This window comes from Notamacropus eugenii, chromosome 6, assembly GCF_028372415.1.
Source record: "Notamacropus eugenii isolate mMacEug1 chromosome 6, mMacEug1.pri_v2, whole genome shotgun sequence".
Classification (NCBI taxonomy): Eukaryota; Metazoa; Chordata; class Mammalia; order Diprotodontia; family Macropodidae; genus Notamacropus; species Notamacropus eugenii.
The window spans coordinates 241,525,895-241,597,983 of NC_092877.1; the positions used below are offsets into that span (position 1 = coordinate 241,525,895).

The window sequence follows — 72,089 nt, forward strand, 5'->3', positions numbered from 1 at the left end:
TTGTATTATTAAATGTCTCCTCAAATTGTCTACTTCAATAAGGTTTCCACCATGCCTAAGTTCAAATCAACTTTTTGCAAGCTGCGAAACAACTTAACAACAAAAAGTAGAATAAAAGCAGAGCAGATCACTTTCATGTGTATGAAGAGAGAAACTATTCCTTAATAAATAAGTGATAGATATAACTATAAAAAGTTGAAAAAAAAATTCAATGACATGAAATTAAAATGCATTTGCATGATTGGCATTTAAAGGAAGGGGAATTAACAAATTGATTAATTTCTTTTTGCAATAGCATATCTCTGATAAAGATGTACCATGCAAGCTATAGGGACCTCCCTATAAAATATAAATCTTATAAAGTGAATGTTGAAGACTACAAACAAACACATTTATTATTTTTTATTTAGATTTTTATATTTAAACAACTATAAATTTATTATAAAATTTTTAAGTAAACAAAAATAAAATGGACAGTTCTTTTTTTTTTTTTCTAACATCACACTTCCAGTTTATTCACTCAGAGAGATGTTCTCAAGCTGTTCACTGCCTATTGCAACCTGAGGACTGCAGGAAACTGGACTTGTGAGATCATTGTGTGACGATTTATAAGACTATCCAGATATCCAGAAGGACCTTAGAAAACTTTAATTGAACTGAAGTGCCTTGAGAAACAAGTAAATGGAGATTAAGAAAGTAACTCCTGAGTCTTTGCTTTGAAAGACACTAAAGGATTTTATCTAGTCATGTGAGAGTGACTTACTGTAAATTTCAGGATACCTTGCTCTTGAGAAGTAAAATTTATCCCAATGGTAATGGATGATTAAAAAATTATGACATTAACATTTAAACTCTGCAATTGTCATTGGGTTTTGTAACGTTTAGGAGTTAGGAATGCAAAAAGCATTTTAATGAGTTACCTCTTGTGGAACATCATGTAACTTCTGATAACTTTGCTGGTATTCTGTAGGTAGTCTGTGTGATTTGACTACTAAGAATGTAAACTTATCTTGAATCAGGGTACCCTAAAAACCTAGATGAAATGACCTCTATGGTAGCTTCCAGCTTTGAATATATGATCCACTATATTTACAAATTTAAGACCATGGCAAGATTTAGATGGTTTGGGATCAGTTTTAGTTAGTTCTTACTCTTCAAGGCAATATGGTCCATACATAGCCCACCTCTTTTCCTATGTGGAAAATAAAATTTACATAGATGGGTTGTAAATGCCTTGAAATATAAAATTGAAAAAGCATTTATCTTAACTGAAAATAATAAAGAGTAATGTTTATGAGAGACACTTAAATGTCTGACTGCTAGTGATTGATGATTGTTTATGTACAAGAGTATTTTGTTGGGGAAAAGCATATTACTAAATTCTGAAAGCATATTATATTGTATTTTTTATGAGATTAGTATCACAGATTGTAAAAATTAATTATTTATTTGAAAGTTTTGGAAAGCTTTTGTGGGTGGGATTTGTAAAAAACTGAAGGGATTAATTATTCATTTTGTGACGCAGTAAGTTTTTAGAGAATGCCTTTCGTAATTTTTAAGCTTTCTTTCTTTCAATACGCTAGGAAAAGTTTACTATGTAAGTGTTTCCAAGCTGTGTCTCTCTTGAACTATGTCTTGGTTTCTATATAGTGATCAAGGGGGCATTATTAATATTTCATTCTAGCCTTAAGAAGCAGCTGTGAAGGTAGGAACTTCATAGTACAGTGAATATTGTTTGTATAGTTTTCTTTTTATATATTCGTGTTATATTTATTTATGCCACAATATTTCACAAAGCAAATTTTTTTAACCATCCATTCTAATTTTTCTACATGAGGAAACACTTTTGTGGGTTACCAAATCCTGACTGTTGGTCCCAGAGTTGTTGTGCTCTGACTTGGCAGGGAGTTGGAGTCAGAGTAAGAAGCCAAATGAAATAGTGACCAGTCATACTACCACAATTTCAAGTTAAAATTCCACTTCTTTCCTTTTATCTTTAAGTCCTAGAGCACTTTGTCTCCAGTGTATCCTAACCTTTCTCATTTCATGTCTAATTATGTTTTTTTTTTAATTCCACACATAACTTACAGTATAAGCTATTGTATGAGGAAGTTAAAAATGTTGTAAATTTTGCAGTGGCAAAAGTTTGCAGTGCTGGTGAAAAGGAAGGAGACATGCATTTTAAAAAGGCTATGGAAATTCAGGGAGTCTGAACCAGGGTCAGTGACTTTACTCTTAGTGTCCTACTTCATAGACAGTAGGGCATCATGAGTTCAAGACACAAACATGTTCTAGGTATGTCCCTTAGAGGACTCAGTGCCCTGGGCAGCTGAGACAGATGAAAAGAAGGCCGTGGTCTACTTTCTCAACCTCGATATCCCAGATCCTGCCTTCAGCTGATTTTGCCCCTTACATTCTTAAAGCCTTTCTCTAACGTGAGTCCTTTCTTTACAATGGATTTTTCATTTCCTTTTTCTTGAATCATACAGTTGAGTATTGTTTCTGATAAAGGCTCTCCAGGTAACACTAGCTGCAAAGCATGTAGTATTTTCTATTTATGCATTTTGTGAGTCATTATCATTTTTAATGAGATTGTACATTTTTTGTCTCAGCTACAGTTTGACATTAAACAACACTGAGTAGAATAAACAATTGGATCCATGAGAAAAGAAAGACCCTACATGCCACCACACAAGAAAGTACCAGAAAGTAAGGAGATGATGAGGGAAGGTTGAAAAAATAGTAACAATTATGGTATATGAATGCAATGTATGATTTTTGCTTATAAAAATTATGGGGGTCAGAGCTAAGATGGCACTGCCCCCAAGTCCAGGTAAATACTACTTTAAAATGGTTCTAAACAAATTCTGGAGTTGCAGAACCCACAGAATGACAGAGTGAAGCAAATCTCCAGGCCAAAACAGCCTGCAAGTTTGCCAGGAAGTGTCTATCACACCACAGTGGGGGCAGGTAGCAGTCCAGTGTGGGTTACACTGGCACAAAAAAGACTTGATCAGGCCTTGGGGAGACTGAATCTGTTATGCCTGTGGGAGGTGCCAGATTTAAGGACGCCAAAACTCTGAGAAGAAATAGGAAGGTCTTTGGAAAAAGCCTATGGGACCAGTTTGGGAGAGTGGAATGGTCCAGGCCCAGGTCCTGGGCTGCAGAGGGGAAAGGGGTTGGAGTAACCCTCAGCAACCACAACAGCAGCAGGGGCAGACACAACAACTCTTTCCATAGCTCTAAGCTCAGAGACTGTAGGGGGATGCAGGGGCTGACAGTGAACCTCCCACCCCCACTAGAAGCAGAGATGTACCTTGACAAAGAACTCAAAAGTAAAGTAAATAGCTGGGGAAATGAGCAAAAACCAAAAAAAGAATCAGACTATAGAATTTTTTTAAAGTGTGTGATGTATTTATTTCCTTCCTTTTCCATATCTGAATAGATTATTAAATATTTAACAGAACATCTTTTTCAAGAATGTGAGTACCATGAAGCTGAGAGTGAATTTACAGTTTCACAAACTTAAATATTTTGATAAAATTATTTCTAATAGTGATTATTTGTGTATTATCCACCTGTAATATTGTCTCTAGTGGAGTTTCACTGGGCTGTATAGTTGCCCCATTCTTTTCAAACTTTTTTATGATAACTTGAATAAAAACATAGATGCTATGCTTGACTTTCTAAATGACACAAAATTCACACAGCTGAATCATGATCTTAAACAATCTTAAGTTGTTTGAAAAATGCCTTCAAGTAATCCAAGTTTAGTATGTCTGGAGCAGTCTCCTGATGGGTCTATCTACTAGCTTAGGTAGACGTATAATTTAATTGACAGAAAGTATTGCTGGATGAGCAAGCTCCCTACACCAATACAGGTTGACACTTTACAATATTCACTTTACAATCTTAATAAGATCCACTGAAGTGAAAAGTGACTTAACAACCAGACGAATATCAAAGAATTAATTGGTGTCAAGTCTTCCTATACCCAAGGTTAGCACTTCATCTACTATCTCATATGTTATCTTTCCCCTCAGTAAATTTATTGTAAAAGAACAGTAAGTTAGTCTGGTATAATATAGTATTGGTGAAATCATGCCAGTTCTTAGAGAACATTGTTTTCTCCCTAAAATTCCATGAGTGGAGCAGATAGGTGGCTTAGATACAGCACCAGACTTAGAGTTTGGGGGATCCTAGTACAAATCTGGCTTAAGATACTTACTAGCTATGTGACCCTAGGAAACTCACTTAAGCTCAATTGCCTCAGAAAGAAGAGAAAAAGATAATTTCATTACATTAAAGAGTAAAGGATTTCCTTTTTAGCATTTGAATTCAAGCTCACCTGCCTGTAGTTTAAAGAACACATTTTCTTTTCTTTTTGGACAATCAGAAAAGCATTAGCCCATTTCTGACCCTGCAACATTTACTCTACTCCTTCTTTTATCTCTCTTTTTTTAACGAACACATATATAATTTGAAATACAACATTTATTAAATGCTTTAGGTACAACTTCTAGATATGTCTGATCATAAATGATGTAGACTATTAGTTTTGCAGCTATTCCAGTCTAAGTTAAGCTGCTCAGGTAGGGGGGTCAAAACAAAAACATCCTCACCAAAATAATAATAATAATAATAATGAAACACAAACACTTATAATCTTTTTTTACACACAGAAGATATGCTTAAAGCTATATTTTTTAAAGCATAGATATAAAAGATACTAATATTATATTGCCATACCATGAAAAATTAATGTTCATATAAACATAATTTTCTTTTTTGCCTAACAATATGGATTATGTTAGAACATCTCTCTTGAAATATTGATATCCTTTTATCTTAAATTCAAAGGAATTTTAAACCTTCATTCTTTGTAATTGTGAGTCATCACCATGAAAATTCCTTCAACTTTGTTATTCATATCTCATTCATAGCTTCAGTTGCTTTAACCTTTCTAATCAGAAGGTGTAAGCATGAAGTAAAAATCTCTTCCAACTACCCAAATATTGAGAAAAGTCTCAAGAGTTTCCAATATTATCTTTCCATGCAGGAATGTTCACAGTTCACCTTTAGAAAGTCCCTTACGAATTCTCTTTCCTTTTTACCTTTCCATGCTTCTCTTGATTCTTGTGTTTGAAAGTCAAATTTTCAGTTCAGTTCTAGTCTTTTCACCAAGAATGCTTGAAAGTCCTATTTTCATTGAATGCTCATTTCTTTCCCCTGAAGTATTGTACTCAGTTTTTCTGGGTAGGTGATTCATGGTTTTAATCCTAGTTTCTTTGACTTCTGGAATATCATATTCCAAGGCTTTTGATCCCTTAATGTAGAAGGTTCTAGACCTTGTGTTATCCTGATTGTATTTCCTCAATACTCGAATTGTTTCTTTCTAGCTGCTTGTGATATTTTCTCCTTGACCTGGGAACTCCGGAATTTGGGTACAATATTCCTAAGGGTTTATCTTTTCAGATCTCTTTCAGGAGGTGAACAATGGATTCTTTCAATATTTCTTTTGCCCTGTGGTTCTAGAATATCAGAGCAGTTTTCCTTGATAATTCCATGAAAGATGAGGTCTAGGATCTTTTCAAATCATAGCTCTCAGGTAGTCCCATAATTTTCAAATTGTGTCTCCTGGATCTACTTTCCATGTCAGTTGTTTTTCCAATGAAATATTTCGCATTATCTTTTATTTGTCATTCTTTTCCAATTTCTTGGATTCTCATAAAGTCACTACCTTCCATTTGTTTCATTCTAAAGTTAAAGAACTATATTCTTCAGTTAGCTTTGAACTTCCTTTTCCATTTGGATTATTCTGCTTTTTAAAGTATTCTTCTCATAAGCTTTTTGGACCTCTTTTGTCAGTTGAGATGACCTATTTTTAAAGGTGTTATTTTCTTCAGCATTTTTTTAGGTCTCCATAGCAAGTTGTTGACTCCCTTTTCATGATTTTCTTGCATCACTCTCATTTCTCTTCACAATTTTTCATGCACCTCCCTTACTTGATTTTCTAAATCCTACTTGAGCTCTTCCATGAACTGAGATCATTGCCCATTAATTGTGGAAGTATTGGATGCAGAAGCCATGACTTTCTTTGGGAGTATGCATTGTTCTTCTTCATCAGAATGGATAGAAGAAAATATCTGTTCACCAAGAAAGTAACCTTCTGTAGTCATATTTTTTACCCTTTTGGGGGCATTTTCCTTGCCAGTTACTTCAATTTTGAGTCCTTTGTCAGGAGAAGGGTATACTCAGGGCACCTGTAAGTTCTCAGTTCCTCCAAGGTGGCACAATCAAGGAAGAGTTTACTCTTCTCATGGCCTGTGCAGTGGTCTGGGAATAACTGAACCATTTTTGCACAGAATCTGCAGTAATAGGTTAGTAAAATTCCCTCTCCACATCTGACTAGATCTCCAACAGCGCTCCTCTTCCTCACCCCAGTGCCCAGCTCAGGGCTGAGATTCTAATTTGCTGCTCAACTTCCACAAGGGCTTTAGGTGGAGGGCTCCATATGGATTCTGCTCCTGCAGTGGCTGTTGCCCAGAGGGGCCAGACCCTGTTTCCTTCTCACCAGTCTTTGAAGCTTTCTTTGGCATTTGTTGGTCGAAGGATCTGAGAACCAGAGCTGCTGCTGGGGATCTGGCCCCTGAAGCCTATTGAGGTCGTATTCCTGCTGGTGCCAAGCAGTCAGGGTGAGGGTAGGCTCCGTGGGCTGTACTCTATACCTGTGCAATAGACCTTTCCTGTCAGCCTTGTAGGCACTCTGTCACTTTTTGATTTCTGCTGCTCTAGAATTTGTTTAGAGTAATTATATATATGTATATATATATATATATATATATATATATATATATATATATATATATATATATATATATATATATATATATATATATATATATATATATATACATATTATGGGCTATAGGGAAAGAGCTAGAATATGTATGTCTTTCTACTAAGCCCTTTTGGCTCTTACCCCAGACGACAGAATATTAATTTGGTGACAAGGAAGACCAAATCATACACACAGAAGAAAACAAAGTCAAAGTTCATTCATCCAAAGCCTCCAGTAAAAATATTTGTTCTCAGGCCATGGAAGAGCTCAAAAAGAATTTTCAAAACCAAGTACGAGAAGTAGAACAAAACTGGGAGGAAAAATGAGAGTGATGCAAGAAAATTATGACAAAATTTTCAGCTGCCAATGAAAGGAGACCGAAAAAATGTTGGAGAAAGGAACATTGCAAAAAATAAACTAATCCAAATGGCACAAAAGATCCAAAAACCCAGTGAAGAGAAGAAGGCCCTAAAAAGTAGAATTGGCAAGACAGAAAAGGAAATCCAAAAGCTCACTGAAAAAAATATTTCCTTAAAGTTTAGAATGGAGCAGATGGACGCTAATGACTTTATTCAAAATCAAGATATTATAAAACAAAACCAAGGGAATAAAAAAATGGCAGACAATACGAAATATCTCATTGGAAAAAAAAACTGACCTGGAAAATAGATTCAGGAGAGAAAATTTTAATTATCGGACTACATGAAAGCCATGATGAAAAAAAAAAAAACCTAGACACCAACTTTCATGAAATTATCAAGAACAACTGCCCTTATATTCTAGAACAAGAGTGTCAATTAAATATTGAAAGGATCCATTGATCACCTCCTGAAAGAGCTCTTAAAAGGAAAACTCCTAGGAATATTGAAGCAAAATTCCCCAGCTGTTTGGTCAAGGAAGCCGCCAGAAAGTATACTTTGAATATTGTGGAAACACTTTCAGGATATCAAAAGACAGACCAGCTTGCATATGAAAGGATTAAACGTCTTGTAATATGCTATTCCAGATGTCAAAGTAACTAGTAGTACAACCAAGAAGTACAACCCAGTAAAACTCTTTTTCTGATACTTAATTAAATCAATAAAATATCATTCACAAACTGTGTCATCTGGAATTTTTATTTCCATTTGAACTCTCTTGAAAAATATGATATTGATTTAACTAAGCATCAGAAAGAGTATGAATGCGTGTGTGATCATTTAGGTAAAAGCCTCCTAGAATGAGAGAGCATGAGTGTCTTCTAATCTTTAACAACGTACAGAACAAGAACATTGAGAGTGCACATGCACAGGTTGTACCAGTGCAGTTCTGTGCTGCAGCAAATCCTAGCACAAGGCCCTTGGTGATCTGAATCTTCAGATGAGCTGTGTATTTTCAAAAATATCAGCTCAGGACAGAAGTCCAGTGGAGCCAAGGAAAAGAGAAGTGCAGAACCCAGGTATTTGCAGCAGCTGCCCCTAAGACAATCAGCCAGCTGATCAAATGGCTGTATCTCACCTACTTGAACTTCTTGGAGGCACAATGGAAGAGTGATCAGTAATTGCTATCTCTCTGCCCTTGTTGACCTTGAAGACATCATAAAATATTTCCACAGGAAAAATCCTGGAATAGTGGGATCTGTCAAAGGAGTAAACAATCTCTTATCTAGTGAGGCTCTAAAAATCACTAAGGAGGGTCCCTCTTGCTGTGGCTGAAACGGACCAGTGCAGCAACAGAGCTGTCCCAAAGAACTCCACCTCAGCACACCTGGAGGAGATTTGAGCCACAGGGGGATGGAGCCTGCAACCACCAACACCATGACATCAGGTATTCCTCAGCCCCTTAGGGGAATCGGGAAGACATTAGTGCAGATGGGTGGACCAAACGCTGAGCTTGCCTAATAGCTGAGCAGAGAACTGCCTCCTGTGACCAGATCACCCCTCCCCCACACTTAACAGAGGTAGCTCCAGGGGAACTCCGGGGAAACCCAAAAGACTTCAACTGCCCTCTGCTTTTGAATACAAACTACGTTATCATCAGGTAAACGGCAGCACTTTAGATTCTAGCTGAAAGAACGAGCGACCACAACAAACAAAAGCTCAAGTTCAACAGACAAGAAATATGAGACAGAGTGCCCTGTGTCCGAGAAGCAGAGATCTACTTTAAAAATCAGGAAAAGGAGGAGAAGACAAGATGGTAGAGTGAGAGCAACTATTCACCTAAGATCTTAGACAAACTCCTTCAGATATCTTTAAAAAGAGAATATGACCAAATTTTGGAAGGACAGAATCCAATAGGAGACTGTGGCAGATTAACAGCACAGGACAGACTGAAAGATCGATAGGAAAGATCTGCTCAACAGAGGTGGAAGAGCACACAACTCACAGCATAGTTCATTCCAGCCATAGCAGGGCTGAGCAGGAAACCCTGGAGTGATCTGAAGCATGAGTAGCACAGCAGAATCCCAGGCATATAAGCCCATAATGGGAGTTCAGCTGAACCGAGCAAGCGAGAGCTGCAGAGCCCCAGATATCTGCAGCAGCTTCTCCTGAGACTAGCAGCCTTCAGATTAAATGTCTGTAAGTCACCTACTTGAACTTCGAGGAGTCAAAATGTCTGAGTTATCAGTAAATTCTCTCTCCCCCTTCTCTTGTTCACCTTGAAGCAACAATAAAATATTTCCCCAGAAAAATCCTGCATCAGTTGGATCAGCAGAAGGGGTAAATAATCTTGTAGCATGTGAAGCTAGGAAAATAGCTAAGAGGATTCCTCTTCTTGTGTCAGAATGGAACCAGTGCAGCACCAGAGCTGTCCCAGAAAGACCCACCTCAGTGAACAGGGAGGAGATCTGTAATCCCGGGGAGACAAAACCTTGGAACCAACAAGACCAGGACCCCAGGAGCATCTCAGAACCCCAGGGGAAACAGAAAGTCACTAAGACAGCAAGGATAGCCAAGCCCTTTGCCCTACTTCAGCTGAGGAGATCTCCCATGGCCAGATCACCACTCACCCAGAGTTAACAAGCTAGCTCCAGGGCAAATCTGGGAAAACACAAAGAGACTTCATTTCCCCTCTGCTTTCTCACACCAGTCAGATAAGCACCAGGTTATTTAGCTTCTAGCTGAAAGAACCAGAGGACACAACACACTGCCTCACCATCATGAGTAAGAAGCAAAAAAGGAAAGAATAGACCATAGAATCTTTCGATGTGCACAAGGACCAAATCACGAATACCAAAGAGGTTATCATTGAGACTGGACTCCCACCTGAACTTCAGAAGGGACTAAGAACTGGTTGCAAGCACAAAAAGCACTCTTGGATGAGCTGAGGAAGAATTTTAAAAGGCAAATTGGAGAAATAGAAGAAAAACAGGGCAATGATTTTAAAAGCATGAAAAAAAATAATTCACTGAAGAGAGCAGCTCCTTAAAATGGAGAACTGGAAAAACAGAAAAGAAAGCACAATACCTAACAGAGAAAAATGCACAAATGGAAAAGGAAGCACAAATACTAACTGGAGAAAATAATTGCTTAGGAGAAATAATTGGACAGATGGAAAAAGAGATGCAAAATTAACTGTAGAAAACAATTTGATAAAAATTAGAATTCGGCAAGAACAAGCTAATGACTCTGAGACATCAAGAATAAGTCAAAGAAAATTTAAAGAATGAAAAGAGAATAAAATGTAGACTATCTAATTGGGAAAGCAACTGACCTGGCAAAAAAAGATCCAGGAGAGAAAATCTAAGAATTATTGGCCTCTAAGAAAGCCAAGATGGAAAAAAAGAGCCTGGACAATATCTTCCAAGAAATAATCAAGAAAAACTGAACAGAAGTCCTAGATCCAGAGGGTAAAATAGTCATCAAAAGAAATCACTGTTCACCACCTGAAAGTGATACAAAACTAAAAACACCAAGGAATATCATTGCCAAATTCCAGAACTATCAAGAGAATGAGAAAATACTACAGGCAACCAGAAAGAAACCACTGAAATATTGAGGAGCTACAGTCAGAATCACACGGGACCTTGCACTTTCTACATTAAAAGATCAAAGGAATTGGAATGTAATATATTGTAAGGAAAAAGAGCTAGGAATACAACGAAGGATGAATTATGCAGCAAAGTTGAGGAAAATATTTCAGGCAAGGAGGACATTCAAAGAAATAACGGATTTCCAGACCTTTTTGATAAAAAAGGGCAGAAAGGAGAAGAAAATTCGATCTTTTAACACAGGTCTCAAGAGAGGGACAAAAATGTAAACAGCAGAAAAGAAAAACTTGGTACTCAATATATGCAAACTGTTTATATCCCTATAAGGGAAGCTGATACTTGTTGATTCTGAGAATCGAATATTTATCACGAAATTTAAACGCGATATACATAGAGAGAGGGAGCAGGTATAAAGTAAATGAGGTGATGACAAAATGTGATTGAAGGGTGCAAAAGGACTGTATCAGGAGACGTGAAAAGGAGTAGGCAGAAAATTGGAAATTACAGCATAGGAAGAGGCACAAAATTACAACAAAGTAGAGGAAAAAAGGGAAGGGAGGGGAACATTGTTTGAGAGGTACTCTCATCTGATTTGGTTCAAGGAAGGAACAACAAATTTAATTAAGCATATAAGTTCAAGTAGCTCTGTAGGCAGTAGGAGGGGAAGGGGGAAAGAAAGGAAAGGGGATGTTAAAAGGGAGGGAAGAAGTAATACGAGTAAAGGGGAATAAAAGGGAGAGGGCTGAAAAAAGAAAGGAAGACTGTGGGAGGCGGTGATCAAAAATTAAAATTCTTTTATGGAGGGGAAGGAGAAGGGAGAGCTAAAAGCACAAAAGATCAGAAAGAGGATGGAGGGAAAGACACAGACAGTAATCATAACTGTGAATGTGAATGGGATGAACTCTCCCATAAAACGGAGACTGACAGCAGAATGGATTAAAAACCATAATCCAAAAATATGTTGTTTACAAGAAACATATTTGAAACAGGAGGATACATATCAGGTAAAGATAAAAAGTTGGAGATGAATATGTTATGCTTCAGCTGATGTAAAAAAAGGAGGGTTAGCAACTCTAATCTCAAAAAAAAAAAAAACAAAACAAAACCAGAAATAGATTTAATCAAAAGAGATAAAGAAGGAAATTATATCCTGCTAAAAGGTACTATAGACAATGAAGCAATTTCATTACTTAAACATATATGCTCCAAGAGGTATACCATCCAAATTCTTACAGGAGAATTTAAGGGAGCTACAGTAAGAAACTGATAGCAAAACTATACTAGTGTGAGAGGTCAACCTCTCCTTCTCTGAACTTGATAAATCTAACCTGAAAATGAACAAGAAAGAAGTTAAGGAGGTGAATAAAACTCTTAATAAGAATGGCATGACAGATCTCTGTAGAAAATCTAGTGAAGATAGAAAAGAACGTACCTACTCCCAGCAGTATATGGCATATATACAAAGTTGACCATGTACTAGGGGATAAAAACCTAATAATCCAGTGCATATAGGCAGAGATATTCAGCGCATCCTTCTCAGATCACAAAGCAACAAAAAAAAAAAATATGTAATGAAAGGTCATGGAAAGATAGACCAAAAATTAACGGGAAACCAAATAATCTAATCCTGAAAAAAGAGTGGTTTAAACAACAAATCTTAGCATCAATCGAAATCATCATTCAAGAGAATGACAATAATGAGACAACCTATCAAATCTTATGTGATAGTTCAAAAACAGTTCTTAGGAGCAGTTTTATATCTTTGAATGCCTACATGAAAAAAATAGAGAAAGAGGAGATCAATGAACTGGACGTGCAGTTGAAAAAGCTAGAAAAAGAACTAATTGAAAATTCCCAATGAAATACCAAATTAGAACTAACGAAAAGAAAATGAGAGATTAATAAAATTGAAAATTAAGAAAACTATTGAACCAATAAATGAAAGCAAGAGTCAGTTCTATGAAAAATCCAATAAAATTGATCAACCTTTTTTCACTTTGATTTAAAAAAAAAGAAAGAAGAAAATCACATTACCAATATCAAAAATGAAAAGGGTGAAGTCATCTCCAATTGAGAGGAAATTAAAACGATAATTAGAAATTACTTCTTCTAACTTAATGCACATAAATTTGACAGTGTAAATGAGATGGATGATTATTTTTAAAAATATAAATTTTCCAGATTAACAGAAGAAGAAGTTGAATATTTGAATGACCCTATCTCAGAAAAAAGAAATTGAAGAAGCCATGAATGAATTCCCCAGGAAAAATCTTCAGGGCCGAATGGATTCACAAGTGAATTCCATAAACCAATTAATTCCAGTACTTTATATACTATTTGGGAAAATTAGAGAGGCAGGAGTCCTTCCAAATTTTTCATGGTACAAATATTGTTTTGGTACCTAAACCAGGAAGAGCCAAAATAGAGAAAGATAATTATAGCTGAATTTCTCTAATGAAAAGAGATGCAAAAATTTTAAATAAGATTTTAGCAAAAAGAATACAGCAACTTATCATGAGAATAATACTATATGATCAGCTATGCTTTATACCAGGAATGTAGGGCTGGTTCAATGTTAGAAAAAACTCAGCATTATTAATCATAGCAACAACAAAACTAACAGAAAGGATATGATTATCTCAATAGATGCAGAAAAAGCTTTTGACAAAATACAACACCCATTCTTATTGAAAATACTAGAGTGAATAGGAATAAATGGAACATTCCACAAAACAATAAGGAGTATATACCTAAAACCTTCAGCAAGCATTATACACAATGAAGATAAGCTAGATGAATTCTCAGTAAATTCAGGGGTGAAACAATGATGACCGTTATCACCACTGTTATTCAATATGGTACTAGGAATGTTAGTTGTAGCAATAAGAGGAGAAAGAGAAATTGAAGGAATAGAATAGGCAAAGAAGAAACTAAGCTATCACTCTTTGTAGAACATATGATTATACATTTAGAGAATCCCAGGGATTCAAGTAAAAAAATTATTGAAATAATGAATAACTTTGGCAAATTTGCAGGTTACAAAATCTTCTGCATTTCTATATATTACTAACAAAGGTCAACAGCCAGAGATAGAAAGAGACATTTAAAGCTAAGGCAGACACTCTAAAATATTTGAGATTCTAGAAGCCCAAACAAATTCAGGGACTATGTGAACATAATTACAAAACAATTCAGATCTATGTAACTGGAAAAAACATCATTTGCTTGTGGTTAGGCCAAGCCAATATAATAAAATGACAATTTTACCTAAATTAATTTACTTTTTCTGTTCCATAACAATCAAACTATCAGACAATTATTTTCAAGAGGTAGAAGAAAATAATATCAAAATTCATCTGGAAAAACAAAAGATCCACAACATCAATCAAACTAATGCGAAGAAATGCCAGGGAAGGTGGCCTAGCCCTCCTGAATCTCAAATTGTATTATAAAACAGCAATTATCAAAACCACTTGGTACTGGCTAAGAAAAAGAAATATACACCAGTGGAATTGTTTAGGTACTCAAGACACAGTAGTCAATGAATATAGCAATCTACAATTTGATAAACCGAAGGATCCCAGCTTCTGCTCTAAGAACTCACTGTTTGACAAAAATTGCTGGAAAAACTGGATAACAGTGTGGCAGAAACTAGACATAGACCAATGCCTGACACCATACACAAGAATAAAGTGCAAATGGATACATGATCTAGGTATAAAGACTGATAATATAAACAAAGCGATGGACCAAGGAATAGTGTATTTATTGGATTTATTGAGAAGGGAAGAATTTGTGAGTAAAAAAGAGATTGCAGCCATTATGGAGTGTAAATGGATAATTTTGATTACATTAAACTGAAAAGGTTTTGCACACTAAACCCAATGCAACGAAGATTAGAAGGGAAGCAGAAAACTGGGAAAGAATTTTTGCAACTAGTGTCTGTGATAAAGGCCTCATTTCTAAAATGTATAGAGAACTGAATCAAATGTACAAGAATACAACTCATTTCCCAGTAGATAATTGGTCAAGGATATGAACAGGAGTCTTTGGAGAAAGATATTAAAGTTATCTATAGTCATATCAAAAAATACTCTCAATCACTATTGATCAGAAAGATGCATATGAGAATGTCTGAGGTACTACATCACACCTATCAGATTGATTAACGTGACAAAACAAGAAGATGATAAATGTTGGAGAAGATGTGGGAGAGTTGGAATACTCATTCTTTGTTGGTGGAGCTGTGAGCTGGTCCAACAATTCTGGACAGCAATTTGGAACTATCCCTAGAGGTTTGCAAAAATGTCCATACCCTTTGATCCAGCAATATCACTTCTGGGACTGTATCCCAAAGAGATCTTAGAAATGGGAAGGGATCCCACATATACAAAATTATTTATAGCAGCTCCCTTTGTGGTGGTCAAAACAGGAAATCAAGGGAATGTCCATCAATTGCCAAATGGCTGAACAAATTGTGGTATATGAATGTAATGGAATACTGTTGTGCTATAAAAAACGATGAACAGGAAGACTTTCAGAGAGGCCTGGAAAGACTTACATTAACTGCTGCTGAGTGAAAAGAGCAGTGACAGGAGAACTTTGGACATAGCAACAACCACAGTGAGGGAGTAATTTTTTTCATCTACTTAGTACTTCATTGCAAGCAAGGAATTAAAAACTTCCCAATGAACTCTTGAGGCAAAAGGCCTTCCACATTCAGAAAGAGAACTATGGAATAAGATCGCAAAATAAAGCAAACCATATTCTTTAGTATTATGTTTTGCTTTGTTTTATGGTTTCTCCGATTCATTTTAATTCTTTTTTTTTTTAATTTTGTAATGTTTAACAATCACTGCCATACAATTGCGATTTTATCCCTCCCCACCTACTCCCCACTACCCCCCTCCCTTCCCACGACTGCATACAATTCTGTATAGATTCTACATATACTTTCCTATTGAGTATATTTTCACTATAGTCATGCTATGTAGTCAGACTAAGATAAATGAAAGAAATCATATAACAAATCAGAACATGATACACAAACACATACACATACACAAACATGATCTGCTACAATATGTGAGTGACTTCCATATTTCTCTCTCTGAGTGTGGCAGGCATTTTGCCTTGAGATCCTCCATTGGGATTTTTTTTTTTTTTTTGGTAAGAAGTTCTTGTGTTATTACAAAAATCTAAGTCTACCAGAAAAAACTCTCACACACTGTGGTTGTTGCTGTGCATAAAGTTCTCCTGGTTCTGCTCCTTTCACTCAGCATCAGGTCATATAAGTCCTTTCAGGCCTCTCTGAAGTCTTCTTGTTCATCATTTCTTATGGCACAATAGTATTCCATTACACTCATATACCATAATTTATTCAGCCATTCCCCAATTGATGGACATCCCCTTGACTTCCAGTTTTTGGCAACTACATAGAGTGCTGCTATAAATATTTTTGTACATGTGGGACCTTTTCCCATTTTTATGATCTCTTGGGGATATAGTCCTAGTAGCGATATTGCTGGGTCAAAGGGTATGCACATTTTTGTAGCCCTTTGGGCATAGTTCCAAATTGCTCTCCAGAATGGTTGGATGCGCTCGAAGCTCCACCAACAATGAATTAGTGTTCCAACTTTCCCACATCCTCTCCAGAATTTATCATTTTCTTGTTCTGTCATGTTTGCCAATCTTATAGGTGTGATGTGTTACCTCAGAGTTGTTTGATTTGCATCTCTCTAACCAATAGTGATTTAGAGCATTTTTTCATATGATTATAGATAGCTTTAACCTCTTCCTCTGAAAATTGCCTGTTCATATCCTTTGACCATTTATCAATTGGGGAATGACTTGTGTGATTATACATTTGGATCAGTTCTCTATATATTCTAGAAATGAGGCCTTTATCCCCGAGCTTAGCTGTAAAAATTCTTTCCCAATTTACTATATCCCTCCGGATTTTGGTTGCATTGGGTTTGGTTGTGCAAAAACTTCTCAGTTTAGTGTAATCAAAGTTATCCATTTTGCATTTCATAATGCATTCTATCTCTCCTTTAGTAAAGAATTCTTCCCTTCTCCATAGATCTGATAAATACACTATTCCTTGCTTCTCCAGTTTATTCATGGTATCAATCTTTATACCTAAATCATGTACCCATTTGGACTTTATTCTTGTGTACGGTGTCAGGTATGGGTCTATGCCTAATTTCCGCCACCATTTTAATTCTTCTATGCAACATGACTAAGGTGAAAATGTGTTTAATAAGAATGTACTTTTAAACTCTTATAAGATTGTAAGCAGTGTCAGGGAAGGAATTGGGAGGGAGAGGATTAAAAGGGGCAAGGAGAGGAAAAAAAGTCAAGGATCTTTGGAAGTGATTGCAGAACACTGAAAACAAATAAAATAATTTAACTAAAAGGAAGATCAAGAACTTTAACGACGTCACAGAACTAGTTAAATGTTTAAGCCGTGAGGTAAGAAGAGAACTAGCACTTTTTCCTACCTGCTGTGCTCCAGGCACTCTATTAAGCACACTTTACCTCATTTGATTTTCGTAAGCAACATTAGAGTTCGACGTTGTTGTTGCCATTAATTGTTTTGTTTTGATTTTTTTTCATTTATGGACACAGGTAGGTTGTGAATTGCCAAAACTCACAAAGAGCCTGTGGCTGGATTTGATCTCATTTCTGTCTGATTTCAGGTCCTGCCACTGAGATACCCAAAGATGGTATCTCAAGTCTGAAGGCTTTGCTCATTTTTTGTAATCAAACAGCTTTTCACTTATTTCCTCCCCAACAATCCTGTACTGACCTGGAACATCAAGTTCCATATTTTATCTTTTAGTCTTTAGAGTAATTAAAATATTTTATATCAATATTTCAAAAGACAAAAAGAAAATTAAAACTCTTCTTTATAACATATCATAAGTTAGATCTCTTTCAGATATTCCTGCTGGTCTAAAAGAGCTAATCCTTTTTATCAGTGATGACTCAATGGAACAAAGTAGATTTTCATAAATTGTGTGTGAAATATAGTTTCTTCTGAACTATGATCAAAGTATCATACTGAAGCTTGCATCTGCTAAAGTCACTTTGTCAGGGAATCCCTGCCAAGAACCTCATTATGGATGCAATTTCACTAGATCTCACCAAGCATGATCATTATTTAAAAGGTAACTATTGTCTTTAATATAACAGCCAGAAACAAAAATAGCTACACAAAGTTTAAAAAAAATAAAAGACTAAAATTGCCATCTAAATATTAAGTGAGGTGTTTTGGTTGTATAATTCCTATAAAGATTAGTTCATTGTATTTGGGGCTGAACAGAAAGTTTAGAATGAATTAAAAGTTGATTCTATTTGCATGTAGGATTCTGATTAGCAAAAACTTTTGAGCCGATCCATTTGTAATGAGATTTCTGAAAATTTTGAAAATTAGTAAATGTAAATTTGTTATTCTGCTGCACCTCTGTCCCCTACGCATTGCTATATAAGTTATGGTTTCTTTAGGTTGCATAGAAGTACGTTTTATTTAAGCAGTTATTTATTATGATTGTGTTCCTTACAAAGTCATTATTCCCTTATTTTACTGCTGAATATCAATCACACCATCTCCACACTTTCTCATCCTTTGCAAGTCTTATTCATATTTTCCCCTAAATCCTTAACAGAAATTTTCAAATAAGAAGGTATTTAAAATTTCAAATAGTGAGATAATGGATATAAAGAATGAGTTCAATGATATGAATTGGGCATATATACAGGGGCAAGGGATAGGGGTTTGTGGCTAATGAACATACATTCCTTAGATGAGAAGATACATAGATAATTCCCTCTAGGAAAAGTATGCTATTATTTTATGATATTGATAATCTATAACCAACAGTAAATTAAGTCAGTAGTGAGAACTTTTGGGTGCATAGGATATTAGTAACCAGTTGCCTATTTCCATGATTTTTAATAAATCTCTTCTCACTTCTTGATCTCATTTTTCAACCATTTATGCTATTTGCATCTCTTAACCCACTTTAGAAGGTGAGTTCCTTGAGGATAAATGTAATATTTGATGTTATTTTCCTTTCTTTACATCCCCAGAGTTTAACACAAGGCCTGGAACAGAGTTAGTACAAATGCATGTTGACAAGGGACTGATATGTTATAATTGAGATACAGTGATACCAAAAATTAGTATGAATTTTCTATTACCTGATTTTAAAGCTTTATTTTGAGCAACAAATTACACACACACACACACACACACACACACACACACAAATTATATATCCATATCAACTAATTCTATTAAACCAAAACTAGTATTAGCATACTTCCAGGAGGGGTCGTAATTAGTGGATAAACAAAAAAAATATAATTGTAGATTAGCAGTACTCTACCTAAATTTGAGCCAAGACATCTTCAGGGTATTCAATTTCTCTCAAGACTCTTGGAATTACTTGGAGGGAAGGAGAGAAGGGAAACTCTAAGAATTAATTACAAAAGACAATAAACACTTTCCTTCAAAGAAAATTATTACGATTCATCAAACAATTAAACCAGAGCTGCCAAATGTGTTTTCAAACAACAACGAAGAACAATCAAATGATAGACACAACAACAACTTTATCTTTACAGAAACCCAAATTTAAATTAACACTGGCTGAAACAAAGTAAAAGTAATGATTTCTATTGTACTAAAAGAGAGTGAATATAAGTTCTCTTACTGAAGACTGAATATTGGATGACATATTTAGGCAGAAAATAGAGCAAAATATTACAGTGTCTTATAACTAAATGGACTTGAGAAACACATTATCTCACATTTAAAAGCTAGCTTATGTCTATGTATGTGTGTGTAGGTAGATATGTGATAAATATGGTTGGTTGCTGTCCTTCCTGCTCAAAGAGTACCAAAATGACATCACTTTGTATGAGGTATGTCCAACTCTGATTGATTAGATCTGTAAAATTTCTCTACCACAAGTCACACAGAAGTAGTCTATATGAACATTTGAAATGAAGTTGTCTACATTTGCACATTTCACATTTATTTTGAGCTACTGTAATACTGCTTTGCTCATAGAGCACAGGACCTTCTTTGATATGGGCATGCAATTCTGAGCAATCTTGTGCCAGCTTTTCCTGTGTCTCACAGATGATTCCAAAGCTCATCAGAGAAACCTTAAAAGTATATTTGGATCACTTTTTCCCCCTGACTTTCATGTAGGAGCTTACCTTGTGTGATTTTTCAGTAAAATAGTCTTTTAGACCAATGTAGGATTTATACTCAAACCATGTGGCCAGAGATATACTCTCTGCAATAAAATCTGAATACTTGACAGTTCACCTTGAGAAAGGACTTCAGTGTCATCTAGTACCTTATCTTGCCAGGTGATCTTCAGAATCTTCCTAAGACAATTTAAATGGAAGTGATTCAAATTCCTGATATGGTAATGATGTATTGTACAGGTTTAACAGGGATAAAAGAGTGTGTTCAACACATCCCTGTGGAGCTTCAGTTTACAAGACAGTCTAATACCTCTTCTCTCCCACACTTTGCTTTAGAGATTCCCAAATATTGAATTAGCTCTGACAGTATGTGAGTCAACCTAAAGATTTATGTGTACACTCCAGGAAAGTATACTGCCAAAGGACAGTGAACTTCTCCACAGTATTCCTTTTTGTTACTTTTGTTATAACAGATAGTTCTGCATATGAATTGTATTGCATTGGCTGGTGGAGAATTCCTATTATCCTGGTGTCAGCAGGCCAAAATTAATACAAAAAGTAGTGAATCGACTCTTGCTGTGTTACATATCAGTCTGAGAAGCCAGACTGAGTATACAATCATTGTGATCAAAACTTGCTTACCAATTCTCCCTTCACTTTAGTCTTGGCTTGTCACCTTTTCAAGTGAAACAATTTACTGTAAGTCTGGTAGATGACTTTGATGCTGTGTTCATCCTCATTGAAGGTGAACAGCAACATCACTGAAAACATACTGTGAAAAAGCCCTTGAGCAAGGACATAGCTGTGCTTTACTCAGTTAGTGCCTGGGAAAACACAAGAGATAATACACAGAATTGTGCAAGTGTGCCATCAGAAAAGTTTATGCATGCAGTCATGAAGCTAATGCAAAACACACACACACACACACACACACACACACGACATCAACTAGCTTAGTTAATGCTGTCATCATTGTAGTAATGTATATCAATTACCTTAGGGAGTAACGACTGTTTCAGATCTCTGTCCATCATAATGTTGCAATATGATAGTTCATGTATCTTTGGCAAAGGTCAGTGAAGATATGTTGGACATTTTCTTAGAAAAAAAATATCAAAACAAAAGACTTTTCCTGATGCATTTCAACTGGAGGAGCAGAGAAATAATAACCCTATACCAGTCATTCTGGGTCATGATCTATAATATTGACAATGTCAGATAAAACTTGATGACTTTGGTCTACTCCCTGTGCAAACTGCCAGGTATTATCTGACTTCCTCACAAATAACATAGGAATGTAGTAAGGGAAGCTAATGTAGCAAAGTACTCTAGCTTCCTTCATACTTATCACTGGAAAAAGATTATCTCCTTATTGCCACCCTGAACCTGCATCAAAATTGTATGGTATCAACTACTTGAGAGTTTTGGTAATTCTTAGGGTTTCCTTTCCACCATACACATAATAATATGCATAAATTTTGCTGAAGGAGCTCATACAGATATTGAGCTCAAAATCTTTTCTTCTATCGTTTGTGCTCTGCAGCAACCCATGAATAATCCAAATGGAAAAAGGGCTTTAGGGAATTTCTAACAATAAAGAGATAGTTTTGTACTAGTGGGCTTCAAAACTCAGATTACAAAGTAATATGTTTTGTTTTGTTTTATTGTAGGTACATTTTAGTTCACATAAGGACACAAGTGAACAGCTAGCTGGTACATTGGATAGAACAGTGAGCTAAGGATCAAGAACACCTGAGTTCAAATATGGTCGTAGACATATATTAGCTCTGTGATTCTGGTCAAGTAATTTCTGTATTCTCTTTCTATTCTGATATCATTAAGGGCTTAAGGCTACAAGAAAAGTTAGAAAATGTAAATAGGAGATTATCACCACCATTTTCAATGGTCATTTTCAATTCATATCAAAAATGATGACACTCCTAACTTCCCCTCCACTGAGGAAATGAAAGCATTGGTCATCTTCAAAAAGAAGAAAAAATAAAACTAAGAACCTACATTTAAATATTTTTACATAGTTGCCTTTTCCCATACATTGGAAAATTTTCATTAATTTTTAATTTGATTTAAATTTATATACATAATTATTATATTTAATTTAATTGTATTCATTAAAATAAAAATCTCATTGGGCATACAGCTTTAAGAAAACAGTATATGTTACAAGTACATAAGCCAAAATTTACAAAATAAAAATATTTTTTTTTGCCTATAGATAGTCAATCACAAACTCTTTGGAGTTTAACCAAACACACAGATTTATTTTCTTTGGTGTATAAATCATTTTTGGTCAGTTAAGACATGTTGATTTTATATAGGCATCACTTATTAAATAAAACGTATTAGCATTTAATAGTGTCAAAATTCAGTGGAAAACTTTCCCCAAAATTAATTTTTATTTGATATGATCCATCATTCTCTTGCAAAATTATTTACAGATCATTTGTTAAATTGCAAGGGAAAATGAAACTAACTGGTTCAGGGATTTGATTTCAAAAAGGTAAAGATTTACATTTGTTTTGAAAAAAACTTTCCCTTTGTTATATAGTTCAGCACATTATTTCTTCTATCAGTATTTGGTTAATATTATTTCACAATATATATGTATTGAAAAATTTTTCCCTCAGGAATTTAAAGTTCATGGAGTTTTGAAAGAATCAAGAGGGTTAAATTAGAATAGTATGAGAAAAGTTCTCAACTAGATATGCCATCTTATCCCTTTGTGTATTCTCTACAATCTTGCTATTGTCTTCATAGAAGTCTACTAAAATTTGTCTGCCCTGCTCATACAGCATTTAAGAGATACATGTTAGGAATTATTAATTGAATACATAGTCATACTACCTATGTGTTCAGCATAAGTTAACATACTCTGTGTGTGTGGCAACTTATATGATATGCAGACACATTCTCAAACACTTGCATGGTACATAATTATTATAATGATATTCTTTGGAGATATCAAAAGGGTTAGGGTTGTAACCCTAAACCTAACACTAAAATGCCTCTGATTTCAACCCTAAATACATTGTGATTTTGTCCACGTGAATATGTTATTCTTCAAAAATAATGAGGCAGGGGTGGTGGAAGGCAGGGGGGACCCAAGATGGCAGAGTGGGAGCAACTACTCATCAAAGCTCTTAGACAAGAGAATCTAAACAAATTTTGGAGGTGCAGAACCCAGTAGGAGATAGACTGGGGCAGTTTCACAATCCAGGACAGACTGGAAGATCGACAGGAAGAATCTATTCCATGAAGTTGGAGGAGCATACAGTGCTCAGGACAGCCTTCCTGTCAAGGCAGGGCTAAACAGGAAAGCATGGGGGCGGTCTAAAGAAATAGCAGCACAGTGGCATAGCAGCTCAGGACAAGAGTCAAGCAGAGCTGAGAAAGTGAGAGACCTGGAAGGAGTCCCAGGTATCTGCAGCAGTTTCCCAGAGTCTTTCAGCCAGCAGATTAAGTGTCTGAAAGTCACCTACTTGAACTTCCTGGAGACAAAATGGCAGAGTGATCAGTAAATTCTCTCTTCCTCTCCCCTTGTTGACTTTGAAAGAATCATAAAATACTTCCCCAGAAAAATCCTGTATCAATGGAATCAGCAGAAGGGGCAAACAGTTTCAAAGCACATGAGGCTAGAAAAATAACAAAGGAATATTCCCCCTACTTTGGCTGAGGAATAGAGCTGGCCCAGACAGCTGGAGTTCCAGGGGTGTGGAGCCTCACACTATGACCCAGATGTGCCTAAGCCCTCCAGGGGAAATGGGAAGGCAGCCTGGATCACCAAGCATTGAGCTTGCCTTTGCTCTAGCTCAGGTGAGGAGATCATCTTTTAATAGACCACCCCTCTCCCACACTGAAAAAGCTAGCTCCAGGGCTAATCCAGGGAAACACAAACAGATTTCATTTGCCATTGGTTTCTGACACCAGCCAGTTCAGCACCAAGTTTTTTAGAGTCTAGGTGATACAACCAGAGGCCACAACACACAAACCCTTACCATCATGACCAAGAAGCAAAGGAGAAAGGAAAAGACCATAAAATCTTTCTATAGGGACAAGGACCAAAACACGAATACCAAAGAGGTCAGTATTGAGACTGTACTGCCATCTGAAATTCAGAAGGGGCTATGAACTGCTTACATGCACAGAGATCACTCAAGGAACAGTTGATGAAGGAAATGGAGGAAATTTGACGAAAATTAGAATTGGATAAGTAGAAGCTAATGACTTTATGAGATATCAAAAATCAGTCAAACAAAATTTAAACACCGAAAAGATAGAAGAAATTGCAAAATATTTAATTGAAAAAACAACTGACTTGGAAAATAGATCAAGGAGAGAAAATTTAAGAATTATAGGCCTACCAGAAAGCCCATGATGAAGAATAGAATCTGGACAATATCTTCCAAGAAACCATCAAGGAAAACAGCCCAGAAGTGCTAGATTCTGAGGGGAAAATAGAATATTAAATGAAAGCAAATTAAATGGAAATAATTACTAGTTTCTTGATTCCTTCCAACTGCTGATAACCTACTGCCACATAAATGACCATGTCCTTGAATGGTATATATTTTATATATGCTGACATATGTCTATGACTCTCCCCAACAAAATGGAGGGCCCTTGAAGTCAGGGGCGATCTTACTTCCACATATGTTTTGTCTCTTTTTATTTGTTTGAAGTGGTAAGGACATTATGCTAAATTCCGTGGCACTGCGTCAGGGTCCCCATTTATTTAGGGGATGTCCCTAGAAGAGCACTCCAACCAACACTGACAATCTCCACAAAACGTTGCACTAAATGAATGTGTTAAATGTGAATTTATCTCTTAAATAGTATTTTCATTTTTTGTAGTTATGAAGTACAAAAAATGCATGTAGTTATCGTGTTGTGAAAAAATATATAGACAAAAAAGAACTTAAGAATGTGAATGGGATAAATTCTCTCATAAAATGGAGACAGATTGCAGAATGGATTAGAAACCATAATTCAACAATATGTTGTCTACAAGAAACACATTTGAAATGGGGAGATACACACAGTGTAAAGATAAAAGGTTGGAGCAGAATATATTGTGCTTCAGCTGATGTAAGAAAAGCAGGGGTAGCGATTCTAATTTCAGACAAAGCAAAAAGAGAAATAGATCTAATCAAAAGAGATAAGGAAGGAAAGTATACCCTGCTAAAAGGTACCATGAAAAATGAAGCAATGTCTTTACTAAACATATATGCTCCAAGTGGTACAGCATCCAAATTCTTAGAGAAGAAGTTCAGGGAGTTACAGTAAGAAATAGACAGCAAAATTTTACTAGTGGGGAACCTCAACCTCCCCCTCTCTGAACTTGATAAAAATAACCTTAAAATAAACAAGAAATAAGTTAAGAAGGTAAATAAACCTCTGGATAAGAGAGATATGATAAATCTCTGGAAAAAACTGAATGAGGATAGATAGGAATATACCTTTTTCTCAGTGGTACATGGCACATATACAAAATTTGTCCATGTGCCAGGGAATAAAAACCTCGCAATCCAGTGCAGAAAGGCAATGATAGTAAATACATCCTTCTCAGATCATAAAGCAATAAAAATCATATGTAATAAAAGGCCATGGAAAGATAGATCAAAAATTCATTGGAAAGTAAATAATCTAATCCTAAAAGAGTGAGTTAAAAAACAAATCATAGAAACAATAAAAAACTTCATTCAAGAGAATGACCATATTGACACAACCTAACAAATCTTATGGGATGCTACAAAAGCAGTTCTTAAGGGTAGCTTTATATCTTTGAATGCCCACATGAAGAAAATAGAGAAAGAGGAGATAAGTAAATTGGGCATGAAGCTGAAAAATCTCAAGAAAGAACAAATTGAAAATCCCCAAGTAAATACCAAAATACAAATACTGAAAACCAAAGGAGAGATTAATAAAATTGAAATTAAGAAAACCGTTGAACTAATAAATAATAGTGTTAGTTTTATGAAAAAATTGTACAGAGTTTGTTATTTTTTCCCTAAGAAGAGAGTTCTTAACTTGGGCCACAAAAGTCTGAATCTTTAAAGAAACTAAAGATTCTAGGAGGGGCAAAGAGGGATTATATTATAGCAACAGGGGATATCCAATAAATTTCCCAGATTAACAGAAGAGGGACATAGGTGGGTTGGGGTAGGACAATTGCCTTAGTCAGAGGACTCAGGGATCTTGGCTGCTGAGAAGTATTGGAAAATCCAGAGACTAGATTGCTTTTAAAGACATGGTTCTTTTCTTTTATGGGTCCAGGTCTCATTACCCCATCAGTTCCTCCTTCCCCTTTAAAAGTATGAAAATTATCCTTCCTATTTACTTGCCTTAGTATATTAAAGGTTGGGTTGTTGACATCACTTTCTGATTTCTCAACTTAAAAAGCAACCAAAAGAAGATTTACCCTTACACTGAGATTTAGGTTCTGAATCACAATGGGCTTTTCAGAGACTGGAGTTACTTGATCAACTGAATCAAAGGGTGGTGTCCTTAATGAATATTCCTTGCTATGACTAAATGAATATTCTTTTGTTAACTACTGAGTGATGTATGAATTTCTCCTTTTATTACAATATTGAAATTCAGTCACATAGTTAATTAGTCAGGTCAAACTAAATTACCTTGAAAAGCCCAAATATTTAAAAGTGTAGTCAAAATAGGGTTAGGGAAGAAAGAGGTAGTAAGTACTTGACAATGAACCCAGAAACCTTGCTGTTAATTTTTTAAATATTTTCTTGTATCTTCATTTAAGTACTAATACCAAAGTTCAGATAAATTTTGGTATTCTCAATGTAGTTATTTCTAAGAAAATAGTTCTTTCGAGGGGTGGAGCCAAGATGGCAAAGTAGAAAGACGCACATACACATAGCTCCGAACCCACAAACCACAGAACGGCTAGAGGGGAGCAACCCAGGGTGAATTCTGCACCCAGAGACCACGGAATATTGGAGCGAGGGAGATTTCTGTTCCAGAGAGACCTGCAAACCTCTTGCGAGGGGTCCTTTGCGCAGTGGACTGGGGGCCAGGACAGGGAGCAGAGGGCAGCCCTGCCACTGCCACGACACCGTAAGGAAAAGATCCGAGAGGGCTACGGGGACGGGATCTCCAGCGGCCACGCGGGTCTTCCCACCCACAGAGGGAGCTGCAAACCTCTCGCAAAAGGTCCGTTGTGCTGCAGACTTGGAGCCCAGCCCGGACCTGCGGCGGCTCGGCTCCGAGGGGCACAGATCTGAGAAGGCTCCAGAGACGGGATCTCCAGCTGCGGCACAAGCCCCCCCCACCAACAGGTGACTGACGGGGGTAGGTGGGATAGTCTCTTTGGCGGGTTGAGAGGGGAGTGGGGTGCCCCCATGGCTCGGGCCCCCCCAGGAGATAGAAGCTGACAGGCGGCTACACACAGGAGCTCCCCAAACGGGCGGGAGCCTGGATCCATTGTGGAAGGTCTGTGCATAAACCCCTTGAGGGAACTGAGCCAGAGAGGCGGCCCTGCCCCTGACCACCTGAGCTTAATTCTCACACTGATTAGCAGCCCTGCCCCCGGGAAAAACCCTAAGGCAGGAAGCAGCATTTGAATCTCAGTCCCCAAACGCTGGCTGGGAGGACCAGGAGGCGAGGGGGGTGAGAGGAGAACATTCAGAGGTCAGGTCACTGATTGGGGAGAATGCCCAGAAAAGGCAAAAGGAATAAAACTATTGAAGGGTATTTTCTCGGAGAAAAGACACTTCCTCCCTTCCTTCCTGATGGGGAGGAACAATGCTTGCCATCAGAGAAAAGACACAGAAATCGAGGATTCTGTGTCCCAGCCCACCCAATGGGCTCGGGCCATGGAAGAGCTCAAGAGGAATTTTGAAAATCAAATTAGAGAGGTGGAGGAAAGATTGGGAAGGGAAATGAGAGGGATGAGGGAGAAGCATGAAAAGCAGATCAACTCCCTGCTAAAGGAGAACCAAAAAAATCTTGAAGAAATTGGCACCTTGAGAACTAGCCTAACTCAGTTGGCAAGGGAGGTGCAAGGGGCCAATGAGGAGAAGAATGCTTTCAAAAGCAGAATTAACCAAATGGAAAAGGAGATTCAAAAGCTCACTGAAGAAAATAGATCTTTCAAAACTGGAATGGTACAGATGGACGCTAAGGACTTTATGAGAAAGACAGATATCTCAGAACATACCGCGCAGATTCGAAAAATGGAAGATAATGTGAAATATCTTATTGGAAAAACAACTAACCTGGAAAATAGAATCAGGAGAGACAATGTAAAAATTCTGGGACTACCTGAAAACCATGATCAAAAGAAGAACCTAGACATCATTATCCATGAAATTATCAAGGAAAACTGCCCTGAGATTCTAGAACCAGAAGGCAAAATAAATATTCAAGGAATCCGCAGAACACCGCATGAAAGAGATCCAAAAAGAGAAACTCCTAGGAGCATTGTTGCCAAATTCCAGAATTCCCAGGTGAAAGAGAAAATACTGCAAGCAGCTAGAAAGAAACAATTCAAGTATTGTGGAATACAGGATAGCACAAGATCTGGCACCCTCTACATTGAGGGATAGAATGGAATGGAATAGGATATTCCAGAAGTCAAAGGAACTAGGACTGAAGCCAAGAATCACCTACCCAGCAAAACTGAGTATAGTACTTCAGGAGAAAAAATGGTCTTTCAATGAAATAGAGGACTTTCAAATTTTCCTGATGAAAAGACCAGAGCTGAAAAGAAAATTTGACTATCTAACACAAGAATGAAGAGAACCATGAAAAGGTGAACAGCAAAGAGAAGTCATAAGGGACTTACTAAAGTTGAACTGTTTACATTCCTACATGGAAAGACAATATTTGTAACTCTTGAAACATTTCAGTATCTGGGTACTGGGTGGGAGTACACACACACACAGACATGCACACACACACACACACACACACATAGAGACAGAGTGCACAGAGTGAATTGAAGAGGATGGGATCATATCTTTAAAAAAAATGAAATCAAACTGAGAGAGAAATATTGGGAGGAGAAAGGGAGAAGTTATATGGGGCAAATTATCTCTCATAAAAGAGGAAAGCAAAAGACTTATTAGTGGTGGGATAAAGAGAGCAGGCAAGAGAAAAACATGAGGTCTACTCTCATCACATTCCACTAAAGGAAAGAATATAATGCACACTCATTTTGATAGGAAAACCTATCTCATAATACAGGAGAGTGGGGGACAGGGGCACAAGCAGGGTGGGGGAGAGGATAGAGGGGAGGGTAGGGGAGGAGAATGTAATACGATATCGACACTCATGGGGAGGGAAAGGACCATAAGAAAATAGAAGTAATGAGGGACAGGATAGGATGGAGGGAAATATAGTTAGTCCTATACAACACAACTAGTATGGAAATCATTTGCAAAACTAAACAGATATGGCCTATATTGAATTGCCTGTCTTCCAAGGGGAAGAGGTGGAGAGGGAGGGAGCTAAAGAAGTTGGAACTCAAAGTGTTAGGACCAAATGTAATGTTCTTACCACTGGGTAACAAGAAATACAGGTTAAGGGGTCAAGAAAGCTATCTGGCCTTACAGGACAAAAGAGAAGACGGAGACAAGGGCAGGGAGGGAGGATAGAGGAGAGAGCAGATAGGTCACAGGGGCAATTAGAAAGCTTGGGTCTGGGGGGGGGAGGGGATAAAAGGGGAGAAAATTTGTAACCCAAAATTGTGTGAAAATAATTGTTAAAAGTTAAATAAAAAAAAAAAAGAAAATAGTTCTTTCTCCTTTTCTGATAGAAAGGAACTTTCTATTCATATATACATGTACATATATATATATATATATATATACATATACACACACACACACACACATTTGTATACATACACACACATATATATATATACATATATATATGAATAAGATGTGAGAAATTCAAGATCATGTTCTGGTAAGTCTAAAAACTGCTAAAGCATCAATCTCCTAATGTCTATTTTGTGATACAAATTTTAAATATATTTATTCAATGCCTATCGTAGTAAAGCATCATGCTGGAATACCTGGAAGGTTAACATAAAAAACAGTTCAAAAATATTAAAAAGTAAATTAATAAATTATAAAACTTCAATGTGGCAAAATGGCACTGTGCATGGACACTGGGTTGGAAGTTAGAGGCCTCAGTAATGGGTTTCTTACTGCTATTAATATCCACATGACTTTGAAAAGTTAGTATAGTACCTTGTATAACTTTCCCACTTGAGAAATCATAAATTTGATATAAATCACCTCTAAGATATTCTATAGCTCAAGTTTTCTAAGGTTACTAGTCAGTATGTTTTTAGAATGGCTTAAATCAATGGCAAGTATAACTTTCAGACAAATAAACTTCTCCCCTATCCTAAACTCTACAACCTATGGTTGTACAAATAATTTTGTGAAAAAAAATTAAAGAAAAGGAATATAGCTCTTTCAGAACTGTGTTAAGGAAAGAGGTGAAAATGGATGAACATGATTTTCCAGAGGCAGAGTCAAGATGAGGAAGTATAGGCAGAAACTCACCTGAGCACTTTCCAAATTACTCCAAAATGCTACAGGCAGTAAGGGTGTAGAACAACTGGTTAGAAGGAGATTACAGGTGTCTCTTTTCAAGAACTAAGGGACAATCTTGCTATTTTACTCACACTAAGATCCTGATCCCAGTTCTAAGTGTCAGTCTCAGGGCAACAGTGAGCACTACCACATCAGAGCTTGTGACTACAGTGAACCAAGGATGTTACTTACCATTCCAGGGCAAAAAAGAGTGCTTGTCATCACAAACCAAAGCATAGGCTAGGAGAGTAGAAAATATCTCTCCTTAAATCACACAACTTTGGAAGAACTGAAAATTTGCAGGTTCCTAGAATTTTATTGAAAACAGCTGGACAAAATCTCTGAGCCTTGGGAGAGTACACCCTCCACCCTGTAAGCATAGCCCAATGTCGATAAAGGTTTGAAAATTAAATGATAGGCTGGGTTAAAAAGTCAAAAGGAGAAAAATAAATTCTGGCCATAAATACTCACTATGGTGACAGACACAATCAAAATACACTCATAAAAAGATAACAAAGTCAAAGTTTCTGCATCCAAAGCCTTGAAGAAAAACATGAATTGATCTCAGGCTATTGAAGAGGCAGACAGCATTTTGAAAAGCAAGTAACAGAGGTAGATGGAAAAATGAGAAGAGACATTACAGTGATCCTGGACTATCATGAAAAAAGTGTCAAAGCTTGGCGAAAGAGATACACAAAATATTTAAGAAAATAATACCTTAACAAAATGACCCAAATTTTTTTTTTTTTTTCGAACAGGGGTTGAGCTTTATTCCAGGGAATCGGTTACAAGTGCAGGGGGGTCTTCCTTAGGAGGAAGAGGGGGAGATTTCCTAAGGAGGCTAAGCTTAAGGGATGAGAAGTAGAAGTACAAGCGGGGAGAGAGGGGGAGGGGAGAGAGGAAAGAAAAGAAGTGGAGCCCTACTTTTCTCTTTGGCTCCACACGTGCTAAGAGAGAGCTTTCTGGCTTCCTCATTCCTACTTAATCTTCAGCCACACAGTTTGCATCTCAATACCGTGCTGTTAGGTAACTAGGTGTGCTCCAATCCGGGACGACCTCGAGGGCAGGGAGACTCCACCCATCAGGTATCTCCGGGGAAGAGGCGGAAATACCCGAGCTAGCCGAGCTAGCTCAGTCTGACCTTCTCGAACCCCCACTGTTCATGGAGGGCCTCGTAAGACTCTAAGATTTAGAAGTCCCACTTTTACCTGCCCGAGACTGTCCACACGGAATTGAGCTTCCAGTCCCAACATATCCCCTTCTTTGTTATGCGCGGAGCTCACCTGGCTCTAGAGCAAACAGTGGCTGGAGGCTGAGTGGATTAGGAAGGCCTTTAGCATATGAGTACCTTACAACAAGACTTCATTCACACAGAAATCTGCAGCTAGCACAACTGACAAAGGGAGGCATCAAATAAAACAAAGATGAAACTAAATGGCTGAATTACAACAGTGGAAGTGCAATCAACTAATCCCAAAGCATATTTTAAGAGGAGCAGCTGGTGTAGGCGCCTTACACATCACCACTCCCTTAATCTTGCAAATGGATCTATACAGGTGGAAAATTGGTCACCTCCTCCCCACCCAAGTGTCCTGGGTTTGTGATATCAAAGTCCTCATTCAGCTGGCGAAAAAAGGATGCCTAGATTGAAGCTGTCAGCAGCAGTGTCTGCGGTTGTGATGAGGGCTGCTTCCTTTCTGGGCAGCAAGGTTAAAGCTGTCAGCAGCAGGCTCAGGTGGTGTATGATCCTTCTCCGGGGTCTCTGGGCTCTCCGGGGTCTCCGCCTCCTGCGTCTAAGTCATCTCCGACCTCGGTTCCCACCTACGGATCCTTCTAATGGGAATCCACGCATCACCTTTTCCTGTGGAGACACAAACATACCCTGGACCCCATATTAGTATCTTATACGGACCTTTCCATTTCCCTGAGGCCATATCCTTTACCATGGCCCATGTGTCTTTATATCCAGCCTGGGTATTACTTTCCTTGCGGGGTACTGACTATCAGTGATAATATTAATGGGTATGTCACTATATATTTGGAGAGCTTGGATTATAGCTTCCAATTCATTAGAGGTGTAGGGTGTGTTAACTATAAATAGATGCCTTGTGATGTTTCGTGGCATCTGTAAAAATGTTAGGCCCTTCTACTGGGTTTGGTGAGTACCTTTTCACTGGTGCTGGGGCCCACTGTAATAATTCTTTGAATAGGAAAGTCGAATTTGGTTTCATCTGGGCCCAGTGGAGTATAGTGGCCCAAGAAACATGATTCTGAGCTAACTCTTCTACATCCTTAGTGGTGAGTGTAGCATAAAGAATTGGCTGTTTTTGGTATATGTGGGTGGCTCTTCTTACTGCCTCTAGTGCTAACCGTCCTAGAAATTCCCGCTTGTTTAGTAAACTGCTTCCTGTTTTACTTAAATATACCCACTCTAGGGGCTTCTCTTTTTGGTGTATGACGGCATAGGGAGGTGTGGTGGAGATAATAGATACCTCCAGATCTCCTCCTGGATCCAACCGAAATGTGGTGGACTCTAAAAATTGTTTTTTTATTGCCTCTATGGCCTTGGCTGCTTCAGGAGTCAATGTTCGTGGGGAATTTAAAGCAGAGTCTCCTGTCAATAGTGAATATAAAGGTTGCATGAGAGGTAAAGGTATAGGCACCTTTGATCTTATCCATTGGATAGCTCCTACTAGTTTCTGAGCATCATTGAGTGTTTGGATCTTTATATCCCATTTTGGGGGTTCCGGCTGAATGATGGTGTCCTGTATCTGATATCCCAAATATTTGTAATTGGGTCCTCTCTGTATCTTTTCAGGAGGAATAACTAATCCTAGTCCTAAAAGGTTCCTTTCTACTGCTTGGAAACACTTCTCCAGTTCCTTGAGCTGAGGTGCAGCTATAAGGATGTCATCCATATAATGGATGATTTTGCATTGGTATTGCTGTCTGGGGCTTTCTAAGGCTTGATTAACATACCACTGGCAGATGGTGGGGCTGCAACTCATACCTTGGGGCAATACCTTCCACTGATACCTCTTTGCAGGTCCTTCGTTATTGGGGTGAGGTATTGTAAAAGCAAACCGAGGACAATCTACTTTGTTTAAAGGAATGGAAAAAAAACAATCCTGAATATCAATGATTATAAGTGACCAACCCTCCGGGATGGCATTAGGAGAAGGGAGACCTGGTTGCAGGGCTCCCATAGGCATGAGAGACTGATTTACCTTCCTTAGATCTGTAAGGAACCTGAATTTCCCGGATTTTTTCTTTATAACAAACACAGGAGCATTCCAGGGTGACTTTGATGGTTCTATATTTCCTTTTTCTAATTGCTCCTTAACCAATAGTTGTAGTGCCTGGAGTTTTTCTGGAGTCAGGGGCCATTGCTCCACCCAAATCGGGGTGTCTGACTTCCAATTCAAGGGTGGAGACTCCAGTGCAACTGCAATGGCCCTTACTAAAAATTTGATAACCTCATCCCGAGGCGGCTCATAATGTCCCTGCCCCAGATGTTAAAACTAAGTCCTGGAATCACCAACGGCCATACGGTCCCTTGGCGATCCTCTGCCTCCCACTTTACTGGGTGCATTGTCTCTAAGGTATTTTGGCACCCTCCTATTCCCCACACTGGTCTCTGGCTTTCTTTAAGCTTCCAGTGCCGGGGTACTGAGCGACCGCTAAGGCAGGTCCTATCCGCTCCAGTATCAAGGAGGCCAGTCATGGGAATTCCGTTAAGCCAGATTGTACACTCAGGTCTATTCTGTCCTATTTCCTTTAGTAACTGGATTTGAACTGAGTGCTTTAAAGGAAGGGCAATAGCTATGGCAAGCTGATCCTGGCCCCTCCCTGTACTTATCTCTTTCTGCCCAGGGGTAAGGCAGGCTCTAGCTAAGCTCTTCCAGTCATTAGGAGTCAGAACGAACTGACCACTGAGAGTTTCAAGCATGGCTATGACAAAGGGTGAATTAGGGCCGTGCTTGGTACAAGCCTCTTTAAGAGTCGCCACTCTCTTCCACTCTATAGGTATGTGGCTCCTCCGAACCCCACCGGGGACACTGGGGTCCTCTATTTCTAACACAGGAAATGTCCCTACATCTTCTCCATTCTCTATAGCCTTTCTTATTCCTTTTTCCAAACTGGACTGTGGCCCTGAACTGTCTGACCAATGGAGCAGGTTATAAGGAGGCGCGGAGGGAAGGCACGGCGTGTTCTCCCCTGCCTCGCCTTTTCCATCCGCTAGATGGAGCTCCGGGTCTATTTTTTCTTTACGCTCCTTAACTTTCCGCTTAACTTTCTGCTTGCCTGGACTCTCCGTTCCTCCCGTGTTCTCCCCTCCCCTCTCTCCGCTTCCACTCTCATTCCAATCCCGCCCTGGCCTCTCCGGCCCTTCCAGCAGGCTTTTAATTACACCGAATATCAGGAAATCTAAATCCTCCAGCTCCCCAGGGTATTGTTGCTCGTAAGCAGTCATTTGCTCTCTGACCGCTCCCCATTTTTCTCTTGATATTCCTGCCTGCTTGAGCCAAGGAGAAACTTTCCAAATCCTTTCACAAAATTCTCGGAGGTCATCTAACTCTATTGTGACCCCCGCCTTCCTGCATTCCCTGTGAAGTTTCTCAGCCCAGACCTCCTGTTCCTCTGGCTTTATTACTGGCAATAGATTCCCCATCTCCGCCCTTTTCCCAGGGGTTTGGGAAGCTTCTCTCCCCTTTCTCTCCTTCCGAATCTAGGATTCGGGACTCGCTTCTTTCACAGCCCCTTCCGGGTGTACCCCAAAAGCACCCAGGATTATCTACGCTCCCAATCCCTGTTGGGGCGCCAACTGCCAAGCCTAGAGGCCTGTATTGGGCTACCCGAGTCTTTCCTACCTGTCCCAGGTCTTCGGCTGGCCACGCCGGATGCACATATGAGAGAAAGGACGTTCCAGAGTCGAACAGGGGTTGAGCTTTATTCCAGGGAATCGGTTACAAGTGCAGGGAGGTTCTTCCTTAGGAGGAAGAGGGGGAGATTTCCTAAGGAGGCTAAGCTTAAGGGATTGGAAGTAGAAGTACAAGCGGGGAGAGAGGGGGAGGGGAGAGAGGAAAGAAAAGAAGCGGAGCCCTACTTTTCTCTTTGGCTCCACACGTGCTAAGAGGCCAAATTTTTTTTTTAAAGCTCAAAAATCCAATGAGGGGAAGAATGTATTAAAAAACAGAATTGGCCAAATGGGAAGAGGCACAAAAATTCACTGCAGAATAAAAACAATCCTTAAAAAGAATTGTCAAAAAAAACTGAGATAAAAAAAATCACTGAAACAAATAATTACATAAAAATTCAAATGGAACACATGGAAGTGAATGACTTTATGAGAAATCAAAAAATAATAAAACAAAGCTAAAAGAATGAAGGAAAGAAGAAGAGAATGAAATATCACATTGGAGGAACAATAAGACCTGGAAAATAGATCGCAGATAAGCAATTACAGAAAAATTTGACTATGTGAAAGCTATGAAAAAAAAACAGAGTAGATAATGTCTTTTTTATATTTTATATTTGATTCATTTTCAGTGCTCTGCAGTCACGACCATGTAACTTTGATTTTTCCCTTCTTCACCCTCCTTCCTACCTACCACTCCCTCTCTTTCCAAGATGGCATCGAATTTTACATAGGTTCTACACATACATTCCTATTAAAGACATTTTCACAATGGTCATGTTGCAAAGGAACAAAATGAATGGGAGAAATCACACAACAAACCAAAATGTAACACAAAAGAAAATGATCTGCTACTTTCTGTGACTGAATTCTTTAGTTCTTTGTCTGGGTGTGGGAGACATTTTGCCTTAAAAGATCATTGGGAATTTTTTAAGTCTTTGCATTGTGATGCAGTTCTAAGTTTACTAGAAATAAATCCTTGCACACTGTGGTTATTGTTCTGTACAAAGTTGTTCTGATTCTGCTCCTTTCACTTAGCATCAGATCATATAAGTCTTTCCAGGCCTCTCTGAAGGCTTCCTGTTCATTGTTTCTTATAGCAAAATCACATTCCATTACATACATTTACCACAATTTATTCAGACATTCCCCAATTGATGAGCACACCCTTGAATTCCAGTTTTTGGCCATCACAAAGAGGGCTGTTGTAAATATTTTTGTCCCTGGCCGATTCCTACATTTATTATTTTTTGGGGACACAGTACTGCTAGTTCAATGGGTATGCACATTTTTGTAGGCCTTAGGGCATAGTTCCAAATTACTCTCCAGAATGACTGGATCAGATCAGAGCTCCACCAACAAAGAATGAGTGTTCCAATTCTCCAATGTCTTCTCCAACTTTTAACGTCTTTGTGTTTTGTCATGATAGGTGTGATGTGGTATCTCAGCGATGTTTCGATTTGCATCTCTCTAATCAATAGTGACTTAGAGCATTTTATCATATGACTCTTGATATCTTTAATTTCTTCCTCTGAAAAGTGCCTCTTCATATCCTAGGACCATTTATCAAATGGGAATGAATTGTATTATTGGACATTTGACTTAGTTCTCTATATATTTTAGAAATGAGGCCTTTATCACAGACACTAGTTGCAAAAAACCTTTCGAAGTTTTCTGCTTCCATCCTAATCTTGATTGTCTTGCGTTTGTTTGTGCAAAAATTTTTCAGTTTAATGTAATAAAAATTATCCATCTTACACTTCATAATGTTGTCTATCTCTTCTTTAGTCAAAAATTCTTCCCTTCTCCATAAATATGATGAATATACTATTCCTTTCTCCACCAATATGTTTATAATATCAATCTTTATACCTAGATCATGTACCTATTTGGAATTTATTCTTGTGTACGGTGTCAGGCATTACTCTATGCCTAGTTTCAGCCACACTGTTATCCAATTTTCTCAGCAACTTTTGTCGAAGAGTGTGAAGCTGGGGTCCTTGGGTTTATCATACAGTAAGTTGCTATATTCATTGATTACTGTGTTTTGAGTATGTAACCTATTCCACTGGTCTATTAAGCTTGTACCAAGTGGTTTTGATAATTGCTGCTTTATAATAAAATTTGAGATCTGGTAGAGCTAGGCTACCTTCCTCAGCATTCCCTTTCATTAGTTTCCTTGATATTCTGGACCTTTTGTTCTTCCAGATAAATTTTGATATTATTTTTTCTAGCTGTAGAAATTAATGTTCTGATTATTTGATTGGTATGCCACTAAATACACAAATTAATTTAGGTAGAATCATCATTTTTATTATATTGGCTTGGCCTTCCAAGGAGCAACTGATGTTTTTCCGCTTACTTAGACAAGACTTTATTTGTGGGAAAAGTATCTTGTAAATGTATTCATATAGACCTGGATTCGTTTTGGCAGGTAGACTCCCAAATAGTTTGTAATGTCTATCCTAGCTTTAAGTCGGATTTTTCGTCCTATCTCTTGCTGTTGGGCTTTGTTACTAATATGTAGAAATGCAGAAGATTTGTATGGGTTTATTATGTAACCTGCAACAATGCCAAAGTTGTTTATTAGATTAAGTATTTTTTTTTTTATATGAATCACTGGAATTCTCTACGTGTAACATCATGTCATCTGCAAAGAGTGATAACTTAGCTTGTTCTTTACCTATTCTAATTCCTGAAATTTCTTTTTCTTCTTATTGCTACAGTTAAAATTTCTAGTACCATATTAAATAACAGTGGCGATAATAGACATAATGTTTCACCCTTGGTCTTATTGGAAATGCCTGTAGCTTATCTTCTTTGCATATTATGCTTGCTAAAGGTATTAGGGACATACTGCTTAGTATTCCATGGAAAGTTCCATTTATTCTTATGCTCTCCAGTGTTCTTAATAGGAATAGATGTTGCTTTTTTTGTGAAAAACTTTTTCTGCATGTATTGAGATAATCCCGTGGTTTCTGTTAGGGTTGTTGTTGGCATCATCACTAATGCCATTAGTTTTCCTAATACTGAACCAGCCCTGCATTCCTGGTATAAATTCTACCTGACCACTATATATTATTTTTGAGATAAGTTGCTGTGGATTTTTGCTAAAATCTTATTTGAAATTTTTGCGTCTATGTTCTTTAGAGAAATCGATCTATAATTTTCTTTCTCTGTTTTGACTCTTCCTGGTTTAGGTATCAAAATCATATTTGTATTATAAAAAGAATTTCTGAGAACTCCTTCCCGAATTTTTCCAAATAGTCTATATAGTATTGGAATTAACTGTTCTTTATGTGTTTGATAGAATTCACTTGTTAATCCATCCAACCTTGAAGATTTTTTCCTACAGAGTTCATTGGTGGCTTCTTTAATTTCTTTTTCTGAGATAGAGTTATTTAAGTATTCAAATTTTTCTTCTGTTAATCTGGAAATTTGTATTTTTTAAAATAATCATCCATTTCAATTACATTGTTGAATTTATGCACATAAAGTTGGGGAAAGTAATTTCCAATTTTTGTTTTAAATTTCTTCATCATTGGAGGTGCGTTCACCACTTTCATTTTTGATATTGGTAATTTGGTTTTCTTCTTTCTTTTTTCAATTAAATTGACCAAAGTTTTATCAATTTTACAGTTTTTTTTTCACAAAGCCAACTCTCAGTTTTATATATTAGTTCAATAGCTTTCTTAATTTCAATTGTATTAATCTCTCCTTTGGTTTTCAGTATTTCTAATTTGGTATTTGCTTGGGGATTTTCAATTTGTTCTTTTTCGTGCTTTTGCAGCTGCATGCCCAATTCATTGATCTTCTCTTTCTCTACTTTTTTCATATAGGCATTCAAAGATATAACGCTCCCCCTAAGAACTGTTTTTTCAGTATCCCATAAGATTTCATAGGTTGTCTCATTATTTTCATTCTCTTGAATGAAGTTGCTGATTGTTTCTGTAATTTGTTCTTTAACCCACTCATTCTTTAGGTTTAGATTATTCACTTTCTAATTAATGTTTATCTATGTTTCCACAACATTTTATTATATATAATTTGTATTGCTTTGTATCTGAGAAGTATGCATTGACTATCTCTGCCTTTCTGCACTGAATTGTGAGGTTTTTGCCCTTGTACATGGTCAATTTTTGTCTATGTGCAATGTACCACTGAGAAAAAGGTGTATTCTTTTCTATCCCCATTCAATTTTCTACAGAAATCTATCAAATCTACCTTATCTGTATGTATATTCACCTCCTTAACTTCTTTTTTGTTTATTTTAAGGTTAGATTTATCAAGTTCAGAGAAAGGGAGGTTGAGGTCCCCCGTTTCTATACTTTTGCTCTCTATTTCTTTCTGTAACTTCCTTAACATCTCCTCTCAGAATTTTGATGCTATACCATTTGGAGCTTATATGTTTTGGAATGATATTGCTTCGTTGTCTATGGTGACTTTCAGCAGGATATAGTTTCCTTCTTCATCTCTTTTGATTAGATCTATTTCTGCTTTTGTTTGGTATGAGGTTAGGATTGTTACTCCCACTTTTTTTTTTACATCAGCTGAAGCACTATATATTTTATTACAACCTTTTATCTTTACCCTGTGAGTATCCCCCTGTTTCAAATGAGTTTTTTATAAACAACATATTGTTGGATTATGGTTTTTAATTCATTCTGCTATCCTTTTCTTTTTTATGGTAGTGCTGTCCCATTCACAGTCACAGTTAGGATTCCTATCTCTGTCTTCCCTCCATCCAGCTTTTAGCTCTCCCTTCTCCATTCACCTCCACAACAGAGTTTTAATTTTTGACCATCACCTCCTGCAGTCTTCCCTTCCTTCTTTCAGCCCCCCCTTCCTTTTACTATCCTTTACATAATGTCTTTCAGGAAATGATGAAGGAAAATTTTCCTTATATTGTAGAACCAGAGTAAGAGATCTGAAAACAAAAACTCCCATTAATACTATAGCAAAATTGCAGAGCTCCAATGTCAAAGGGAAAATAGACAGCAGCTAGAAAGAAACATTTCAAGTATCATGGAGTCTCAGTTACGAAAACACAATATGTAATGATTTCTACATTAAAGGACCTTGAAGTTTGAATACGATATTCCAGAGGGCAACGGAACTAGGAATCACCTATGTAGTAAAGTGTAGTATACTGTGAGTATGATACATTCAGAGGAATAAAAGTATTCAATGAAATAGAACACTTTCAAGCTTTCCTGGTGAAATAACCAGAACTGATTGGAAAATTTGGCTCTCATGTATAAGACTTAATAGAAGCATAAAAATGTAAACAAAGAAGAGCAATCATAAGAAATTTAATATGGGGAGCCAAAATGGCAGAATAATAGCATGAACTCTAGAGAGTGATGATGCCAAGACCAGCCAAATAAGTCTAAAAAATAGATCTGAACAAATTCCAAGAAAAATATGAATTGATCACAGGCCATGGAAGAACTCAAAAAGAATTGTGAAAATCAAGTAAGAGAAATAGAGCAAATATTGGGAAGAGAAATGAGAGTGATCCAAGAACATCATGAAAAATGAGTCAACTGCTTGACAGAGACCCCCAAAAAATTTTGATGTAAATAGCATTGTAAAAAATAGACTAATCCAGTAAGATAGAGTGGACTTGCCAATCCTACAGCTCCAGTCTCCCTGGTAACATCCCCACATCTGCAGTGCACATGAAACCAACCCCATTCCAAAGCCTCTCATGGCTTTTCCAGCAGTGGCTCTGCTGCCACGACTACCACCAACACCACCAACTGCTGACCAACATCTGGGGTGGCAGAGGGAAGAGTTATGGATAGCATGAGCAAGACAGGAGATCCCACCTCCCAGCCTTAGGTCCCAGCGGCCCTGGTGGCAGCATGGACCCTGCACCCAAGTGCCCTACTAGCAACTGCCAGCCTGGTGGCCATCATCTAGGGAGCCACCCCTGTGGCAACGTTGTCCCTGTCCTACCTCCCACCCTCCCCCTGCCAGGTCACCACCTTCTCAATCACGGAAAACCCTGAAAAGAAAGTTCTTGCCACCAAAGTCTTTGGCATGTCAAATGGTTCAACTTAAGAAATGGATATGGTTTTACGAATCGAAATGACACTAAAGAAGATGTGTTTGTACATCAGAAAGCCATCAAGAAAAATAATTGAAGACATGATTTGCTTACTTTGGATGATGAAGAAAATGTAAAGTTGGATGTGGTTGAAGTACAGAAGGGGGCAGAAGTATCCAATGTAACTGGCACAGATGGAGTTCCTGGGAAAGGTAGCCACTATGCTGCAGTTTGGCCCAGTTACTGACTTGGTTATTATGGCTGATGTCGTGGGCCTCCTTGTAGTGTTGATGAGAGAGGGGAGATGAAGTTTGGGATGTCAGAAGGAACACAACTTCAGTTGTCTTTGGCACATCGAAATCCCAACTGTCGTCCCATATGTTTAGTGGACCCTTCTCGACCCCACCCTGTCCCAGCTATCAGAGAGGCAGAAGAAAATGAAAACCAGCATGGTGCCAATGGCCCACAATGGCCAGAAGTTCCACATAGTTACCAGCTCTACAACCACCGTTGTTGACCTCATCCTCAAAATCCTTCTTCACAAGACAGAAAAGAGGTGGCTGAAGCATCAAATGAAAATCCTTTTCCAAACACTCAGCACAGGAGTGTTGAGTGAGGTCTATCTCTCTATAGGCACCTTTACCACTGCAGGTGTACTAAAGCAACAACAAAAAAAATGAAAACTTAAACACTTTACCAACAACAAAGAAACACCCAATCAATAAAATGGAAGAAAAAACTAGCCAAGATTTTTGAGAAGATTAAAACATTTTTATTCTTAAATTAAAGACATGAGAGAAAAAAAAAAAAACATCTTTATCAGCAAGGTGAGATACCCGAAACATCTGCACAAAAGAAAATAGAAAAAGAACAGCCTCCTCAATTCCGGCAGCAACTTTGTTTTTTTCGGGCTTTAGCATTTTTTTATTTTCAATTGAAAGAGAAAATTTTGGTACCACCCCTAAAGGGATGGACCCTAACCAAAGCAGTTACAGAAAATGTTTTTTATTTATTTTTATTTTTGTGCTTGTACTAAATAGATGCGGTTTAATTTTTTTTTTTCTTTTGCCAAACCTGTATTCTCAGGATGTGGGGAAGAGAAATTTCCTGTTTTGTAATATGTGACAACTATTGGAAAATGTGAAGTATGAATGACCTTCCTCAGAAATGAAACAGTTTCACTCCCTGAGGGAAAAAAAAAATAGACCAACCCAAATGGCCAAAGAGATCCATAAAGCCAGTGGGGAGAAGAATGTCCTATAAAGCAGAATTGACCAGATGGAAAAGGAGATCCACATGCTCACTGCAGAAAATAATTCCTTAAAGATTATAATGGAGCAGATGGAAGCTACCGACTTTATGATACCTTAAGAAATTGTGAAACAAAACCAAAGGAATGTAAAATAGCAGATAAAGTGAAATATCTCATTAGTAAAAACACCTGACCTGGAAAATAGATCCAAGAGTGAGAATTTAAAATTATGGGACTACTTGAAAGCCATAATCAAAAAAGGAGCCTAGAAAATTTCTGTCATAAAATTTTCAAGGAAAGCTGCAGTGATATTCTAGAACCAGAGGGTAAAATAAATAATGAAAGAATCCAGCGATCATCTCCTGAAAGAGATTCGAAAAGAAAATCTCCTAAGAATATTGCAGCCAAATTCAACACTTTCCAGGTCAAGAAGCAAATACTGGAAGCAGCCAGAAAGAAACAATTCGAGTACTGTGCAAATAAAATCAGCATAACACAAGATCCACAAGCTTCTACACTAAGGGACGAAAGGGCTTGGAATATGATATTCCACAATCAAAGGAACTAGGATTAAAACCAAGAATCACCTACCCAGTAAAACTGAGTATAACACTCCAGGGAAAAATGGCCATTGAATGAAACAGAGGACTTTCAAGCATTCTTGATGAAAAGACCAGAGCTGAATAGAAAATTTGAATTTCAAACACAATCAAGAGAAGCATGAAAAGGTAAACAGTAAAGAGAAACCATAAGGGACTTACTAAAGTTGAACTGTTTACATTCTTACATAGAAAGATAGCATTTGCAGCTGTTGAGATTTTTCTCATTATTAGGGTAGTTGGAGTAATTTTATATATATATATATATATATGTGTGTGTGTATATGTATGTATGTATGTATTTGTATGTGTATGTAGATAGATACATAGATAGATAGATAGATAGATAGATAGATAGATAGATAGATAGATAGATAGATAGACAGACAGATAAATAGATAGAGAGAGAGAGAGAGAGAGAGAGAGAGACAGAGAGAGAGAGACAGAGAGAGAGAGAGAGAGAGAGAGAGAGAGAGAGAGAGAGAGAGAGAGAGAGAGAGCGCCAGCACAGGGTAAGTTGAATAGAAAGGTATGATATCTAAAAAATCAAATTAAGGGGTGAGAGAGGAATATATTGGGAGGAGAAAGGGAGAAATAGAATGGGGCAAAATTGTCTCTCATAAAAGAGGTAATCAATAACTTTTTCAAAGTAGGGGAAAACGGGGAAAGTAAGAGGGAAAAAGTGAAGTTTCCTCTCATCACATTTGTCTTAAAAAGGGAATAACATGAACATTAAAGTTGTTATGAAAATCTATCTTACATTAGAAAGGTAGGGGAGAAGGGAAAAAGTGGCATGTGGTGGGATGATAGATGGGAAGAGGGAGTAATTAGAAGTAAAAACTTTTGAGGAGGGACAAGGTCAAAAGAGGAAATAGAATAAATTGGGGGTAGGATAGGATGGAGGAAAATATAGTTATTCTTGCACAACGCGACCTTTATGGAAGTCTTTTGCATGACTGCACATGTATAACCTATATTGACTTGCTTGCCTACTTAGTGGGGATAGATGGGGAAGGAGGAAGGGAGAGAAGTTGGAACTCAAAATTTTAAAAATGAATGTTAAAAATTGTTTTACATGCAACTGATAAATGAGAAATACAGATAATGGAGCATAGATTTTTATCTTACCCTACAAGAAAACACAGGAGATGGGGGCAATGGAAGGGAGGGGTGTGATAGAAAGGAAGGCAGATTGGAGGAAGGTAATCAGAATGTATGGTATCTTGGATTGGGAGAAGGAGAGAGATAGGGAGAAAATTTGGAACCCAAAATCTTGTGGAAAGGAAAGGTGAAAATTAAAAATTAATAAATTAATTAAAAATCCCAGTACAGGAAAATAAAAATAATAAGAGCAGTCGCCTGGGCTTTGGGGCACTTATTACCCAGCCATATTACTGCCCCTATCCTCCTTTCCTTTATGATTTATCTTTCACTTCCACCATGGTTTCTCTTTTCCAATGACCCAGAAGCTGTTTTGTTCACCACAATTAAGGCTCAGTAAAAAGATAGGGCTCAGCTATTAGGAGTCCAAAGAACTTTGTGTCATTTTTTTGCACATAGAGGTATTTTTTAATATTTTACTTTTTTTTTAAGTTTGGAGTTCCAAAACTTATCCCTCCCTCCCTTTCCTCCTTTCTCCCTGAGATGGTACATAATTTGTTATAGATTGTGCATGTTCAGTCATGAAAGACATTTTCATATTAGTCATTTTGTACAACAAAATTTGTAAAAGAAAAGAAGGAAGGAAGGAGGAAAAGAAGGAAGGGAAAATATTATTCTTTGGCTTGAATTTAAATGAATGTATTAGAATTTTAAAGTAACCATTGTGATAATTATTGGGAAATGCATGACTAAAGCATTTATTAAGCCTTAGATATGTATCAAACAGTGTACTAAGCAGAGGGCATGCAAATTGTAAAGGAAAAATACTCTAATTTTAAGAAGCTTGCACTCCAATTAGTGGAGATAACAAAGGATATCAATTTTACCGTGCATTGTCTAGGAATATTATACGCAGTGGGATTTTCAAATAGCATCAAGTTCCAATTATAGAAAAAAAAAAGTCTTCCTTTTTAGCTAATCAGAAATTCAAGAATTGCTTTGTCCCTCCATGAAAAAAAACACAAAGTTGATGCCAATTTCTTCTTTCATATCAAACTCAAATATTGTGAAACAATAATCTTTTAAATTATAGACACTTGTGTACAAATTAGAATACACGTAATCAGGAAAGAACTTGAGTTTTGGTTTGTTTTAGTAAAGTGATATTTTCCCACTAAAAAAATTAAGTAAGGTTAAATGGTTTACCTTCCTACAAAGGAAGATGATACTTTTAATTCATAAAAAATTTTCTCATTAGTTGGACAGAAGTAGTATATATAGAAAGAGGTTATAGGTGAAAACTGAATATAAAGGAATGATATCTAAATAAGTAATCAAAGTGAGAGATGAATGCACTGGGAGAAAATGAAAGGGAGAAGTAGAATGGGATAAATCATCTCACATGCAAAATTCAAGAAAAAAACTTTTACAGTGGAGAGGAAGAGGGTGAGCTGAGAGTGAGTAAGTGAACATTATTATCACCAGAAATAACTCATAGCAGGGAAAACATACACTCTCAAATGGGTATAGAATTTTATCTTACCTTGCAAAAAAAAAAGTAGTAGGGGAAGGGAATAAATGAAGGAGGCAAGGGTTGTAGAGAGCAGGGTAGATTGGCGGAGCAGGTAGTCAGAAGCAAAAATAAATCTTTTGAGAAGTGACAGAGTAAAAGAAGAGAGAGTATATAATTAATAGTGAAGATAGGATGGAGGTAAATACAGTTAGCCATATTAAACGTGATAAAAAGAAGCAAATTCCTCTGATGAAGACCTCATTTCTCAAACATATAGAAAACCGAGTCATATTTGCAAAAGAAAAAAAAGTCATTCTCTGATTGAGAAATGGTCAAAAAAAATTAACAGTTTTCAAGTGATGTAATCAAAGTCATCTTAACCATATGAAAAAAAGTTCCAACTCACTATTGATTGGAGAAATGCATATTAAAATTATTCTGAAGTAATACCTTATACCTATTAAATTGGTCAGTAGAACAAGAAAGGTAAGTCATAAGTATGGGAGATGGGAAAAATAAGACTTTAATGCACTGTTTCTGGAGCTGTGATGTAATTCGACCATTCTGTTGAGCAATTCAGAACTATTCCCAAAGGGCTATACAGTCAAGCATACCGTTTGACCTATCGATATCAGTACTAGTTCTGTATCTCAAAAGAGATTTTAAACAAAAAAGAAAACTAAAGTAAAAAGGCCAATATGCACTAGAGTATTTAAAGCAGCTCTTTTCTGGTGGCAAAGAATTGGAAATTGAGAGGAAGTCCATCATTTGTGGATTGCTGAACAAATTGTGGTATGTGATTATGATGGAATACTATTGTGTTATAAGAAACGATGAGCAGAATGCTTTCACAAAAATCTGGAAATATTTAAATGACCTGACACAAAGTGAAATATGCCGTGTACAAAGTAATAGCAATATTGTGCGATGATTAGCTCTGAGTGACTTAACTATTCTCAACACTACAATGATCCAAGACAACTTTGAAGAATTTGTGATGAACAATGCTATCAAACCCAAGAGAAAGAATTTGTGGCTTCTGAATACACATTGAAGCATACTTTTTAAAAAATTTTCTTTCTTCTCCAGAGGTCTATTTTTTATTTCTTTTTTGTCTATGCTTTTTGTTCTATAATATGACTATTATGTAAATGTTCTGCATGGGTTACCCAAGAACATCCTTTTCAAATTTCTTATTTTTTCTGGGGTGACTGGAAGAGGAGTTTGGAGCTCAAAATTTTAAAACAAATGTGAAAGGATACTTTTAGATGTAACTAAGGAAAAATACTAAATAAAAGAAAAAAAATAAATGGCCCTGTGAAATATTTTCTCCTTCCCATTTTTGACTACCTTCAAAGCTCTGCAATCAATTTATTCAAACTTTCATTGATAAGACACTCCAAAAGACTAAGAAAAGGTAAAATTTTGAAGAAAGTAAAGTTTGCCTAGCTTTAGTTCCCTTATGTTCTATTACTAAACACTTTTTCATTTTCTCATTCCTTCTTTAAGATGCACTTATTCTTTTCTCCCCATTGCCCTCCCCCTTCCTGTTCTGATAAACTCATTCACAGTAATATATAAACTACTAATGAGTATTGTATTTATTATATGTTTAAAAAGTAGATTTCCTTCATAAAGAAGAAATCTGCAGTGGATGATAATTGAAGCAATGTAATTAATCTCTCATGCTTGAATTCATTATAATAAATATTGAGAAATAAAATGGACCTTTTACAAACACTTTAAACAAGTTGAACACAGGACAATTCTACTTTGAAAGATAAACACTGTACTAAAAATCTACAAACCAGCCTAATCTAAGTTCATTTCAAATATTTCCAGTTATATTTGCTACTAATCATGTTCATCCCCGCTCGGTGAAAAATACCAAACTGGCAAAATGATATTTTCATTATTAAATGTTATCAATTGCGATTGTTAATGAGCCTGTGACTCATACTACATGTGAGTGTAATTATTCCGAATTTTACCCAATTAAGTATTCATAATAAATGGTGCCTACCAATGCCTTGATAGTCAACTTACTTTATTATCTTCCTACTCAACAGAAGAAAATTTGGAAGGATAAGAATGTGTAAATGAAAAGGGACAGCTGTCTCCAGTGACCAATTTTTAAAACATATCTTTAGTTTTTTTTTGTTTAATGGTTTAGCCCAAGAAATGCATTTTCCAACTTTCCTCGTACAATTCAAGTTACCAATACGCTTAGAGACTTCTTTTTTTAAGTGTCTGGTAGTGGAAAGTTATTATCTAGGAAAACTCTCCCTTAGCATGTGGTCCCACGTTTAAATTGCACATGTTTAATACTAACATTAATTCAACATGGCAGTGGGAAAAAAAGTGTTAGAAAGTACTGTGTCATTTCTATTGGACAGAAGAAAAACACAAGCCAGAACATTTCCTGGTAACCCCTGAGGGCTGTGTTATCAGATGCTCTAAGTAATAGTCTTTCCATAGAAGAGGGCTTTCTCCTTTATTGTTTAACTGAATTATATGACTTTGCTTATAGATTTTATCTGAATTACTGTAAGAGGTTATGAGTGGATTTTCCAGAATGGCACTTTAAATACAACATGATTGATACTTCAGTTAAGTCTCCCATTTTTTTAATCATTGACAAAGGTTCTCGGAATATACTGAATATTACAGTTAGATCATAGGAAACAGTGAATGCATGTGAATTCTACCAATTTCATGTATGCTTTATATACAAATATTAAGCAAGTGGAAGGTTTTCTTTTTAAGTGTGTTTTTTAAATTATTAATATACTTGATGTTAAAAATGAATGTTCAAAGGAAGAGAAAATCATGGTATCATTTCATAAAATCAATTCTAACAGACAATTTTTCTATGCTATTACTTTTTATTTTTTATGTATTCTCTTCATTACTTAAAATAAAGCTCATTAAATGGTAAATCAATAAAAAATTAAGTGAATATAAGACCTGTTTTTTTCTTTTACTAAAAATAAATATCAAAATATATCTTACCAGATTTTGTGTAATTTCTGAATAAGACAAAAAAAAGAATTCCTTTCACTCTCTTTAAAAATTTTCTCATCAACATAGACAACCATGGAGATGAAAATGGGGTTATCCATCCATAGTAAGAGATTTTATAGTTTTTCGTATAGCTATAGTTATAGCTATAGTTATAGCTATCTATATAATTTTAAGTAGTATCTCTTTTTAGTCTTTGTTGACTTAAGCTGATTGAATAGTGGTTCGGAAAAGAGATTGAATAAAATTTATTTAGGTTAAGAATTAGTAATAAGCATTACAGAATTTGAATTAATTGAGAGAATGATTTATATTACATTTGAATTCCATTCATGTCCACAATTTTGAGATGTTGTTTTAGGCAGCTTTGTGTTTTGGCCTAGAGAAAAGAGAGCCATTCCTTTTAGCATTTATGCCACTCTCCCTCCATCTACCCATCTGCATGCCTTTTTTTTTTTTCTGTCTCCTCTGATGGATCCCTTTTTCTTCTGGAACCCAAAGCCTGAACTCTAAACACTTTACTCATCCTACTAATTTCTCATCCCTGGTATTTCCCTAGTAATTTTCATTTTCCTACCAAAAGGATCCCCACAAAGGTAAATTCAAAAGGTTTCCAGTTCTTCCTGTTCTTTACAAACAGCACACTAATTCTTTGACATATTTTAAGGATATTCACTATTTAAAAACCTGGCTTGGTAGGTGAAATACAATAGACTGTAGAGGGTTCAGGAACAAATTAAAAGTAACAAAACTTCTGCTTATTTAATTATTATTCTGAACATGATTCAAACTTGGCCTATTCTCATGTTCTTTTTTATTTCTTTTCTATCTAAACTATTATTAAGTTTGACTTTCATCCTAGCTCAAGTGGAGTGCCATGAATTTGACTGGCAGATGGATATTTGTCACCTCTCCAAGATCAGCATTCCCAATTTTCAATTGTGGGAGGAGTTCCCTAGAAAATTGCTTAGTACTTTGTATGGATTGAACCCTAGCTGTGTCATTTTGGGGGATAATTTACCCTTGGAATGGAAAATCCTTACTATCCCTTTGACTGCTAATAAGATAGACACTTTCCTATCTGTATGGCAAAGTTTCTTCTTCTTATGCCTTTGAGATACCATACTTCTCTTGCCTCCTTTCTGGAAATTTTCTTATATTTCAACCCTGAAAAATTATTCCTTTTCTTCATTAACAATGCCACTCTTTTTAAAGTTATTTTTAGAAGTAAAAACTAAAAGCTTCATTTTTACACCTGATAACATTGCTTTTCTTGGGACACAGTAAGAAATTGAGGAAAGAATATGAGTATTACAGTAAATACATATTTGAATTTTAATTCTGACTCTTGACACTTGAGTGATAATAGGTAAGTAACTTTACCTGAGTTTCTTAAGAAACTTATCGTTAAAATTGAGATAAAGCTCATATTCTTGCAATTAATATTTTAAATATTTTAAGGATTAAAATTAGTGAAAGGAATTATCTTTATAATTTTATTAAAAATTTATTTGTATTATACTTGTATACACATCAATGATTTATGAAGAAATAACCAACAATATTAACTTCCCATAAAAAACAGTAACTGCAACTGCTCTCAGATAATACCTTCTGCATATAGTTCATCATTTCTTAACAAAAGGGACAAGAGTTACATTTTAATTTCATTTAGTTGAAACTGAACAACATTGATCATTGCATTCGTTCTGAATATTTTGATTGTTAATAGTATCTTCTTTTGTATTTTAAGGCCTGCACACTTGTTATTGATTCTAATTAAGCACTCTACATAAATCTGTAGAAGCCTTTCCAGGTTTCTTTGAATTCTCTAACTTTCAACATCTTTTCTTTTATAGATGGTAGGGCAGTAAAGGGTAGAAGAGAAATGTAATGAATGGAAGTCCTGATATTCTACTGATCGATAGATCAGCAAGTTTCCTGAAATTTCAATCTTAAGAGAGTGATTTGGTCACTACTAAGAGGAAGCTTGTGGAGTGGTAGATACAGTGCTTTGCACAGAATCAGGAATATCTGTTTTTAAATTTCCCACAGATACTTACCAGCTATTTGACCTTAGGCAAATCACTTAGTCCTTATTTCCTCAGTTGTAAAATGGGGATGATGACAATACTTATGCCATTGGTTTGTTATAAGGATTAAATGAGATAATATTTGTTATAAGAGCTTAATGTAGTTCCTAGCATAAAGTACCTGCTGCAGAAATATTCGTTTCCCTCCCCTTTTTCATTACCAGGTTAAGTAATTATCCCTATTTGCACAGCTAGTATATGTCACAAGTGAGAATAAAACAGAGATTTTTTTTTTTTTACGATAGCCCAGTATACCTGCCATAACATGCTAGTTCATTGTGTTTTATGTCAAAATATTACATTATTCATTGTGAAGCCAGTATCACTAGGCAAAATAGTATAAACAATTAAATTAGGTTATTATTCTAAACTATAAAAATAACATTAACCTTTTAAAACTTATATTCTTATTCCTATCACCTTCATCCTCATCATTGTTACCATCATCATCATCATCATCACCATCATCACAATTCCCATTTTCATAATCCCCATTCCATGGAGGCTATACAGGAAGAGTTCATGACTGCACTGAATTGGGATCCCAAAATTTTTCTTTTCTAAAAATACATTCCTCATTTCTAGCTGTGTATGTGTAACATATTATTATTTCCTTAGATTTAAGAAGACATGGATTTTAATTCTGCCTTCTATCAAATATTAGCTTTCTTATGCTAGGAATGTACCTTAAATTCTCAGTGCTCTAGGGCAGTTTTGTCAGTCTTAAACAAATGGGATCCACTATTCCATACATGTGAATCCCTGGAAGCCATATATTTACAGTCTTAAAATGCAATATAAAGTACATTTTATTATATATCTGTTTATTTTGTTAAATATTTTGTTTCAGACTACATTCAGGGATTTTGTGGACATATGAAACATATTTGATACCTCTATTTTAGGAAACTACTGAATACTGTTCTTTGCTGATATACAATATTGGAAGAATATTCAATTACAAAATCAATTAATCAACAAGGTACTTAACAATTATTTATTAAGTACTTTCTTTTTTCCTGGCATTGTACTTAGTGCTGGGAATTAAGAGGGAGAGGGAGAGGAGGGAGAGAGAGAGAGGGAGAGAGAGAGAGAAAGAGAGAGAGAGAGAGAGAGAGAGAGAGAGAGAGAGAGAGAGAGAGAGAGAGAGAGAGAGAGAGAGAGACTATACCTACCTTCAAGATGTTTACATTTTAGTGGAGACAGCATGTAGATATATACAGACACATCATAAATAGAGTAGATGACAGGCAATATCAATGGAGAGACACTGACAGGAGAGGTGGGGAGGGGAGGGCAGATTGGGTAAGACCTCATATATTCTCGATCTGAATTGAATCTAGCTAGAAAACAGAACAGCTAAGAACTGGAGGGAATATGGAGAATATTTCAGGAAGGGGGATGCGCTAGGTAAACACAAGGGGCTCAGAGAAGTATTGAGTGCAAGGAACAGCAGAGCAGGTCAAACAGATTGGATCATAGATTGCATAGAAGGTAGTAATGTGCAAGAACACTGGAAAGATAGCATTGGCAATTTCATAAGGGCTTCAAAATCCAGAAGAAATTATATTCTATCTTGGTGATAACAGTGAGACACTGGAATTAGTATGGAAAATTTTCTATACTGATGAAATACAGTTGCAGACCTCACTCTTTAGTATACTTACATACAAACACACAGTGTGATAAATTGAGAGCATTTATATAATTCTTTGATGCTTCATCAAGTTGAGCAGTAAATGTTTTCAAGACTTTTTTTTTTTAACAATTCATATAATCTGGCATACTAGGCTTTATTACCAACAAAGTCTAGCAGCAAGGGGTAGAAAGAGAAATTTCACTTAAAATAGCAATAGACAATATAAAATATTTGGGAGTCTACCCTCCAAGACAAACCCAGGAACTATATAACCAAAATAATGAAACAGTTTTCACAGAAATAAAGTCAGATCTAAACATTGTAAAATATTAATTGCTCATGAGTAGGCTAATCTAACATAATGAAAATGATAATTTACCTAAATCAATTTACTTCTTCAGTTCCGTACCAATCACACTACCAAATATATTTTGTAGAGCTAGAAAAAAATAATAATTAAATTCATCTGGAGGAGCCAAAGGTCACGAATATCAAGGAAATTAATGAAAAATAATCAAAGAGAGTAGCCTGGCAATACTAGATCTTAAACTATGTTATAAAGCACGATGCATGAAAATTATTTGGTACAGGGTAAGAAATAGAGTGGTGGATCAACGGAATAGGTTAGGCACACAAGATCCAGTAGCCAATAAGTATAGGAATATACTATTTGATGTATCCAAAGACTCCAGCTTATGGGGGGAGAAATCTCACTCTTTCATAAATATTGCTGGGAAAGCTGGAAAAAAACATGGCAGAAACCAGTATGGGTCTGTAATATAGGCTATAGATATACAATCATATTAAATATGTTTCCACATTAGTCATGTTGTGAAAGAAGAATAACAAATGGAAAGAAAATACACATTCTTGCCCTTTTCCAACCACCATATTACCTGAATTGCAATCACTATTTATAAACTATTTCTGTTCAGTATTAAGGATCTATCATATTGGTCAATTCAAAGAGGATGATGTACTAAAAGAGAGATCGATTGTAGGTTATGCAATAGTTAATACCCCTGTGCACTCACCACACACACACACACACACACACACACACATACACACACACACCACACACACATACACACACCTACCTCTGTTGTTTAATTGTCACTAAAGAGTCTTCAATAATATGAACTTTCCAGATATGCCATGCTGAGGTGACAGAGAAATTATAAGGTAAAAATGATCAATACCAGAGAAGAGAATGCAGGCACATCACCTCTACCATGCTATATTCTGAAATCACATCTAGAACGGATATGACTACTTTATCATTTGGATTCTTTTTCATATACAGATCTTACCATTTTTCTTTTTACATCATTCAAACTAGTGAACTGCTTTTGAACATATCTGATATGTTAACAACAGTACCAAGCTATGTGTTAGACTATGAGCTCCATGAGGCTGTCTTTTGTAAACTGTCTCTTTCTCCAATTGGTGGGAAACTCCTCTCCACCTAACAGGTTTTTAATAAATATCTGTTGAATCAAATTAGTGACAACTGCATTTGAAGTGTACTTAGTGGTTTAATTCATGCTTTTGAAACAAAATGAAAGGAGCTGGAAGTTTCCAAGTGTGGAACTGTTTTATGCCTTTTTAATAGATGCTATTATTCATTTTCATTTTGGAAATGGTTAGAGATCACAGGAATACATGATTGCTCTAAGTGGGATCAATAGGTCATAGAACCAGCAAGAAAGAAAGATGTTGTGCAACACTTTAGTTTGAAAGAGCAGAATTAAAAGCAGCATTTATTTCTTCTATCTACTGGCACCTTTCTTTCTGCCTAGAAACACACTCCAATCTCTTCCATATCACCTTTCTCCCACAGTTGTGACAATAAGATAAAATAATATTTGAAAAGCCCTTTGTCTACCTTAAAGCACTATGTAAATGCTAGCTATTATTTTTTAAACCCTCATTAGATCCAACTATAGTCTGCCACCTATGGTCCTATATTTCTCCTCCCCTTTTCCAACTAAACTCCCCAACAAAACCATCCATAATTGGTGTATCCACTACCCCTCTTCTCATTTGCTTCTAAGCCCTCTGCATTAACACATCCTTTCTAGATATTCCATGCCATAAGGCTTCCAACCTCTTCATATAAATGCTGCTATTCTCTCCAAAGTTACCTATGATCTCTTATTTGCTAAATCAAACAGCCTCTTCTTGACCCTTATTCTTCCTGACCTCTCTGTAGCATCACATACTGTGGAGCACATACTGTTTTATACGTCTTAAGTGAGTTCCCAAATAGGCCTTGGCTTAAAGGGGCCAAGGTTTCCCATTGCATGCTGGGCCATCTTCAGCTATTCTGCTGAATATCTGGTCACTGGATTCAGATGGCTCTAGAGAAGAAAGTAAGGCTGTTGACCTTGCACAGCCTTCCCTCACTCTAAACAAAGTCAAGTGCAAGTCATGTCATCATTTCTCTGATGGCATGGTGTACTTCGACAATGAAGGATGAATACAACAATCTGTGAGTGGACATAGCTGCCTGAATGGGGACCCAGCTAGCTGGGTAACTCAACTCCTCCTCTCCTGTCTGTCTCCCCTGCCTTTCATTTCCCTATTCAAAGGAAGTTGAATTTGGATGTCCAGAGGATGCCCAGTAAACTTAGGATTTATTGACTAGATTTATTCCTTTCCTTTCCTTTCCTTTCCTTTCCTTTCCTTTCCTTTCCTTTCCTTTCCTTTCCTTTCCTTTCCTTTCCTTTCCTTTCCTTTCCTTTCCTTTCCTTTCCTTTCCTTTCCTTTCCTTTCCTTTCCTTTCCTTTCCTTTCCTTTGCTTTCTTTTCTTTTCCTTTCCTTTCCTTGCATTTCCTTGCCTCACCTTGCCCTTCCTAAAGTCTTAAACCTACTGAACCCTGAAGCCCATAAATTGAACAGCACTAGGCCCCTGCCTGAGCTTCATTTAAGGGTTATTTTCTGGACCCTACTGGCTTAAGAGTGATTATCAATAATAACTGTTCCTGTTTCCCTCCCAGACTGACTTAGTGAGTACCTGAATAGGCCTTGTCCTACAGGGGCCAAGGTCTCCCTTTGCATCCTGGGCCATCTCCAGTCATCCTGATGAATATCTAGTCATGGGATCCAGATAGCTCAGGAGGAAAAAGTGAGGCTGGTTACCTTGCACAGCTCTCCTTCACTCAAAACAAAGTCAAGTGCAAGTCATGTCATCATTTCTATGATGGCATGGTCTTTTTTGGCAACAACACAAAAACAACACTTAAAATCCTACCTTCTGTAAAATGTCTTTCCCAGTTCCCTTGGTATTAGTAGCTTCCTTCTCAGACTACCTCAGTTCACCCTGCATTACCTGGTTTCTACATATCTGTTTGCGTACTGTCTCCCCCATTGGACTAAGTGCTCTTTGTGAGGAGAGGCTATTGTGCCTTTCTGTGGATCCCCAACATTTATTCCAGTATCTACCACAAGATAGACAATGAATATTAACTAGATGATGGGCTGATTCAATTCAGCCTAAAAAACACTACAACAAAATTTGTTAACCTAGAATGTATTGACTATACTAGATACTTGTAGAAATCTAGTTTTAGAGTTTTTTTAGTTACACTGATTATCATCTATGGACTAAAGTAATATAGAAAGTAATCTTATTTTTTTCCACATGAAACATCATGTGGAAAGCTGTGAGGAAAGAAATATGTTAAAATAGGGATTCCTACATCTGTTTTCCATCCCTTCATACGTTTATGTTATTATATAACATATACACAAGATCCCTAAAATATGATAATAATATCACATACTAATGGAATTTTATCAATAGACCTACACATTTTTAGTTTTGCTTTACTTTCAAATTTTTGTATATATGTAAAACACAATGGTACATCATCTTCTAGAATGTGTTGACTGCTCTTCATATTCCACGTCTTATGAGTTACATTCAATTCATACAACAAGCCTCTGAGATAGATAATATTATTATTCTAATGTTTGCATTTCAAATATTGAAACTGGAGATGAGTGTGGTATTATTTCTTGACCAAGGATTTTAGAGTCAAAAATGAATTTCAAATCTTTTATGCATTTACACTGACGTAATAACTCACACTAATATAGAATAAGGTGTGTGTCTATCCCTTAGTTTGTAGAATTAGGATCGCATATGCTACTTCGACTCACACTACTTCTTTCTGTTCTGTCATATCACCCAACCACCCCATTCCCACTGGGATGAACTGCCTACATAACCCTTTTCTCCAAATCTGATTCTTTGCTTAATGTAATTGTATTTCATTAAATAACAAATTTCTGGTTTAAACAATCACTAAACATTAATATCTGTTAGTCTTGAAATTTTAAATGTATTTCTGGAAGTCATCACCAGGAAGTAAAATAGGATGATTGTTTTGCAGATGATTAGTATATTGTATTACAAATTTGGCCTGGTTGAAGTTGGAAATAAACTCTATGTAGCTAAGAAATTAATAGTGTTAAACAAGTGAATGTTGGCATACAGAGTGCCTTCTTTGTGATGGAAAGCTACACTTTTGCGGAAAATAATTCCCTCTCAGATTCAAAACACAACAAGCACTCTTCAATAAACCATGCAATCATTTCCCCTCAAAACCGCAGTAACATTTTCAAAATTTTTTTTAATTAAATTTGTTTATTTAACTTTTAACATTCATTTTCACAAAATTTTGGGTTACAAATTTTCTCCCCTTTTATCCCCTCCTCCCCCTAAAACCCAAGCATTCTAATTGCCCCTATGACCAATGTACTCTCTCTTCTATCATTCTTCTCTGCCCTTCTCTCTGTCTTCCCTTTTGTCCTGTAGGGCCAGATAGCTTTCTATATTCCTTTACCTGTATTTCTTATTTCCTAGTGACAAGAACATTACTCGACAGTTGATCCTAATACTTTGAGTTCTAACTTCTTTACCTCCCTCCCTCTCCACCCCTTCCCTTTGGAAGGTAAGCAAATGAATATAGGCCAAATCTGTGTATTTTTGCAAATGACTTCCATAATAGTCATGTTGTATAAGACTAACTATATTTCCCTCCATCATATCCTGTCCCCCACTGCTTCTATTCTCTTTTGGTCCTATCCCTCCCCATGAGTGTCGACCTCAAATTGCACCCTCCTCCTCATGCCCTCCTTTCTGTCATTCTCCCCACCCTGCTTGTCCCCTTATCCCCCACTTTCTTGTATTGTAAGATAGGTTTTCCTACCAAAATGAGTGTGCATTTTATTCTTTCCTTTAGTGGAATGTGATGAGAGTAGACTTCATGTTTTTCTCTCACCTCCCCTCTTTATGCCTCCACTAATGAGTCTTTTGCTTGCCTCTTTTATGAGAGATAATTTGCCCCATTCCATTTCTCCCTTTCTCCTCCCAATATATTTCTCTCTCACCGCTAGATTTTATTTTTTTTAAAGATATGATCCCATCCTCTTCAATTCACTCTGTGCACTCTGTCTCTATGTGTGTGTGTGCGTGTGTGCATGCGTGTGTGTAATCCCACCCAGTACCCAGATACTGAATAGTTTCAAGAGTTATAAATATTGTCTTTCCATGTAGGAATGTAAACAGTTCAACTTTAGTAAGTCCCTTATGACTTCTTTTTGCTGTTCCCCTTTTCATTGTTCTCTTCATTCTTGTGTTTGAAAGTCAAATTTTCTTTTCAGCTCTGGTCTTTTCATCAAGAATGCTTGAAAATCCTCTATTTCATTGAAAGACCAATTTTTCCCCTGAAGTATTATACTCAGTTTTGCTGGGTAGGTGATTCTTGGTTTTAGTCCTAGTTCCTTTGACTTCTGGAATATTCTATTCCATGCCCTTTGATCCCTTAATGTAGAGGCTGCTAGATCTTGTATTATCCTGATTGTATTTCCATGACACTTGAATTGTTTCCTTCTAGCTGCTTGCAATATTTTCTCCTTGACCTGGGAACTCTGGAATTTGGCCACAATGTTCCTAGGAGTTTCTCTTTTTGGATCTCTTTCAGGCAGTGTTCTGTGGATTCCTTGAATATTTATTTTGCCCTCTGGTTCTAGAATCTCAGGACAGTTTTCCTTCATAATTTCATGAAAGATGATGTCTAGGCTCTTTTTTTTGATTATGGCTTTCAGGTAGTCCCATAATTTTTAAATTGTCTCTCCTGGATCTCTTTTCCAGGTCAGTTGTTTTTCCAATGAGATATTTCACATTATCTTCCATTTTTTCCATTCTTCTGGCTTTTTTCTGTGATTTCTTGCTTTCTCATAAAGTCCTTAGCCTCCATCTGTGCCATTCCAGTTTTGAAAGAACTATTTTCTTCGGTGAGCTTTTGAATCTCCTTTTCCATTTGGCTAATTCTGCTTTTGAAAGCATTCTTCTCCTCATTGGCTTTTTGAACCTCTTTTGCCAATTGAGTTAGGCTAGTTTTCAAGGTGTTATTTTCTTCAACATTTTTTTGGGTCTCCTTTAGCAGGGAGCTGATTTGCTGTTCATGCTTTGACTTCATGTCTCCATTTCTCTTCCCAGCTTTTCCTCCACCTCTCTAACTTGATTTTCAAAATTCTTTTTGAGCTCTTCCATGGCCTGAGCCCATTGGGTGGGCTGGGACACAGAAGCCTTGATTTCTGTGTCTTTGCCTGATGGTAAGCCTTGTTTTTCCTCATCAGAAAGGAAGGGAGGAAATGCCTGTTCACCAAGAAAGTAACCTTCTATAGTCTTATTTCTTTTCCCTTTTCTGGGCATTTTCCCAGCCAGTGACTTGACCTCTGAATATTTTCCTCACAACCACCTTGCCTCCTGATCCTCCCAGCCAGCGTTTGGGGCCTGAGATTCAAATGCTGCTTCCAGCCTCAGGGTTTTGGCGGGGGCAGGGCTGCTATTCAGTGTGAGATCAAGTTCAGCTACTCGGGTGGGGGCAGGGCTGCCTCTCAGGCTCAGTTCCCTCAGGGAGTTTATGCACAGACCTTCAACAATGTATCCAGGCTCCTGCCTGCTTGGGTCTGCCGCCACCCCTCAGCTTCTGCCTCCCAAGGGGGCCCGAGCCATAAGGGCACCCCACTCCCCTCTCGACCTGCTAAAGAGACTCTCTCACCGACCCCCGTCACCTGTAAGTGGAGGGACTTGTGCTGCCCGTGGAGATCTCGTCCCTGAAGCTTGCTCGGATCTGTTTCTCTAGGTGCCGTGGCCGTGGCAGGTCTGGGCTGGGCTCCGCGTCTCCAGAGCGACGGACCTTTTGAGAGATGTTTGCAGGTCCCTCTGGAACAGAAATCTCCTTCGCTCCACTATTCTGTGGCCTCACTGCTCCAGAATTCGCCATAAGTTACATTATACAAATGTTCTATGGGTTGTGGGTTTGGAGCTATGTGTATTTGCATCTTTCTACTCCGCCATCTTGGCTCCGCCCCCTCCACTTTCAAAATTTTGAAATGAATTTTTTAAATCACATATTCAATAAAGTTTAAATAGTTACCTCAAAGCATAGATTTCATATTTCTTTTAAAATGAGTTATTTTACAGTACAGAGGCTATTTCACCTTCTAGGACTTATCAGATATATATTTTCCTCAAAGATTCCTGGCAATGACTTTACAAACAATTTAGTTAGCAGAACTAGTAAATATTTTTGGACACTTGAATTGTTATTAAAAGGGACACGTACTTCAGATCAATTCAATACTTGTTTCTAAATTATCTACTAGGAACAAAGAATCAGAGATATAAAGATAAAAGTGAAACTCTACACAGTGCATGCAATTAGAGCTTAAATGGAGTAGGAAGCAAATATCAAAGACAAGGATGGTGAAGGAGAAATAGGAAAGACTTGATGTGGGAAGTGAGCACTGAGATAAATGTTCAAAAAACTCAGGATTTCAGAAAGGAAAAAGGAAGAGAGTGCTTTCCAGGCATAGGGAAAAAGTTCATTCAAAGTCCTGGAAACATGGAATTGAATGTCATATTCAAAGGCAGCATATATGCAAGGTTTTGTGAGATAAGACAAGAAACATAAGAAAAATGGAAATGTTAATATGAGCCAGAATGTGGAGATTAAAAAATACCAAAAAAAGAAATGTATACTTGATCCTAGAGGATATTGATGAGACATCTGATTTGTTTTCTACTAGGGGACAAACAATCAGACCCATGATTTATAAGTACTAATTTAGAATATGAAGGGAGAATGAATTGGATAAAGGATAGGATAAGTGTGGGAAGGCTTTGCTATATAATGAAATAATATTTGTATAAAAATATACATGTAGCACACAATTTGACAGATAGTAGGTGATATATAACCTTTTTATCCAAAATATAAATGTGTATTCCTCCTAGCTTCTCCTCTTAGAGTAGTCGTTTGGGGAGGAAGGAATGTAAAAACATTAAAGAGAATACTAATCATACGGGTAATGACCACGCCAGATTGAAAAGATTCAGTTTTAATGTTGCCAACTCCCAAATATATATGCAGCATATTCTTGTAATTCACAATAGTTTTGTTCCATTAAGTTTCCTTGAACAATAAATTTTCAAATACTGAACCATTGTTCCTAGAGGAAATATAGTGTTAGGCTCTTACAGGATTCTCACCATTTACTTGAACATTTTCCTGTGTGGCCTCATGTACAGTTTTGTGATTTCCCTCTCCCCTCTTCTGAATGTATCATATTAATTTTGATTCATTAACATTATTTACCAGCTCTTTTCTGTACAATCACAATAACTTCCCAACTGATTTATCATTATCAAGTATTTCCCTAATCCTTACATCCTCTTCATTGATATAAAAAAAATTTTCTTTAAGGAAAGGCATGGTAGATTCTTCCTTAGCTCCACAAATTTTATTGAATCCTTTTTTGCATCTAGGATAAAACAGAAGCTGCAGTGTTTGGCATTTAAGCCTTTGACAATTCAGTGTCAATCTATCTTTTCAGTATTACTAAAAGACAGTAAACTTTTTGCATTTGAAATTCCAGTCAATTTATCTTTCTTACTATATATCATACATATCTTTATTCCCCATCAGTGTGACTTTGCACTAATTCACATCATGTATGAAACGTATTCTTCCTCAACACTGCAACCTAGAATCTGCAGATTTGTTCTAACTAAAATGCTCAGCTAAAATGTTAAGCTATAATATCACTTTGTGCACCAGAGATCCTTAACTTCATGTCTCTGATATTAAAAAAGAAATTCTGATACAATTGATTTTCTTGCTAATCATATGCATTTCATTTTATGCAGTAATAATCGTTATTTTGATTATGAGTCCATAGAACTCAGCATGGTGGTAAAGGAGTACAAGAAATAAAAGAAGGTAACAATCAATATTCAGTATGAATCCCTTATTCATTATGCATGTACATGTACACATACACGTGTCTGTGTGTGTGTGTGTGTGTGTGTGTGTGTGTGTGTGTGTGTGTGTAAAATCATGAAGGAGTATATCCAATAAGGCAGGGACCTAATTCACCTTCTCTTTGTTTAATTTTGATGCCATTGGTGCGCTCTGCCTATCTAGCTATCATTCCTTGCTCTTGTCTTTTACCAGTCCAATCTTTGTTTTCTTCATGAAAATTCTTAATGAAATACTTAATTCTTATCCTTGAGAAAAAATTTGCTAGAACTTGAAAAAGCTTCATTCAGTATAAATAGAAAATATTAGATATGAATCGTACAATTGCATGGGAATCCATGAAAAATATGAAGTCCATTTTTAATTGTCAGTTGTTAAAGTCTGTTTTTCTCTACTAATGCTGTCACCTTGATGTGTGTATACCATTCATTTTTCTAATAAGTATTTAGTACATGTAAACATAGAATAATATCCATATAAATTTTTAGATATTGAAAGTCTTGCTCAGCTCGTTCATTTTTGTATTAACATACTCCTTGTTTTTTTATGCTTTTAGATTTTTTTTCTCCTTAAGCTATCTTTTACATTGATTACTCAATGATTTCACAACTATATCATTTGAAGAACAGATGTTGTCCACATGTACTTGTTCCATTTCAGTTTTTTTTCCCTCACTTTTGTTCTTTCATTGCCATTGATTGCTCCTCTGTTAGAACTTTTGAGATGGATGTTAAGGTCTCAGTATGACGATTTCATTATCCTTCATAAAAAATAAAATGAAAATCATTTCCAAGTATTTTGCATTTTTCTCCCCTGTGTAGTGTTCCATCATCATCCTTAAATATTTTTTATATGACTGCTTACTCAGAAATCTCAGCATGTTCAAAATAATGAAAAATATTCCTCCTCCTTCAGCAAAAAACTCCAAAAAATTTGGTTTTATTCTCCTTTGTTTCTCTATGCTTTGGGGGGGAAATGCTCAGAAAAAACATTCAAATGACTCTGTGAGTGACTTTATATCTTAATGCTGTGTTATTCAAGGCAGTCAGATCTCCATTTGTATCTATGTATTTTATAGAGCCACTGTAAATTAATGATGATATGTGCCCAGAATTTGAAAGATGTGGGATTTTTTATTTAATGTTTATTTGATTTTTCCATTATGTATAAAAAAATTAACATTATTATTTTTCTCTTAAATTCTGAACTCCATATTCTCTCCTTCCTTACTTCTTTCCCCAATTGTCAAGGCAAGAAATTCTGTAGAAGTTATACATGGGTGGACATACAAAATATTTCTATAGTAGTCATGTGAAATTTTTAATTATATAAACTTCTTCCTGGGAAAGGCCTCTTAACATTTAAATTAATTATTTGTTTTTGAAAATTACTTACAAATGAATATAATTTAATTTATAAAATGCAATATATTTAGAAATCTAATTGTAGATACATACAGATTTTTAATCTTTGCCATATCACAAGAACTAATGGAGAGAAATGGTTAAAAACTGTAGGTTCTTTTTTCTCCAACAAAGTTAATTACTGAAAAAAGATATTTTGCTTCTATTTATTCACAAATAACTAAGATAAATTAATCTGGTTTCAATTCATTGCACTGTTCCTTGCACATAGAAAATATTTAGCAAATTCTGGTTGGTTCTTCTTAAATTGGCTTCTTTATATAGAGAAATATGGCCAAGGCATGAATCTTATTTACTTTACATTCTATGTGACCTAAATAGGACACAGATATTTAAGTTACCCTTTCCTCTATGGGACTGAATTTGTCATTTTGATTTTTCACTCAAATCCATGAAGTTCACTAAATTCCACTAACCATTCAACTTATTTAAAACTAGTCACATAGAATCACGAAATATCCGAGTTGGAAAGAGCCACAGAAAATATTTAGTCAAACCCATAACTGAAACAAAAATCCTTTTAATTATTAATATTAATCTAGTGGTTGAAAAAGTAGCGACAGTCTGTACACATCTGCTAAAATAGAACTATCCCTTCACTATCAAATTTTTCAGAAGACCATGGCATGGATGGACTTCTGGTAGAAAGCAGTAACTCACTATCCCTTGCCCATAATAACCTCTGAACAGCCAAACAATGATAAAATACCACCCCAGAACAAATTCTAGAACAGTGGAGCAAGCAGAATATGGAATACAACAATCTTTTTCTCCCAGAGACTTGGAAGATCCATTAAAAAATCCATATTAGTCACATAAATGGGAAGTTCAGTCTGGGCTAGGAAGCATCTCAGCAAGGAGTAGTAAGCCCTACCATGAACCCTAGAGTGGTACATCAAGCAAACTCTAACACTAGGACCCACTTTGGGCATTAGCACAGCCAGGGAAGCTGGCAAATTCTAACTCGCAAAACCACAACATGCTTCATTGTAGACCAATATTGGAAAGTATGCTCTAGGAGCTAGATTTCCCCATGCTTTCTCCCAGCCTAGGGCAAAGGGCAACATCTAAGAACCAGACCTCCAAATGCATCAGTGCAGCCCCAGGAAAATGCAGAAAAACCACACCTGGCCTCAGCACACACTAACCACCACCACTAGGACCCCAACTCAGCACCAGATAAGCTTCCAGACACCCGCACCCTCCAGTTACCAGCTCCTGAAACCCCAGTACACGAAACCAGTGACCAGGCCCCTATGTTGCAACACAAGAAGCTAGGGATAGTGTCCATGTGGTCCAGCAGAAGAGCTCAACTTTAAAGGAAATAGATGAACCTCATAAGCAAAAAGCAGAAATTAATACTGACCATAAATTTTTCTATCGGGACAGGGAATATCAAAAGACACATTCAGAAGAAGACAACAGGGAAGTACGGACAGGTCTCAAACCCCAAAAGCCTTCTGGAAAGAGCTTAAGAAGGATTTTTAAAAGGCAAATAAGAGAGGCAGAAATAAAATTGTGGAAACAATTAAGAATTCTGGAAGAGAGAGTCAACAGTTTGGTAAAGGAAGTACAAAAAATGACTGAAGAAAAGAATTCCTTAAAAAGTAAAATAGAGCAAGTGGAAACAGAAATAAAAGTTAGCTGAAGAAAATAACTACTTAAAACTGAGAATTGGTGAGGTGGAAGCTAATGGATCTATGAAACGTGAAGAATTTGTCAAAAAAGTAAAAAAATAAAATAAAATAAATAAGAAAATATAAAATATTCATTAAAAAAAAAAGCTGACCTGTAAAGCAGAACCAGAAAAGATAACTTAAGAATTAGTGGAGTAGCTAAAAGCCATGATTAAAAACAAAAGGGAAGGAGGGTTGGTCAGTATTTTTCAAAATGTAGTCAAGCAAAACTGAAAAGATCTACTAGAACCACAATTAAAAATAGTCATTAAAAGAAACCAAGGATAATCTTCTGAATACCACCCAAAAAGAAAAATCCAAAGAATATTGTAGCCAAATTGCAGAACTACCAGGTAAAGGATAAAATACTGCACACAATCAGAAAGAAACAATTTAAATATTATAGAATCACAGTAACGAATATGTAGGACTTAGCAACTTCTATAATAAAGGACTGGAGGGCCTGAAAAATGATATTTGAGAAGGCAAAAGAACTTTGATTACATCCAAGAATCAGCTATGCAGCAAAATTGACTATAATCTTTCAAGGGCAAAATTGGACATGAAAAAGTGGATTTCCAATCATTCCTAGGGGGCAGGGGCCTATTTGAACAGAAAATTTTATCTTGAAAAATAAAACTAAAGTGAAGCATGAAAAGGTAAAGAGGGAAAAAAAAAACAACATACTATTCTATAAGGTTAAACTATATATATATATATCCCTACACTGGAAGATAAGGACATAACTCTTGAGAATAGTATCTTTATTACAGCATTCAGAAGGCATAGACATAGATGGAATATGTAGCTTTGATGTGAAGGTAAAATTAGTTAATTAAAAAGTTAGTTAGTTAAGGGGTGATAAAGTATTGTGTTAGGAAAAGAGGAAGAAGTGAGAAAGAAAAGGGTAAATTAGGGCCATAGATTTATCACAACAGGGGGAAAGAAGGGACAGAGCAGAACATTATTTGATACTTACTCTCTTTGTTTTTGGCTCCAAAAGGGAATAGAATACACATTGAATTGGTTATATAGAAGTATCACATTCCATAGGAAAATAGATGAGGAAATGAGAAAGACAAGGGAGGGAGTGGATAGAAGGCAGAGAAGAAGTAATACAGGAAAGATAAAGGAGAGGTGCTGAAATAAAGGAGTCAAGATTAAGGGAGGCAGTGGTCAGAAACAAAACACTTGTGAAGAGGGAAATGATGAAAGGAGAGCGAAAAGCATAAACAGGGGAGGGAAAAACAGCATGGAGAGAAAGACACAGTTAATAATCATAACTATGAAGGGGAAAGGAATGTATTCTCCTATAAAACAGGAGTGGATACCAGAGTGGATTAATATCTATCCATCCATCTATCGATCTGGATCGAGATAGATAGATAGATAAATAGATACAGATAGAGAAATATAGACCTAAGATATATCTATATATAATTTTGTATAGATAGATAGATCTAGATCTAGATCTATCTAGATCAATCTATCTATCCATATATATAAATATAATATATGTATAATATATATATATATTATATATATATATTATATATATATATACATATATACACAAATTTTGGGAAATGGTGCCATAGACAATGAAGTAATGGCAATATTAAATATATTTGGACTAAATGCTTTTGCACCTAAATACTTAGAGGAGAAGCTAAGTGAGGTACTGGAAGAAATACACATCAAAACAATTATTGTGGGGGACCTAAAGTTACACATCTCAGAACTAGATAAAACAAAACAAAAAGAAATAAATAAGTTAAGTAGGCAAATTTAAACGTGGTATATTAGTAGAAAACTGCATGGTGATAGAAAGAAACATATATTTTTGCTTGTTTGTTTGTTTTTTGCAGCAGTACATGGCACCTACACAAAAACTTGCCGTGTATCATGGCATAAGCCTCACAATCCAATGCAGAAAGGCAGAAATGTTAATATATCCTTTTCACATCATGATGCAATAAAAAATTAAATGCAATGAAGGGCCATGGAGAAATAGAATGAAATTTACTTGGAAACTAAATAATCTAATCCAAAATAATGACTAGGTAAGACATAAAATTATAGAAATAATAACTTCATCCAAAATAATGACAGTAATGAGACAACATATCAAAACTTATGGAATACTGCCAAAGCAGTTCTTAGGGGAACGTTCTGTATCTCTAAATGTTTAAATCAATAAAATAAAGAAAGAAGAAATTAAAGAATTGGGCATGCAATTTAAAAAGCTAGAAAAAGAACAAGTGAAAATTCCCATTTAAACACCAAATTAGAAATTCTGTTCATGAGTGATTAATAATATTGAAATTAATAATACTGAAAATAATAATATTGAAAATAATATTGAAACATGGAACTAATAAATAAAACTAAAAACTGATTTTATGAAATAAAAACACAACAAATTGTATAAACCTTTGGTTAATTTGATAAAATAAAAAGAAAAGAGATGATTCAATTACAGTATCAAAAATGAAATGATCGATTTACCACCAATGAAGAGGACATTAAAATAATACTTGGGAGCTACTTTGCCACCTCTATGCCAATAAATCTTACACTCTAAATTGAATGGCTGAATATTTGCAAAAATATAAATTGTTCTGTTTAAGATAGAAATAAATAAAATACTTAAAAATAGCCAGTTTCATTAAAAAGCAACTGAACAAACCATCAATGAAATCCCTAAGAAAAAATCTCCAGGGCCAAATGGATTTACAAGTGACTTCTACAAAACATTTACAGAGCAATTAATTCCAACAGTATATAAAGTAGGAGGAGTCCGATAAAATCTTTTTTATGATGTAAATATGGCACTAATACCTAAACTGCGAGTAGCCAAGAGAGAGAAAGAAAATTATAAACCAGTTTTCCTAATAGATGTTGATGCAGAAATTTTAAGTAAAATATCACCAAAGTAAATCCAACAACTTATTATGATGATAATACACAACGACGAAGTGGGATTTATTTATACAGTAAAAATTAATTGAAAACTAAGAAATCTAATCCTAAAGAATGAGTAGGCCAAACAATAAATCATAGAAACAATCAATAATCCAAGATAATTATGAGACAACATACCAAAATTTATGGGAGGTAATCAAACCAATTCACAGGGAAATATTTATATCTTTCAGTGTTTACATGAATAAAATAGAGAAACAGGAGATCAATTCATTAGGTATGCAACTACAAAAGCAAGAAAAAAGAATAAATTAAAACACCCCATTTAAATACCAAACTAGAAATTCTGAAATCCAAATGAGAAATTAAGAAAATTGAAATTAAGAAAATTATTGAACTAATAAATAAATCTAAAAGTTAAAATAGATAAATCTTTGGTGAATTTGATTAAAAATATAGTGGAGAAAACCAAATTACCAACATCAGAGATGAATGAGGTAAATTCACCAGCAATGAAAAGGAAATTAAAACAATAATTAATAGGAATTTTCCCCAACTCTATGCCAATGTATTTTTAAAAATCTTAATGAAAGAGGGGAATGCAGAGAAAATACAAATTCCACATTTTAACAGAAGAGAAAATAAAATAAATAATCCCATTTCAGAAAAAAAAAAAAGAAACTTGAAGAAGTTATCAATGAACTCTCTAAGAAAAATATCTTCAGGGCCAAATACATTGACCAGAAAATTCTATGACAAATATAGAACAATTTAGTGCAATAGTATGCAAGCTGTTGTGGGAAATTGGCAAATGAGTTCTGCTTAATTATTTTTAATGACAAAAATATTGTACTGATTCCTGAAGCAGGAAGAACTTAAACAGAGAAAGAAAATTACAGAACAATTTCACTAATGAATATTGATACAAAAATATAAATAAAATATTAACAAAGACATTATAGCAATTTATTATGGGGTAATACAGCATAATCATGTATGATCTTTATTAGGAATTCAGGGCTTGTTGTATATTAGGAAAACGGTCAGCACAATTTACCATATCAACAATAAAACTAACAGAAATCATATTATTATCTCAATATATGCAGAAAAAGTTTTTGATATCATCTAACACCCATTACTACTAAAAATTCTGAAGAGCATATCAATAAACGGAGTCTTCCTTAAAATGATGAGTAGCATTTTTCTAAAACCATCAGCAAGTATCTTATGTAATAGATATAAGCTACAAGAATTTCCAGTTAGATCATAGATGAAACAATTATGCCCATTATGACCTCTGATATTTAATTTGTTACTAGAAATATTGGCTTTATCAATATGAGAAGAAAAAATATTGAAGGAATTAGAGTAGGAAAGGAAGAAAAGAAAACTATCACTCTTAGCAAATGATATCATGATATACTGAGAAAATCCTAGAGTATCAAGTACAAAACAACTTGAAATAGCAAAACAACTTGAGCAAAGTTGCAGGGTAGATAACAAACCCACACACATCTTTGGCATTTCTATATATTACTAATAACGCCCAACAGCAAGAGATAGAAAGGCAAAAAAATCCATTTAAAGTAATTGTAGACATTATAAAACACTTGGGAGTCTACCTGCCACGACAAACCCAGGAACTATATAAACACAATTTAAAACACATTTCACACAAATAAATCAGATCTAAACAAAATTGAAAATCATCAGTTCCTCATAGGTAGGACAAGTTAGTATAATAAAAAGGACAATCCTACCTTAATTAATTTGCTTATTCAGTTCCATATCAATCAAACTATCAAATATTTTATTAATCTAAAATAATTATAACAAAATTTATTTTGAACAACAAAAGGTCCAGAATATCAAGGGAATTAATGAAAAGAAATGCAAGGGAAGGTAACAGATCTAAAACTGTCTTATAAAACAGTAATCATCAAACATACTTGGTACTGGCTAAGAAATAAAGTGATGAATCACTGGACAGGATTAGATGAACAAAATATAGTAGCCGGTGGCTATTGTAATTTTCTCTTTGATAAACTCAAAGACTTCAGCTTCTGGGATAATACTCACCATTTGACAAAAACTGCTGGGGAAACAGAACTGTAGAAACTAGGCATGAACCAATATCTCAAAAGTTATGTCAAAAGGAAGTAAAATATAGCAAAGGAAGGAATAGTTTGCCTGTAAGACCTATAGAGAAGGGAAGAACTTATGACCAAACAAGAGACACAGAACAGTATGAAATGCAAAATGAATGATTTCGATTCCATTAAGTTGAAAAGTTTTTGCACAGACAAAACCAATGCAATCAAGATTAACAGGGAAGCAGAAAACTGAGAAAAAAATTTTACAACCAGTTTATCTGATAAAGGACTTATTTCTAAAATACATAGAGTGAAATTTATAAGAATACAAGACATTCCCCAACTGCTAAGTTATCAAATAATATGAATAGGCAGTTCTCAGATGAGGAAATGAAAGCTATATATGGTCATATAAAAATCCTTTAAGTCACTGTTGATTAGAGAAATTCAAATTAAAGCAACTCTGAGATACTACTTCATAGATTTCAGTTACTTTGTTGGTTACATATTAGTTAATATGACAGAAAAGGAAAATGTTAAATGTTGGAATTGTTGGAAAATCGAAACAATAATGCCTTTTTGGTGGAGTTGTGAACAGATTCAAACATTCTGGAGAACTACTTGTAACTGTATCCAAAGGGATTTATATTTATATTTTAACTGTGCATACCCTTTGATTCTGCAATACCACTAGTAGGTTTATATCTCAAAGGGATCATTAAAAAGGGGCAAGGACCCAAAACTACAAAAATCTCTATATAAGCTCATTTTGTGAGGACCACAATTTGAAAGATGAAGTGATGCCTATAAGTTGGGGAATGGCTGAACAAGTTGTGGTATATGAATTTAATATAATAATATTGTTCCATAAGAAATGATAAGTAGATCCATTTTAGAAAAAACCTGGAAAAACTTACATGAACTGATGCTGAGTGAAGTGAGCAGATCCAGGAAAGCATTGCAAACTCTAACAAAAATATTTTGTGATGATCAACTTTCATAGACTCAGCTCTTCTCAGCAAAACAATGATCTGAGACAATTCCACAAACTTCATGATGAAAAATGTTATCCACATGCAGAGAAAGAACTATGGAGTCTGAGTGCAGATCAAAACATACTATTTTCTCTTTTTTTTCTTTCTTGTGTTCTTTTCCCCCATTTTGTTATTCTTTCACAACATGACTAATGTGGAAACATATTCACCATGATTATCTATAGTCTATTTTAGATTATCGAGGTGAGGAGAAAGAGTGAGAAACACTGGAACTCAAAATCTTACAAAATTGAATGCTGAAAACGATCTTTACACGTAGCTGGAAAAAAATACTATTAAGTAAAAAAAAAAAAAAAAACAACAACAGAAAATTTCATCGTGAATAACTCATAGCCTTGCTTTAAATATCAAAGTATACATGTATTGTTATTTGGCAAATACTAAAAGTATCCAAAACTTTACACAGATTGTGATAAAGGTGAAAATGAAAACAACATATCATAAACTGGTTATCAGCAAGAGAAGTAAAGTTATAAAAGTTTAACTAAGATATTTTCGCTTCTGTTAAGTATAATTTAGAGGAAATTCTTACCATCTTTGCAATGATTCTGGCTCCTTTTTCTATGTGTAATTAAATATTTCAAAAATTTAAAGCTAAGATATACAATGATCATATCACCAATGTTGGAATGTGTATTTTTTCTTTTTTGTTGAAGCATTTCAGTATTCTTTAACTCTTGGAGATCTGATTTTGAGATTTTCTTTGCAAAAATATCTCAGTGGTGGTATGTGCTACCTTTCTTTCTCTAGTTCCTGTTA

At 36.0% G+C, this 72,089-nt stretch overlaps 1 pseudogene; it reads left to right on the forward strand.

Annotated features, from left to right (window-relative positions):
• The first annotated feature begins 23,780 nt into the window (after positions 1 to 23,780).
• Positions 23,781 to 42,115, forward strand: LOC140512288 (Y-box-binding protein 3 pseudogene; annotated as a pseudogene).
• The last annotated feature ends 29,974 nt before the right edge of the window (positions 42,116 to 72,089 follow it).